The 72,089-nt window shown below is 31.4% G+C and overlaps 1 protein-coding gene and 1 pseudogene across 1 annotated transcript; one reads left to right on the forward strand and one right to left on the reverse strand.

Annotated features, from left to right (window-relative positions):
* Positions 1 to 21,556: 21,556 nt before the first annotated feature.
* On the forward strand, positions 21,557 to 30,456 carry LOC114744001 (G-type lectin S-receptor-like serine/threonine-protein kinase RKS1; annotated as a pseudogene).
* Positions 30,457 to 62,290: 31,834 nt separating this feature from the next.
* LOC114744000 (post-GPI attachment to proteins factor 3) lies at positions 62,291 to 66,604 on the reverse strand. Its single transcript, XM_028932183.1, has 5 exons — positions 66,159 to 66,604; positions 64,275 to 64,536; positions 63,995 to 64,191; positions 63,481 to 63,668; positions 62,291 to 63,051 (listed from the first exon to the last, which is right to left on the reverse strand). Exons 1-5 carry the CDS (start codon positions 66,260 to 66,262, stop codon positions 62,765 to 62,767), a joined length of 1,038 nt encoding a protein of 345 aa, XP_028788016.1. The 5' UTR covers positions 66,263 to 66,604; the 3' UTR covers positions 62,291 to 62,764.
* Between the last annotated feature and the right edge of the window lie 5,485 nt (positions 66,605 to 72,089).

A 72,089-nucleotide genomic window follows, 5' to 3' on the forward strand; every position in this document is an offset into this window, starting at 1 on the left:
AAATTTTAGACCAAAATATAAGAGAGATTACAGGGTAATTTAATAATAGTTTTTGCCTTTTACTCCTAGTTAAAAAAAAAAAAGGAGAGAATAAAAAATTTTCAATCACATTTTTAATAAGAAAAAATATGCAACTTACATCCATTTGAAACACATTTAATGGCTTAACATTTTCTGATTTGTGAAAATGTTTAACTAATATCTGGAGGGAGTAGCTGAACGATGCATACTCGCCACTGCAATTAATACAAAATACTCGTTCCGGTCCTATTCATAAAATATTCACCGTACACCATCCGAGTGGTACAACTATATAAAAAGGAAAAATCCCATATAAATACCACTTGAATTCAAAAATTCCAAAAGACAAATAAGACTCCAGGTATTAAATTGAAATTTACAAATTTTGACAAATTACTTCTATACTTTTTCTCTCATCCCTTTTTTGTCTTCTTTCTCTTTTCATGTTGCAGAAACAAAGAGAGAGAGCTCTTCTCTCTCCCTTCGAATCCTCTTCTTCTTCGAGGGGTAGCCATTGTGGATTTTTTTTTTTTTGCTTCTTGAGCTACATTAGAGAGAGCTCAGCTTTGTTGCTTCTATTTCTGATTTACTTGAAGGAAGTCATGGGAACTAGACCAGCAACTGTGGGTCATCTTCTTTAGAGAGAGGGGGAGGGAAGACATGACTAAATCTTCTTCTTCCTCAACTATGATAGCAGCAAAGTAGCTGCTGTTATGGGCATTCTATTTTTTAGACTTGCTACTTGCAAAGTCCTTAGACAACTTGAAATGATTTTTTCATTGGCATCACATAGACAAGCGTATCTTTCCAATCAAAGTTTTCTTTCTTTCCAGCCACAGAAAGTCTTCTATTTTTTCATATCAAAGTCTTCTATTTTCAGTTACAAATATATCGAAGGAAGTCATTCTCATTGTTTTCTTGTTCCTTTTGACTACTCATATCATCTAAAGTCATTAGGTGATGGCGTGTTTGTTGGTAAACAAGCTATTCCTTTTGTAGATGATGTATAGTGAACATGATATGTTGTGTGACTTTAATGACAAGAAAATATTAAGTGTTGGTTTAATTGTATTGTGAACTTGTCATTTGAATATATGTAATACAATTGCTGTCATAAGGTTACTGGTTTTTGGTCAATACCATTATTTTAGTGGTGAATTTCATTGCAAGTGTAACAAATCATAAGACTTATTGTTAACATGTTTATTATGATGTATTTTAGATCTATTTGTCTCCTATCTACTGATTTCTTAAAACATTTACCCTATTGTTTAATTCCCCTAAGAGGTTATACTTGGTGAAAATTGACCAAGTCAAGAGTATGAAAATGGTCAAACGCATTTTTCAGGTTATCCATCACATTACATGTCTAGTCAATTTTTCTAACTTAGCCTCCTAAAAAAATTGCACCAAATCTGAAAATGACTGATAACATGTTGCAAAACGTGTTATGAAAACAATCATATACATTTCGTAAGTTGTTAATCACATTACACATTTCGTAAAATTGTTTGAAAATAGCTAATAATAAGTTACAAAATGCAATATGGAGATAGTTAATTTCATTTTGCAAGTTGTCAATCACATTATAGGTTTAGTAAAATTGTTTAAAAATTGCTAATAATAGGTTGCAAAGCGCATTATGAAATAGTCATATTCATTTTGCAAGTTGTCAATCACGTTATTGTTTAGTAAAATTGTCTGAAAATGGCTAATAACAAGTTGCAAAATACATCATGAAAATGGGCAAATTCAATTTACAAGTTGTTAACCACACTACATATTTAGTAAAATTGTTTGAAAATGGCTAATAACAGGTTACAAAATATATTATGGAAATGGGTACTTTCATTTCACAAGTGGTCAGTCATGTTACATGTTTAATAATTTTGTTCAACTCAATTTTCTAAGTTTTGCTTAGTTTGTAAATGAATAATGACAAATTGCAAAACACATTATGAAAATGGTCAAATTCAATTTGAAAGTTGTCAATCACTTTGCAAAACATGTTGATGCTGTTCATTTTACTTTAGTGGCAGTTTAGTCTTTTCGCCAAACTTTGCAAATCCTAGATTCCTACCTCATGTCCATTTTGTCTTTTTACTTATTTACATGACCTATTTGTCTTTTTAAATTTCAAAAGGTATTTTTAGTCATTTTCCCATATAAAAATGGTGGAAGTAAATACTTATGTGGTGGTATTTATAAATCATTCTGGAAAAATTACAAAAAAAGACCGTTGAAATAAAAAAATTGTACACAAGGACCCGTTCACGAAAATTGTTGTCAAAACTCAAACTATTGTTGTCAAACCCTATACTAATATTCTCATAGGTCCTAATTTGTAATTTTTCTATTTCAGCGGTCTTTTTTTGCCATTTTCTCAATAATTTTTAATATGTTTATCAGAATCAAGAAAAACTCCTAACCTCATTAAATTTGTCTTAGAATTTAACTCCTTTTTGACTTTACTTTCATTTAATATATGCACTTTCTACTAAAATAATGATCTACACAATAATAAATAAAGAGAAAAATAATATATTCATATTAAAAATTGAATAATGTGCCTATACTTAAGACAAAAATCTTCTCTCTTTACTTCATAAATAAGATCGAAGGAGTATGCAAATTGGAATATCTTTACTTCAATTCTACATTCATTCAACTAAATTATGTTGATAAAAAAATTAGCTAAAATTAGGTAAAAACAATAAATATATAAAAATATATCACCATTTTTTTTTCCAAACATACTCTAACTTATAGGAGGAGAGTAAGAGAGAGGGAGACAGTAATACAGATTTATAAATAGTTGACGTCAAGTATTTGGTAGTTATTTAAAAGAACCGTCAAATAAGGAGAGGCATTAAAACCTGAAACAATACTTCATTATTATTCACAATAACCATCAAGTTTCTGTTTCAAATATTTGACAGTTTTAGCCAAAAACCGTCAAATATTTCTCTCATAGGAATATTTGATAGTTCTTAGATACAACCATCAAGTATCTATTAAAAATACTTAACGATTTGAGCTACAACCGTCAAGTATATATTTAAATTACTTGACGGTTTGATCTAATAACCGTCAAGTATTGTGTTTTAAAATTCCTATTCAAATTCACTTCCCTCAAACTAAGTTTCAAATTCTAGGTGCCCTATCTCTGAAGCATGCTCTCCCTAAACCTCCTACCGCTCTAATCTGCCTTCCCCACTTGATTTTCGAAACTTTTTTGTTGATTCGGTGATTTCTCCTCCATCTTCCTCGCATTTTATAGTCCGCAGCTTCTTATCCTTTGCTCTCCACAACATTGCATTGTAGTTGGCACTGATCTCTAGTGTTCATGTTTGTTTCTACTTTTATTGCTCAAGGTTGGTCATGGCTTCTCCTTCTCCTTCTCCTTCCCTATTGAGTGGCATTGTTTCATGCTATTTGAAGTATATGTGTGGTTATTCTGATTTAAGTGGGTTCTGTTTGCCTGAGGTTGAATGTGGGTTTTGATTTTGATTGTTTGAAGTTCAATATGGGCTTTGATTGTTTAAATATGGGTTCTAATTATTTTAATTTCAATGTGGGTTCTGATTATTTCAATGTGTTGAAGTATTAAATGGTAAGAATGTAAAAGACTAGGGAAAGGAGATAAGAAATGATGGGAAAATGGTATTGTTTTAGATAGTTTTAGGCTATTTAGATTTAATTAAATTTGCATGAATAATAGTTTTAGGTGTTAGGTTTTCTAAATTGAAACTGTCTTACTAGTTTAATGTTGAAAGATTTATTTTTTGAAGCTACAGTAGTGGAAAGAGAAGGCATAAAGTCTGGAAGTGCTCATTTTAAGCTATTATGCTACTAAATTTTTTCCAATTGGAATGGGACATTATTGAATTTAGATGGCATTGTTTCTAAATTCAATGGCTTTATTTTTAGTATGAAGAATTAAACTTCCATGCAAGTTAGTTGGAATTCAATGGCTTTTTTTTCCCCATAAATGTTGTTATTAGTTATGATATTGCCTTGCTGCTAATTTGCTATTTAGTATTTTTTTTTGAAGATGATATAGTTCAAATAGAGGGCATAAAGCTTGAGAAATGCTCATTTTTAAGATAGCTACCAAAATTTTTCAAAATGGAATAGCACATGATTGAATTTATTTCCATTTCTAGTTGTTAATGACTAAAATTACTAGTTGTTAATAGTTGGAATAGTAGAATTAAAATTAGAGATGGGTAACATGTGATCAGTTGTGACTCACTAATTTTCTATATTTGTTTAATTCGCTCAACATCTTTGAGTCCTTGATCACATTTCCCTCTAAAATGTTTAATGTTAGATATGGACCATAGACAAGAAATAAATGTCTGCCAACTGCCTATCAAAGAAATATTTGAAGGGCATACAATATTTTGTTAAGTTTACGATTAAGCACGACGATGATCACAATAGGATTATTTACCCTTGTGTTAAGTGTTGCCGTCTTAAGAGGGTTCCACCCTTTGTTTGTGAGAGCTACATAATTATTAATAGAATTGATCAAAGTTATAAATATTGGACAAAGTACAAGGAGACAAGAGATGTGGGCAATAGTAATCAAGGACATAGTGAAAGCTGTGGATCAATTAATTTTGATACAAGTACATATGAAGCTAACCATCTTGAAGATATGGCCAGCACGACTGAAAGGAAACTCGAGAATTGTCCAAGGTTGAAGAGTGACACAGAGACGCCTCTGTGTAGAGGTTGTACTGGGTCCACAAAATTGTTTGCATTTTTTAAATTATATAATTTGAAAGTAAAAATGGTTGGAGTGACACAAGCTTCACAAAATTGCTTTCACTTTTGAAACAAATGCTACCAAACAAAAATGAGCTTCCAAGCAAAACATATGATGTAAAACAGGTGTTGCGCTTTGTCGGCCTGAGCCAGGAGAAGATACATGCTTGTCCTAACAATTGTGTCTTGTTTTAGAAGGAACACAAATCATTAACTGAGTGTCCTAAGTATAATGTCTCATGCTACTAAGGCAATGGGAAGAGTCTGAAAAAAGCGTTATGGTATTTTCCTATTGTACCAAGATTTAGACACTTGTATAGCAGTAGAGAAGATGCGAGAAATCTAAGGTGGCATGGAGATGAAAGGATTAAAGATGACATGCTTCAGCATCTTGCTGATTCTCTAGAATAGAAGAAGTTTGTCATTAAGTATCTTGAATTCAGTGTAGAACACCTTGCATTGGCTACTGATCAAATGAACCCGTATGGCATGCAAAGCAGTACCTGTAGTATATAGCCAGTGATTTTATTTATATATAACCTTCCTCTATAGCTATGCATGAAGCGCAAGTATTCCATGATGACATAGATATATACCTAACTCCACTAATTAAAGACTTAAAACTATTGTGGGAGAGTGGGGTTGATGTATATGATGTGTATAAGGAAAAAAAATTCAAGTTGAGAGCCATATTGTTGGGCATAATCAACGAATTTTCTGCATATGGTAATTTGTCAAGGTATATCATTAAAGGCCAACTTGGATATCCCATTTGTGAAGAGGGCATAGATTCAATAAAATTGAAACATGGTATGAAAAATTCCTATATGGAACACCGTAGATGGTTGCATCGTGATCATCCTTACCAAGGTTGCAAAAAATATTTCAACGGGAATTTAGAAGAAGGTAAGGTACTTGCACCGTTGACTGGGGAGGATTTTTTTTTATAAGGTAACAAATATAAAGTGTGAATTTGGCAAACCTTTTGCCAGGCATGTTGGGACAAGTGGGTGGAAGAAAGAGTCCATTTTCTTTGTGTTGCTGTATTAGAAGACCCTAGATGTGAGACGTTTTTTTTGATGTTATGCATATCAAGAAAAATATGTGAAATTTTTTTTTTAGCACAGTACTCCATGTTCTAGGGAAGACCATGGATGGCATAAAAGTAATATTAGACATGATTAAGATGGGGATAAGGAAGGAATTGGCACTAGAAGATAAGAGAACTCGTAAATTTCTTCATTCGGATGCTCACACACTATCTAAAAAAGAAAACTAGTTTTTGTGAGTTTCTTGCCATAGTAAAAATATCAAAAGGTTACTCTTCTAATATTAGCAGCCTTCTTTCAATTAAGGATTTGAAGCTGAAGGGCTTAAAATCTCATGATTACAATGTGTTGATGGAAAACTTTACTCCAGTAGTAATACAGGTTATTTTACCTGATAAGGTGTGAGCTATGATCACAAAGCTATGTTTCTTTTTCAAGTCTCTTTATAGCAAAATGATTAATCCTAATAAATTATCAAGGCTGCAAACTCGAATCATAGTTACATTGTGCAAGCTTGAAATGTATTTTCCCCTTATATTTTTTGACATCATGATCCATCTAGTCATTCACTTAGTCAGATAGGTGCAAAAGTGTGGCTCAACTTATTTGAGATGGATGTACCCAGTTGAGAATTACATGAAGATATTAAAATGGTATATGAAAAATTAGAGTTGGCCAGAAGAATGTATCGTAAAATGCTATATTTGCAAAGAGGCTACTGAATTTTCTACCTAGTACTTAAAAAATGCAAGTGATATTGGGAGTATCTCAGCATAAGGGAAGAATAGGTGGAAAAGGGATTATGGGGAGGAAAGTTGTTACTATCTTTGACCAACAGTGGGAGCAAGCACATTTATATGTATTGCACTACTCTGAAGAGATTAAGGACTATGTGAACAAGCATTTTAATGAACTTAAGAGAATAATCCTAATAAATTAGAAAGTTGGTACGCCAAAGCACATAATAAATAATTTATATCATGCACTACAACAAAACAGACATATAATGACAGAAAACAACAACGGTTAAATTGAAAAATGCCGTGGAAAAAAAGGCAGCGATATTTTTGTAAATAAGTGTTGTGACCGTTAACTTTCCACCACGATTATTAAGAAAACCGTTGTGGAAAAATTTAAAATTAACCCTATCACGATTCTGTTTTTGGCATTTCACAGTGTCACATCAATAGTGCGCCATGGTCGCCCTCTGTCCTACCATCACCAAACTGCAATACTAGCCAATCCCTCCTATTTCCGGTCATTAAAAGTCCTCCATTTCACTTGTGGTTGTTTGCCACCGTCTTCCACCACCATCTTCCGTCACATTTTTGTATTTGAATCATTTCCACTGAGTGAGTTTCTTCTTCCTTCATTCTTTTCATTTTTTCTTGGTTTCTTAGATGTTTTAACAATAAAAATCTATTGTATTTCAAATGGGTTGATTGGTTTTATATTTTTGATGCCTTGCATTGTCTATTTAGAGTTTTTTATGTGCTTGAGGTGTTGGTTGGTGGCATTTGGAGTTAGAAAACCCAATTTCTTCTTATACACGACATTAAAAACATGTTTAAATGTTCAAAGTTGATTAGTTTTTAAGTTTTTAAGTTTTTTATAATTTTTTGATATTTTATTTTGAATTTTTGGTATATTTTTGTAATAAACTTGAGAATTTACTAATAAATAATCTATTCAGTGTTTTGTCAAATTTTTTTCATTATGAACTTTGATTGATGGTAAAGTGTTGTTTAAAATTTTATGGCAAATGGATATCATTTACATTTCTGTTTTGGATTCAGAAGTTTTAGCTTTAAGAATCTTTATTTATTAAATTGGTTTGAGATTGAATTGTTACTTTTGTTTTGTTTGTTATATTTCCTCAAATTTATCCTGTTTTTGTTTATTACATTGTTGGTTTGGTTGATTGATTGATTGATTTGTCTATTTTTTAAATAATTTGGGATTTGTTATATTTAAGGGAAAATTCTGTTGAATTTTTTATAAAATAAAAAAGACATTTTCTTTAATTTGTAATTAAGTGTTAGTCAATTTTAATTTATTGACTAACACTTAATTATTTTATTTATTTGAATATTTGAATTAAGGAGTTAGAATTGAACTTGACAGTACAACTATGCTCATTGACTCTGTAGAACAATAGGTCGTAGTTAGATAAAAGTTAAGAGAATTAGCAAAGAATACGAGGATCGGGTTAAAAATTTCTTAAGTTTGCTCAGAGAAATACCCCTAGTAAAAGAAATGGATTGTATTGTTGTCTTTGTGTCAAATGCTTAAACAATAGTTGGCGGAGTATTCCTGAGATAAGATAGCATCTTATCTATGATGGGATAAATTTGAGATATACAAATTGGATATGACATGCAGAAATTACAAAGACTACACTGTCTAGAAAGGATAAGGTTGTGAATGATGACTTTATGATAGAATTTTGAAGATGTAAATTGTAGAAAGGTTGTAAAGGAAATTCACATGGTATTAAAAAAAACTCTAGTTTTTAACGGCGGTTATTTGTATAGCCACTGTTAAAAACATTTTTAATGGCAGTTATTATAATAATCGCTGTTAAAAATAGTCTTTCCATGGCGGTTTGATCAATAAAACCACTGTGTTTTATTCTTCTTACAACGTCGACATAATTCACATCGCCTCCAAAACTGCTGTGTAAAGCTCATTTTAACAGCTGTTAAAAACTTTTTTTCCTATTAGTGATGGTTGAAAGAGCACGTGCATCACAATTATAATGTTGATCCTAGTTCAATTTCTGAGAAAATAAAGTTCTTGGCAAATGGACCAAGCAAATATGTACTTTCTTTCATAAGCTACCTCATTAATGGGCTCACTTTCTATACTAAAGAGCAGGATGATCGGAGTAAAATGTAAAATAGTGGTGTAACCCTTGTAGCTAATACCATGCATATATTAGGTGCCAAAGATAAAAATCCTATCCATGCAAGTATATCAGAATTTGGGGCGAGTGAGCGTATTTCGGGGTTAGATTACATTAGTTTTAGAGTTGCAGTATTTAGTCGCAAGTAGATGGACAATAATAAGGTATTGAGGGTTGATAACTTAGGAAGGGTATAAAGAAGAGCCTTTTATTTTGGCTTCTTAGGCTAGACAAGTTTTTTATATTCCAAATCCTGTTATTAAAGGATGGTCTATTGTCTTATTAACCAATAAAATGAATGAGAAGAAGGGATATAGAGATAATGCATTTAAAGGTGATCCATTTCAAGGGACATCACTTGAAGATCTTCTAAATAAAGATGAATCCATGTACATTATGCATGATCATAATGAAGGAATATGGATTTTGAAGAAAGGGAAAGTGCTTCACAAGAAGGAAAAAAAAAATTCAAATTAAGAAGAAAATACAAAAAGCTAAGACTAAAAAGAGAAAAAAGATCTAGTTGATTATTTAAATTCTCTTTATTATTGTTTGAGTTAACTTTTACTTGATTGGATTTTGTTTGATCCACTTATGTTACTAATGACTTTATTTTATTCACTCATTTAATGCTATGTGCTTTAATCTCATTACAGATGGTAAATGATAGTGGATTTAGCCCTGACAGTCCATCTCAACCCACCAATGCCACTGAAAAAGAGCAGGAGTTACAAGAAGAAGAACAGCGTATATGGAGAGGGCTTTATGTCATGAAAGAGGTAGTCAAAGCAAGGTCAGAGGGAAAAAGGTTTGCTGTGCAATGGAATAAGAAGGGACAAGCTATGAAATCTAATAAGTTCATTAGCTACATTGGCGCTATGGCAAGAAGCACCGTGCCGATCACCATGCAGCACTGGAGGAAGGTAGATCATGCAATACGAGATGCTATCTAGCAGGATGTATTGGTAAGACATTATTATGATAGTTCACTTTCTTAAAAAGATTCTTCAAACTAATGGTTTGATTTTTATGTTTTGCAGTTAGGATTTCATGTTGATGATAGCCAAAAAAAGTATGTTTTGGGGAAGGCTAGGGCAACATTACAATTGTTTTGATACTTTGTTATGGAGAAATACCTGAAGGATTCTTTCTTAGCCAACGAGTCTGAGGTTTCTCTTCTGACACAGGAAGTGGTCAAACAAGAGGATTAGGCTGCTTTTGTTCGGTCACGTCACGAGAAGCAATTTCAGGTAACATTTATTCTTCATTCTAAAGTGAATTGTATTTAATATTTAATCTGTTCACCTAAATATTTTTTCTTTTTATAGGAATTAAGCACTTCAAATAAGGAGAGGGTGAAGAAGAATGAATATTTGTAACATTCCAAATTTTATTTTAGGATTTAAGCCTTATTAAAAGGAGATTAATCAATAGTACTTAAATTTAATCTTACTAGCTAAATTATAAATAATAATTGTGATGAAAAATATAAATTTATTTCTTAAAAAAATATTAGAAAATAAAAATAAAAAAATAAAATATTAAAAAAATAATAATAATGAGGTAATGAGTGGCCGTGAAGTAAGAAGGAGGGGGGGTTAAAGCCCTCTTGGGCCATGGCCCTTCATGATATATAATAAAGAAAAAAAAACTATGGACAAATCATTAGTGGGGGTCACGTGTACCCCAACAGTTAAACCATTCTCCCCCTTTCCCTTTCATTCTCGCGTTCATTCTTTCCTCCCCCTTGTTCATGCGCTCTTCTGGCAAGAGAGTGAGTGTGAGAAGTAGAAAGAGGGTTTGCTTTGGGGCTCCTTTAAGATATTTAGGTAAGCCATTTCATCCTACTTTTTCTATTTAGCTTCTTATTTTTATTTTTCTAAGTTTATGGCAGAAAATAAGATTTGTTAGGGCTTGATATATTTTTAATTTGTTAGGCTTCTAACTTATTTTTATGATATTAATAGAGCTTATGATGTTAGAATAGGAGTCTTATGATCTAGATTTTTATTTAGATGGTTGATTTAAGGAAATGTAAGTTAGGATTTGGTTGGGAAATTGTGATTTGTGATAATAGTGATATTAATTTTGAAATTGATCTCTTAGTTTAGTTCATTGGAGGTTATATTGAAGATTCAATGCTTGAACTTTGAAGGTTTTTATGGGAATAAGAATAATGATTTTTGGAGAGACTTTAACTAGTGAAAGTTGGGCGTTTGGAATAAATTGGGAAAAATGTTAAAATTTAATGATCCTAGTGAGTGAGGGGTGAAGTGCTATACACTCTCAAAATATGTACAGAAAGCAAAACTGTGCAAAAAGAAGCAACTCTGGACACTTAGAAAAATTCTTAGTAAAAAACCAGCTCAGGTCGCGATGTGAGTGCATCGAGAGCAATCCTGAACACCAGGAGGCTGAGGTCGTGACAAGCCACAAGTCAGGTCGTGACTTAAAGAACTGAGGTCACGACTTGGAGAACTGAAGTCGTGACTTGAAGTCATAGAGAGCTGCTTTCTCAAAAACTTTGAAAAATTCACTAAATTTTTCAACTAAATGCTCTACAAACTATGCACAAAATTCAAAACCTTCAAGCAAGTGGCTAAACACCTAGGATCAAATTTAAACAAATACAAAATATGATGCAAGAGTAAAAATGCAAAAGTATAGAAAAACAAGATATTTGTTTTTATTTCTCAAAAAATTTTATGCTATGGAATGCAAAAAATAAAATTTAATAATTACAACTCAACAAGAATCAACCCAAATCATAATAGTATTGACAACCAATTACTAGGGAACCAATTCTTGGCTTCCCGACAACAACGGCATTGATCAGACCGGATTTTCCTTCCAGGTCATCAAGAATGTGATTGCACCAGATAATATAGTATAGGGCACACCCAATCATTCTTCTCGAGGAGTGCTTTATTGGAAGACCTAGACTAGATTGGTTATCAAAGACATATTGATTTGGGTAAAGAAAAGGGGGTTTTAATTGGTTAAAAAGTGATGCAATAAAAGTAAAATGCAAGCAAGTAAATCTTTTTGGTCTTTTTAAAATAATGAAGGAATGCTTTGGATTAAAGGGAAAGTATGATGAGTTAGGCTCTTGATGATGAAAACTTAGCTATCATTGCTCTTAAATTGACATGGGAGTTTCGACATCTCTAGGTCTGGATAAAAATCCCAAGCAATCACTTAGGTCTAATGCTTTAATTAATGAAAACTTATTTTAATCAAAGTCAATTATCACTTCTTCAAATATTGTTAAAAGCCACTTAGAGTGTAACTGAATGAATGATGTAAATGCCCTCAGTGATTGTCAATCAACAACCATAGAAACCAAGCAAGCAAATTAACTATCAGTAATCATCAACAATCAACTGACTATAAGGAATCAAAACTGATATATATAAATATAATCCAACATAAAACAACATCCAATCCAATTACAGTGGTCTAATCACTATATTGACCAATCAGCATCTAGAAACATTTGATACATGATTAAGCACAGAATTAGACTAAGAAAACTCCCCTAATGTTGATCATGAACTCAAGCTTTGTTCTCCATCACCAAGAGACTAAAGATTTAGGCTCTCATAGCTGTGAACTTACCACTATTGCTCCAAGTATGTTCTGCAATAAGGAAAGCCAGAAATGGGATTGAAAAGGTGGAGAAGAAGGTGCTAGAAGTGATTTAATCGGTGCAGAAATATAGAAAACGGTGGAGAAATGGATAAAAATAAAGGTTTGAGGTATGGGATCAATGGAGACTTGAGAGAGAATAGTTGAGGCTTCTATCCTTACAAATCTGCAGAATGGAGCTCTCTTGGTTTATAGTGGTTGCTTTCCTTAAGTCTGGAGGTAGATTGACCTATTCCAAAACACACAGCTCCACTAAACGCATTCAAGTCGCGACCTGGGAAAGTGAAGTCATGACCTGGGGACACAAAGGCAACTCCAATCTTGACCTAGCTCCAAAATATGCAGTTTCATGGAAAAGGCATATAGGTCACGACCTCAGAAGTCCATGTTGTGACTTGGGGGCACAGAGACACTTCTAGTCTTGCATTTTGGCACATTTGAACTTATGGCGCCTTCAATGCACTATCTTAGGTCTTAAATCTTCCTCTAAATGCCTAAAAACACAAGTAAAGAGCTTTGTAAATATTAAACAAATTAAAGATCAAGGCATTTATAGTTTAGACGAGATAATTGACCCTTTTTTACCCTTAAATTAGCAAAATGCAATGCACAACTTGATATAATCAAAAGAATATAAATACATGTAAAATAAGAGCAAAAGTGTTGCAAAACATCAGAAAACACTTAAGAAAACCATGTAAAGATTGGGTTCTATCAGCCCTATAACCATCTTCTCTATAAACCAGCGCTTGTCATTCATATGTTAAAGGTATGTGGAATAACAGGATAGTTTGATATACCTAGCCAAATACTCATCAAAAGATTCATTGGCCACCTAATTCATAGTGAGGAACTCAGCCTCTTTCTCGTCCCTCGCTGATCGAGAAAAGTATTTCAAGAAAAATTGCTCTTTTAACACTTCCCAATTAATGGGGGTTGCATTGCCTAGAGGACCAACTTTGTATTCCTCCACCATTCATCTACCTCTCCCTCAAGTTTGTATATGGCCACTTGGGCCTTTCTCTCTGACGAGCACTCAAGAATTTTGAAAATTTTCTCAAGTTGGGTTATCCAATCCCCGGCTACGTGTACATTAAGGGTTTCCTCAAAAGATAGAGGGTTGTGCTTACTGAAGTGTACTATCCATTGCTGCAAACTATCAGGGTCTGTAACAGCTTGTGTTTGCTCAACAATCCCTACCTGTGGTTGCTGGGGTTGTTGGATTGGTTGAGGTTGGACTGGTTGGGCTACTTCAACTGTTCCTTAATCAGGTTGTTGCAAATATGCTATTACTACTGCTACTGCTCTAACTATAGTAGTATCCCATTCCTGTTCTAAGCAGACCTGTGCAGCTTATATTTCATGCATAGTCTACTGCTGTTCCTAAAGTCTATCCATTATAGTTTGGATAGGGTCAACAGGGGTTCAAGTAGAGGTTTCTCTTGCACGGCCTCTTCCATGTGTTGTTCTTGTTATTTTACTTTATCTTCTTTAACTACAAAAGGGACAGGAACATTATTGATACGTAAAAGTACTTCATATGTTACTCAACTATATACAACAATTTAGCACAGTAAGTTTCACAATTAACCAGTCATAACTGAAAGCATATACAATCATCTAATCAAAGTGTAAAAGAAAAATGGAAAGTAGAAACAACAAAAACTTCTAGGTCATCCAATAGTTGGTTAAAGGTGCGGTGAGTTGGACTATCACAAATCTTCTCAATCTTGAGCTACCATACACGAGTCCTGAGTAGGGAATCTATCAATACTTGTCCCTATAAAGTGTCATCTGTGTCCTAAAAATCCTTTTCCACTATCTCATTGTGTAGCAGTCGAACATAATAAAAATAGTCTAGATAGATTGGGGCATACTGATTATGGGACCTATTAATATGTCTTCCCAGCTCTATGAACTCCCAGAAGATATCATCATAATTCTTGAATTCTTTCTTTACTAGTAGTGGTCTTCTCTTGACTGGTAAATCTTTAGTTTTGATATCTCTTGGACCCACGACGGTTATAAGTATGGCCTTGATTCCACTAGGACTTGACTTGTCTAGTCTGAGTTTGGGCCTCACTGCAATCTGTGTATCATCATGTAGCTCTTCTTCTCTAATCTGGTTAGAAGCTATACTAGACTTTGCCCTGTCCCCAGGCCAATCATGGAATCTTGGGGGAGTTACAGGATCTTCTTCAAGTACCAGCCATCTCAGAAACCACCAGTCTAAAAGATCTTCCCCCGGCATTCTCTGATTGATGGTGATCCCGGAGTCACTGTTCTCACAACAGGTCATTTTCTTTTCTTGCACTTAACTTATAATAAACAATCTAACTATTGCATATAACATACAATTACGTTCTAATTCACTTGACAATCAATAGTATACACAATAAATAGTCATTCATAAGATCAAACAACAGTCCAGAACCTTTGCTCTGATATCAAAATGTCACACCTCACTTTTAGACCTCATTTGGTCCCAATTGAAACCATTTGGAACCATTTCTTATGGCTTAAAGTTAGAAAATTTTAAACGTTAAACTTTCATAAATTTGAGTTACTATTCATTATAATCCTAATTAGGCCTAAACTTTGAAAAAAAAAATACTCATTAGCATCCAGAAGTTACCAGTTAATCTCAGATTTCATTCAAAGCGGTACTGTTCATTTGGTAAATTTTTAATTTTTCAGGATTTATGTCCAATTTTAGAAGGGTATAACTTTCTATACAAAACTCTAAATTTGATGAGTTATCCCTTGTTTTGAAGCTAAAAATAAGATCCATAAGCATGCCAAATTTCAGTTCCAAACTCATCCACTTGCTCAAAACCTCATTGGTCAAACTTTACCTCTAGAAAGTCAACTTTTACCCCCTAGTCACTATTCTTGATTTTTCCTTTTGTTTTCAATTCAATTCATCAATCTGCTCAACATTGCAATGATAAAACAGAACTTTTGATCAAATATGCACATACATATTATCTTTAGTTATTAATACAAATATTCAACATAATTTACAAAAATCGACATTAATTACAAATCTTGTTCAAAGAGGCCTATTAATCAATTGTCTCCCAAAATGACCTCCTTCCCTTTATCTTTTCTTGGTCTAACTTCTAGATGGTAAAATTTGAACATAAAAGAGTGAGATTTCATAGAAATCTCAGTAGCAAAGAACCATAATCATTATGTAATTCATACTATGTAAAAATGTGATATGTGTACATCAAATCACCATCATTATCCAACATTTCATGTGCATACCATTTGCCATTAAAAGAGAGCAATTTATCAAGCCATCAAGCCATTCCTCATACATATTGTCAAGGCACATTTAACATATAATTCCATACATAATCACATAATTTGCTCAATCACATCATGGCAACATAAATCACATCACACACTTTTTTTTTTGAGGAAAACATAACACACACACATTCAAACAAGCAAGAAAACAATCAATTTATGAGTTCAATGCTACCTCTTGGTTGACAATTCAATTCAGCCTCTTTAGGGAAATGGTTTTCCTCTTTGATTTCTTGCAATGCACCTATCATTCCAAGCACAAATACATTCCAAATTACCAATAATTCAAACATAAACACTAATGCTTGACATTAAGTTCAATTAAATCCCTTTTTTCCTTGATCTTTGACCTAATTATTCCCTCTTTGTCTCAATTAGTTTCTTGGATCATTCCTACATAATTTTTTATGTAAAATTCAAATATGAAATTAGATTTTATAAAATCACATTCTTTCCTTTTCATTTCAACTTGGCCAAATAGAGTAGTATTATTTTTCAAAATTTTTATTTTTGATTCCAATGATTTTAAACACTTTCCCCTGGTATTTTCATGCACAAAAACCTCTTTTAAACTCATTGAAATTATTAAATCACATTGAAACAACCTCCTACCCCATGAAACCACAGTGGCCGAATAGGGGTGACATAAACCCTAACTTTGATTTCTTCTAAAATTCAATCCAAACATCAATTAAACATGCAATTCCAAGTTTATATTCATGGTTTCTATCTTTCCCTAATGCTTCTTCATTCAAGCTGAATTGCAGCAGCATCACATCATAGAATTTGTCATGAAATATCAATCAAATAACCCTTAAATCCAACCAAAATCAAGTTTAGACATACCTTAATGAATCCTAACTTGAAGCGTGATAATTTTTCTTGGATTTGGAGGGCATTAAGACATGTTTAGAGGTGAGTTGTGATTTTGGCAGAATTTCCTCCCTATTTTGCTTGATTTACCCGGATTATGTAGGAAATGAGGGGTTATTTATAGACCAGGAATTTTGACCCTTCTCCCCTCCTTATGGTGCCAGATTTGGCCACTTAAGAGGTCATGTGGCTGCCATAAAATGTCTCAAATCCATCTTGTCAAGGGTCTTGTTTCATGATTTTTTTTAAATTGATATTTTGAATTAATTTGGACTTAAGACTCCTTAATTATTGTTCCACCATTTGCACAAATTTTCTGGGCCTTGTTGGCCCAATATGAGGCCCAAATCTGATTTAAGAAGGAAGAAAAAGTGGGGCCCACATATAATTATCAATTTTTGACTAAAACTTACTATTTTGACTTTTTAAAAAAAAATATTTTTGGGCATCCAAAAATTTATTTCTCTTCATCAAAAACTCCCATTTAGTATAGGAGATCCCCCTAAAAAGTTTTGGAATTTATCTCAATCCTTAGTTATTTATTTTGAATTTTCTCTGAAATAGTGCTTTATTGATAAAATTTCAGTAATAAATATTTTAAAATTAATTCCTTCACTTCCAGGGCCTTAAATCAATGTTATAAATTCAAGTAAACCCTTAAATAATTTTTTTATATTTTTTCAAGAATTATTGAGGCCTCTATGCATTTAAACTAATTATTTTCACTAAATTTTCATTATTTTTTTCCTGAAAAACTTTTGTTTTCAAGAAATTCTGTAATAAGCTATTTTCACTTTTAGGGCCTCCATTGAGGATCCAAAATTTTTAATTCACCATTTTTCTATTTTTAGGACATTTTAAAAAAAATTTCTCAAATTTTTCCATTTTATCCTTCCTAAACCGATAAATTTGAAAATATCGATCCGGACCTTTTTGGATCTTATATCATACCTGACTTTCTCAGCTAGTCTTTTTTCCCTATTAGCCCTTGATGTAATTTTTCATCCCCTTATCAAGGTTAAATTTCATGGGATATGACAATAAGTACTATCTAGTCTTTAATATAATATCTAATTGTTAAGTTGATGTTGGTCTTAAATATAAGATATACTTATCATATTTATTAATGCTTTCTAAATTACTCCTATTGGTACTCCCTTAATCATAATTAAGTAGGAAAGGAAGGGAGAATATTAAGAAAGATAATTATGGTGTTCTAGAAAAAATATGTCATATTTCTTATTATTAATTAACTTACCTAGCTTCCTTAATTTAATTTAATTAATTAAATAGGTTTTACACTAAGAACTAGAGTATAAGTTTAAAAATTTCATATCTTGAGGAGTAACTTTTCCACTAATTTATATCAATCCTCAAATAATTATTCTTCATCATCATTTAATTATTTAGGGCTTTTATAAAATTTTAAATTATAAATAGCTAAATGCTTAAATAATTAGCGAAAAAAGGATTTTAACTCAACCTGCATTCCAACCCTTAGGCCTTAAATATCACTTTGGAATTTTTCTTGTTTGTCTTGAATTTTTTTTTTTGGGGGAATTTATGAACAACTTTCCATAATTAAACTTAAGACCTGATATTTTTAGAAATTATACTATTTACCTTGACATAATTTGTCAATTACATAATCTTCTTTAACATTTCTTTGGGGCTATCAAAATATTTTGTAAGCAATTTTCATTTTAAAAAATCCATCATGCTATTATGAAATAATATTCATTTACATGTTGGTACCTAGAACTTTTAATAGTTACAATTAGTTCCTATATATTCTTCATCTTCTTTTTCTAATTTGGAGCTTTATTTCTTTATATTTAAGTCCCACTTCTCTTTCATTTAGCCTTTGGGACATTTCTAGCGTCTCTAAAAATATTTATGTTTTAACCCTAGAGAATTTTAAATTTGTGACTTACCTCCTAAAAGCCAATATCCCTTATCATTTCAGGGTATTTCTATTACTTCTATGCAACTAGGCTAAAGAACTTAACTAATTCAAGCTTATTTTGGAGTTTCTACACCGAAAATCTGGGATATGACATATGGTAGTAATGACATTGGGTACTCATCAACATTTATAAGCATGAAGAGTTAATTGTATCTTCAGTATACATGTCAGATTTGGACGGTCAAATTTTATTTTATTTTTAGATCTGATAAGACTTGCTGTTCATCTCATCAGTCATCAAATGATGAGCATCCAAATCGAATCCGCACACTATGAAAGTGGGAGACGTTCAGATGCACATAGAAAGTTGGAAAAAAAAGACAATTAATTGAAGGAAAAAAGTAGAGGTAAATCCCTCATTAAAAATTTAATAAGCAAACGGGACTTAAGGACTTTATATAACTTAATTTCTATTGTGCGTAACTTAACTTTTTTTTGTATGTAATTTATTTTTCTTTATGTACAATAATATTCATTTGTGCTATGTGCAATTCAATTTTCTTTCGTGCAAATGAAATTTTCTTATGTGCAGATTATCTTCTCTATCTACAAACTAATCCCTTATATCTAAATAATATTTTGTGTAAACTATCTTCCTTCCATGCAATTTATCTTTTTTTATGTATAACTAATCTTCTCTTGCACAATTAATCATCATATCAGGTCCCCAATTTTTCTTAATTAAATTTTCTTCACTTTTGTTGGATTATACGAACAAGCTGGATAACTCATGGGCTTCCATTGGCTGTCTTCCGTTGACTTGGACAACAACGCCTAGATATAATGTGTGGGGTATGAATGAGTGATGATCTTCATAGCCTTTAATGTTAAGTATAGAAGAATATACATATATATATATATATATACACACACATAATCTCCGGTTTTTAATATAAAAGTTTATTTAATTTTTATTTTGATTATAAATATAAAGCCTCAATCCACTTTATTTCCCATATGTATCTATTTTTTCCACCAAGATAGTCTTTGTAATAATAGTATTCTAGCCAGTACACTTGATTAGTAAAGATATTTTAGGAAAGACAACATCTATTTATTACAAATAACTAATTTAACTAATTTTCTTAATCTAATCAAATTAGTTAATTAGTTTTTATATTAAGAAAAGGAGGTAGTAGATTTATACATTCTTTCACAAAGCTCATTGCCATATAAGAAGGAGCTCTAATTTTTATGTCATTTTTGGATTTTCTGATCATGAAGATAACAAATGGGATAGCCTTTTCTTGTCTTTGAATGTTCACCTAAACTTAGATATTGCTCTCATTCAGGGCAAAAAATTTTTTTGGACAAAAAAATATTAAAATACCCTAAAAAATGTTAAAAGACAAATTACGGTAGGTGAGTTTCAAAATCCCAAATCAGAACCTTTGTACTATTTTAAAATTTTAAATTATTATGAAATGACAATATTACCCTTACTTATATGGACTACTTTCATATAACTATTGACTACATTTATTTTCAAAATTATGATGACTATTTTTTTATAGCTATTGACTAACATGAGTAGTAAATAACTAAATAAAAAATAGTAACTAGATCTCCAGTAACACTTAATGTATTTTTTGAATTTTTGAAACACAAGTAGTCAATAGTGAAACTAGAGTAGTCAATGGCTAAATAAGAGTAGTTGCCAAATTTCTAAAAATAAAAATAGTCAATTACAACACTAGAGTAGTCAGTAGATAAATAAGAATAGTCGTCAGAGTTTTAAAAACAAATATAATCAATAGCTCAAAAAGAAAAATCAATACATAAGAAAAAGCAGTTGTTGGAACTCAAGCAGCGGGTCACCGGAGTTCCGATGGCCAAGCTGGCCGATGAAAATCAGTTAAGGGTCCTAAAGTGGCAATGTTTAAAAGGGAAAAAAAAATAGTGAAAGGTATTCATGTCATTTTATAAGATTTGAAAATTTCTAAATAGCACAAGGGGTCTGAATTAGAATTTTAAAAATCACTCATATGAATTTGTCATTTAGCAATTATTATTTTTTTTTCCAAACCCTCAACAAACTATATAGTCTTGTGAAGAGATTAAAGTTCAACTTTACTTTTGGCAAAATAAAGACCATAAAATTTTAATTAAACAGTCCATACTTTTTTTTAATTAAAAGTTTAGGTGAATTAACTCCTAAGACTCGTTAGGATCAAAACATGTCTTTAGACTCAGAGAGTACTTACTAAAATATATACAAATCGCTCACCAATAAGATTCTTATATTAATAGTTAGATTCAAACTCAGGACTTTTGTAAGTTATGAGCCTATTTCTTATCAACTTGACTAACTCTTGCTTGCAACATTACCTTTAAAAGCATATTTGCTTTTAAAAAATTAATGCTTTAAAAGTAAAATTACACCACAAAACATTTTATGATGCTAGATATATCTGGAAAAATATTTCAAGGTGCTAGACGCATTATAAATTGCTTTAGAGCGCTAAACACACTTGACAAAATATTTCAGGGTATTAGATGTACCTTAATTCTAAATTAAATTATTTAATTTTTACAATATTTAATGTGAGAAAATTTTATTGAATATTCTAGCCTATCATGAACCCATTCAAAATCTTTTTTTCCCCCAATAATCCTTTGGGTCACTTGGTGTGCAACGCTTTTTTGAATCCTATTATTAGGTATATGAGTAACCAACTAATTTGGCTTGAGGCTTTACCATTAGGATGCATCTCCCCAGCAAGTTTTTTTAACAAGGTGGAAATTGAACTTAGTTCCTCTACTTTATGATCAAGTTTTTTTTTGGTAAAAAGATATATTATATAAAATAAAAAAAGTTATTACACAACTAAGATCGGTATTACTGAGTTGAAGGGATGGGGTTAATGAAACATTAGTTTTGTGAAATGAGCAACTGGAAAAAGATTGAAGGAACGTGTTAATATCCTTTGCCAGGGTGCATGCCCACTGGAACCAAAAGAATCAAAAAGACCATTAAGCAGCTTTTTCTCATATGAGACGATATTGATGCGATTCACAAGTGCGGGAATCTTCCAGCCAGGTGAGCAGCCTTAGGTAGTTGGGTGGGAACTGTGCAAGTGCATACATCCCATTCAATTGGGGGGGGGGGGGGGGATGCTAATTAATGACTTCAGAGGAAATACACTAAGGCTCTGACAATGAGATGACTTCTAGCTGGGCACGCTACGAAAGGAGACCTTCAATTCAACGAACGTGCATAGAAAGTTGGAAAAAATTAAAAAGACAACTAAATTTTCATCACACATTAGATTATATGATGATATGATTCTATTTATAAATTTATAAATTACTTTTAATATATTTCATATAAAAAACATTTTAAACTGTATTAATTCTCGATTAAAATATAATAATTTTTTAATTTTATTTTTATTTAATATATATATCTATAAAAAAACTATTTACATTATAATAAATAAAAGATAAAATAATACATTTACGTTAAAATTTTAATAAAATGATTTATAGATAGGATCAACAAAAACTTTTTCTTTCTCCCTTATAAAGATAACTCATGGAACGGGCTTCCATTGACTCTAGTCTTTTGTTGACTTGGACAACAAACCTAAAAATTATGTGTGGAGTATGAATAACAATGAGTGGTGATCTTCACAGCTTTTAAATATAAGTATAGAAGAACATATATGTATACATATTCGTTTACAAAGTTCATTATCAAGAAAGAGTTATAATTTTTTAAAGTCATTTTAGGAATTTCTGATAATGAAGATAGCAAATGAAATAGTTCTTATCTGTCTTGTATTATTCTCTTACTACTATTTGTTTTGTGCAGCTTTTGAAGCCATAACTATTGGCAAACCCATTGGCGATGATGGAGAACTTCTTATTTCCAAAGGAAGAAAGTTTGCTCTTGGGTTCTTTAATCCTGGCAAATCTAGCTCTCGCTATGTTGGAATCTGGTACTATAATTTGCCAAAGCAAACTGTTGTCTGGGTGGCAAATAGAGACAAGCCCATCAATGCACCTCTGGAGTTCTCTCCCTCAGCACAGATGGGAATCTCATTCTCCACCATAATAACACCAACCTCCCCATCTGGTCCACGAATGTTTCTGTTAGTGTTTCAAGTACCAGAGTTATGGCTCAACTATCTGATGTAGGTAATCTTGTTCTAATTCAAAACGACTCCAAAACTGTGTTCTGGGAAAGCTTTGATCATCCCACCGACACCTTTCTTCCATATGCCAAACTGGATTTCAACAAAAGAACTGGTCAAGGTTGGTTCTTGTAGTCGTGGAAGACAGACGACGATCCCGCAACAGGAAGCATCTCAGCTAGGTTCAATACTTCTGGCAAATCTCAGTTGTTTCTGTACAAACAAAACATTCCAGTGTGGCGAGTTGGACCCTTCAATGGAGAAATATTTGTGGGTCTCAAAGCTTTGAAACGTTTAATGATGTATACCTTCAATATTTCTATTAAGGAAGATGATAATGAGGTTAATGTCACGTATAATGCCTTGGATAACGCCTCTATATTCAAGATTGTAGCTATTCCATCAGGATTCATGCAAATGCAGATATGGGATTATGATAAGAAAGATTGGAAGCGATATGCATTTTATCCACAAGTGGACTGTGAGAATTATGGAACTTGTGGACCTAATAGTAATTGTGACTCTTACAATTTTGGATACCATATGTGTACTTGCCTACCTGGGTTTGAACCCAGAAACAAAGAAGATTGGTATCAAAATGATCAATCAGCGAATTGCGTGAGGAAGAAAGGGCCACCCTTGTGCAGAAATGGAGAAGGCTTTGTTAAAGTAGAAAGTGTCAAGATTCCTGATACATCTATAGCAAATGTTAGAAAGGGTTTGAGCATGGAGGAATGTGAACAAGAGTGTTTGAGAAACTGTTCTTGTACTGCCTATGCTGCTGCAGATGTCAGAAATGGAGGGAGCGGGTGCTTGGCATGGCATGGAGCTCTAATGGACACAATGGTGTTAAATGAGGAAGGCCATGATATCTATGTTCGTGTTGATGCCATTGAATTGGGTGGGTGTATTGCATATCTTAATTTCTTGTTTTTCCTCTACTGTTTTTAACTTTACTTTGTCTTGAAGACTTTCTTTTTTTTTTTTCCACTTTTCTCAGCAAATTATAACAGGAAGTCGAGAGGAATACTTTCTGTGTCTAGAATAGTGGGAATTCTGATGGCTACCATCGTTGTGGTTGTTATTCTCATTGCCGTGTGTGTTTACTGCTTTCAGATGAAGAAAAAGAGAGGTGCCTACTTCTTTTCCCTTCTTTACTTCTCTAGGACAATTTATGTATTTTTAATCATCCTAGACAAATTATAAACTAAAAAAGAAAATCAAGAAATAGATACTCTCCACTAGTTTTAGGTAAAGCATGGAAGAAAAAACCAGACCGGACCAACCGGTTCAACAGGAAAACCGGTACACCGGTCTAGTGTCCGGTCTAGTTTTATTAGGTGAACCGGGTAATGTTCAAATCGGTATTGAACCGATTAAATCAGTCAAAACTCGTGTTAAACTGGATAAACTGCCGGTTGGAGTGGGTTAGCTGGTTTAGTTATTTTGCTCCTCCCACCAGTGTAAAACAATGTTGTTTTGTCATTGAGGGAAAAAAAAAGCCCCAATTTGGCCGATCTCATATGATCTAGAGAAAGAAATGAAAAGAAGAATATAAACTCCAAATATGCCTGTCTGCCGATTGCAAGCTCAGTCTTCCAATCAAACTTTGCTGGTGCTTGTGATCATCGTTTTCACTCTTCGTTTCTTGCTCCATCACTGTCATTCTTAATATATGGCTATCGTGGCCATATCTTCATCTCAGTATTTCCCTCCCAAGACGCAGCTCGTGTTGTTGGAAGGAAAGGAGAAAGAAAGGGAAGAAGAAAGAAAGTTTGTGCTAATTGAAAGTAAGGAGGAAGAGAGGGGAGAAGGGAGCCTCGTGCTAGTGGAACATAAGAGAGTTTGTAAAAGTACAGAGAGATATGAGAAAAATGAAAGCCAATTAGTCAAATGATTTGATGGATGAGTATGGAAGGAGAAAAGAATGGAAAAAAAAAAGGCAAAGGCTTTCACGTGCCTATGGAGGAGATAAGGAGAGAGAATAAGAAATAAAAGTAAAAATGTAAGCCTGATAAGGAAAAAAATAAAGCTAAAAGATAAAATTTAATGGGCTATAAATTTATACAAAAGGAGAGAATAAAGAGAAGAAAAAAGAAAAATAAAAAGATTAAGTAATATTTTTTTTATAATCTGAATAGGAATTTTTTTATATTTTAATTAAACTACATTATTTTAATTATTTCCGATTTAATCCGGTCTAATCCTAATCTAACCCATTAACCCTTAAATCAGTATATCAACCAGTTTATTGACCAGTCTGGTTTTTTATTCCTTAAGCTAAAATAAAAATATAAAAGGGATAGACATGTATATATAGATATATATTTGGGGTTCATAGCTGGAAGCTTAGTTGTCACATCAATAATTTCAATAGTACTTTTTTATCATGCATATTCGCAAGAATTAATTAATGTTCAAGCAATTCATTAATTGAAGCTAATTATGTTCAACCAAGTCATTGATTGAAGCTAATATATTTGATGCCATAAGTTACTATTTATTTGGTACTTTTATATTTTTGGTTGAATTTTAAAAATTCATAACTATTCATAAAAAAATCACATGAGAATGCTCTGAATTTTTTTAAAAGTTCTCAAAATCTTTTACATGTATTGGGGGGAAAAAGATTATCCTCGCCTGATCCTATTTAAATTGATACAATTTATTCGTTTCCTAAACTTGTTCTGTACATCCAAATGTCCTGAATTAGGATTTCTTGGAAAGCACTTTATCTAGTGGTTGAAATAAATTTGTCATGGATATATCTAATATCGTTTACTATGGCTAGACTAGCATATAATTTGCATAACCCAAAAAATCATCAAACTTAAGTCATCATACTTGATGCATCATAAATCATGGATTTACAGGTAAATAACGTGCCAAAACAAGTATAACCTTATGAAGCTTTATCATCATTCAATCAGTATCCATGAATTTTTGGCACAATTCACTACTTAGCCTTTAAAATTGTCTTCATAACAAAAATATGATTTCTTAACTTTAATAAATTTAAAGCAAGCTTCTTCATATTCTTTGAAATCTCCTCGCCTCTTCCTTTAAAAGTGTTTGCTCCTAAAAGGTTTGAGAATTTGGGTGACATTCGGAGAAATTCCAATACCAAACAATATCGTTCATGCATCCAAAGCAAAAGCTCATTACCACATCACATTCAGTAACTAATATAATGACAAATTTACATGCTTAATCTTTCATACTTTACGTATGACCATGGAAATATTGGAAATAGAGCTTCAAACATTCACTCATTCTTTTTATGGTAAATCTAAGCATTCATACTAATCATCACACAAGTATAATTAAATTATATCAAGCACACAGTCAATATAAGTTTACTCTATCTTTTAGCTTTATTAATTCTTATATGTTTTCCTTGCTTCCACTACATGATTCGCCATGATCAAATCTCCTTTTTCCATGATATTCTTTGTTTCTGAATATATGCCATGGAATATTTGTAAGAATAGTTAGAGTAATGAGATTGTTTGGGTGCTCTTGATAGCTTAAACTCTATTTAATTTTTACTTTATTTATCTTATTTTTCACTATTTTTTCTCGGAATAAGAATTCCCACGCCATCATTTTCCCACAAAAAAGATATTATGGGGAGTTCATTTGTGACCTTAGAATCAACAAAATCAACCTCCTACGAGTTTTAAGTTTGGTCAAAACATAAGGTTATATAGCCCTAAAATGCTATTTTCATATATCTGTTGCTAAATTCATAGTTATAATTAAGGTTAGTCTCATTTTACCATGATAGATTTTCTAATTGCCATAATCAATTCCTTAACCACGAGTACTTTAAAATTTAATTATCATCATTTCTCTTCTTTGTTTCTTATGGCTGTCATCATTTTGGGCTTATTGGGCGTGTTATTGTGCTCTCACTTTAATCGACCTTTACCCAATAACTTACTCAACTGAAACTATATTAATTTTCTTGTTTGATTCAACTTTTGATCCGCCGATGAAAGTTGGCTATAACAGAAGGAGTTAGTCTCTCATAAAGTAATGAACCAAAGTTCAAATTCCAGATAAGAGATGTGCCCACATTTAGTATCTGATATTGTCATCTTTAATAGAAAGATACCTATGCACATACAAAAAAACAAAAACTTTTGATCCAAAATGTTTTTAATATTTTTCCTAAGATGTTATTCACTTCAATACCGCTTATAGGCTTTAAATATCACATAGGAATCTTTTTTCCTATTGCCAACCCACACCCCCCCCCCCAAAAAGTTTCGTATTTTTATTGAATTTTTTGAGTAAATTTCCATAGTTATACTTAATGGCCCGCAACTTCAACTTGACCCTCATGTAATTCCCTTCAATATCTCTTGAGAGTTTTAATGAAAATAACTTATAAGTCCTTTCCAACTTAGAATATTCGCAGGACCACTTGCTCACTTTCCAGCTCAAGGTATTCTTCCATAATTTCATAATATTTATTTACACTTAATACTAAGAACTTTCAATAATTATAATTTTGTTCTTATACACTTCTTGTCTCCTTTTTCTAACTTGGACCTTTCTTCCTTTAAATTTAAGTACCTATTCTCTTTCATTTGAATCTTTAAAGCTTTCCCAAAACCTCTAAAAATATTTATACCCTAGTGCTAGAAAAATGTTTATTTTGTAATTTAATCCTTGAGATTCATTTTATTTTTAAGGGAACATCTAGAAATTTTTCTCGGTTAGACTTAGTAGCCTACTTAATTCAAGTTTATTATTGAGCTTCTATAGCCCCAGAATATGAGATATGCATTAGTGGGGTCGACATTATTCCTTCTCTTTCTGTTTATTTGTCCAACAAATTTATTTAGGATTATTTTTCGTGGGGAGACGAATGAGGACGCTGTTTAATTCCTTACATCAAGTTTGGAATAAGTAGAAAAGCATAAATAAGGTGCTAAAGTTGAATTGCTTGGCCAAATAGTGTAAACCTACAAAATTATTCATGGTAAGATTATTAAACGAAATTACTAAAATATAGAGTTGTATGAAAATTTCTTATATAAATAATTATATGACTATAATATATCAACATTTTAATAACTTTAAAAGGCGTTTTATCAAAAATAAAAATTACGATCTTTTGTTGTGTTTTCTTGTAGGCAAAATGTATATCAGAGAATTGATAATGATAATCATGGTCAAAGCTTTTTTTCTACGGAAGATGAATGGGCTGTACAATAAAACCCTTACCCTTGTCACCCCTAAAAAAAAAGCCTCACTCTCCCCCTATCGTCATTCTAATTTCACCATCAAAGTTGTCTTTTAAATGCTATATTTTAAGTCACTCAAATGTAATTGATTACAATATTGTGTGTGTTTTTGTTTCTTCCCTCCCACTTTAATTAGTCTTTTGAGATGGAAGAAAGGTTTTTGGTCACAGATTTTACCTTGGTTATTTAACATATCTATTATCATATTCAAAATACTGTTGCTGACCTTATTCATATTTATGCTAGACTTTTAAATTTATTTATTAAATTACTTGTACAGAATTAGTTGTACTAGAACTTTTGAAAAATCATTGTGCAATCCAACATAAGAATCTAAGCACTAAAAAGTCTCACAGCAAATAAGTAGCATGCACATGTTATCATCTCCTGTAGTGTGACTTTTCATTGCATGCTATTCATTTGTGAAACTTTTTAGTGATTAAATTACTTATGTGAGATGCGCAACAATTTTCTCCAAAATATTTAACACATATATTATAAAAAAATTCAGCTTCAATCACACTAAGATTAAATCATTGAAATATGAACAAGTTCTAGTTAAATGATGGAACTTATTCTGAACATATTGTTTTGAATGAATATGTTCTTTTCTTGGCACAACATATTCCAAATTTCTTATTGTATACTCTTGTATTCCAGACAAGATGGCTCAGCAACAAATAAACATAGAATCTACCTCAGAAGAAGAGCATGGTGAAAATAGCACCCAGGTAAGCTTACAATTTTTCAACATTAAAACAATACAGGCGGCTACAAATGGTTTTTCAAGTGAGAATGAGTTAGGGCATGGCGGATTTGGCTCCGTCTACAAGGTAAGAGAAATATTAAAAATCTCATTCTTATGCATCTTCCTTTAATCTTATTATTATATTTTAATTCTTATGCGAGTAATATATCATTTAACATTAGTGTTTGATAGTCTTTTAGCAAATATATGTATGTTGGCAAAAATATATATATGTATGAAATTTTAGCGCTTTGATATTTCAGGGCTTATTAGTTAATGGACAAGAGATAGCAGTGAAAAGATTGTCTCAACATTCAGGACAAGGGATTGAAGAGTTCAAGAATGAAATTAAACTGATTGCCAAATTGCAGCACAGGAATCTCGTAAGGTTGTTTGGACATTGCATTCATAAAGAAGAAAGGATGTTGATCTATGAGTACCTTCCCAATAAAAGCTTGGACTTCTATCTTTTTGGTGTGTCCTTCTCTTTCTTTTCTCTAACTAGGCACGTTTATATAAACGAAGTTTAAAAAATGAGTTGCAATATATAAATTATGAATAGTATATAACTTGAAATAGAGCTTATTAATTATATCTACTGATATATTGATTGTGTATATTCATATATTAATAAATGATTGTAACAAATATAACGTGGTCAATTTACATACCTAAACAAATCAGAGAAACATTTTATCAAATAATGTTCTAGTATTCAATTCCCATCATGTCTTTTCTTATTCAATTTGTACATATGATTATTAGGACTAGATTAGTTTCCCACAATTTTTCGATATTAATTAAGAAAATTTTATGGTTCATTTTAGATATGCATCAAAGATCATTTTTAGATTGGGATAAGGGTGTTCATATTATTTTTGGAATTACTCGAGGTCTTCTTTATCTTCATCATGATTTGAGGTTGAAAATAATTCACCGAGACCTTAAAGCTAGCAATGTTCTCTTAGATGCTACAATGAACCCCAAAATTTCAGATTTTGGCATGGCTAGAATATTTGGTGAGGACCAAATCCAAGCAATAACAAGGAGAATAGTTGGGACATAGTAAGGACCAAACTCTTTTAGATCTCTTGAAATAAGATGAAAGATTGATTTTCACAAGAATACATTATAATAATTTTGAGTTATTGTTGTAGTGGTTATATGTCTCCAGAATATGCAATGGAAGGACAATATTCAATAAAGTTTGATATCTTCAGCTTTAGTATTCTTTTATTGGAGATCATTAGTGGGAGGAGAAACATAGATCGTGAAAAGGAAGGATCATACTTGAATTTGATTGGAAGAGTAAGGCTAAAAATCTATAAGGATAAAGTATAAACTAAACTAATTTTTTCCCATGTTCTCTCATATTTTACCTCAAAAGCCTAATGAGAGAAATTGCATTAACAAATCTCAACGACATTTTTCCTACTAATAATTGTATAATGTTTCATTAATTTGTAGATATGGAACTTGTGGGGAGAAGGAAAGGCCTTGGAAATAGTAGACTCAACACTTGGTGAATCATATCCTATCGATGTTGTCCTAAGATATATCAAAATAGGGCTCTTGTGTGTGCAAGAAATTGCCATCCATAGGCCATCCATGACAGAAGTTATATTCATGCTTGGCCATGAAGTAAGTCTTCCCTCACCTCAAAAACCTGCGTTTTTGTTAAATCCTCATGATTTGCACTCAGAGATTTCAACATCTAAGGAAGCTTCAGCTAATATCCTCACACATTCTACAATTGATGGTCGTTGATCATAAATTGAACATGGATAGCCTAAAGGGATTTTAAGTGAACTGAGGAAATTGAAAGATACAAAAATAGTGTATGAGCCTCCTTTTTTTGACTCTCATAAAAGTTGGATCCATTATTTTGTATTTATATATATTTTTCCGTATACTTTATATGCCTTTTTAGAATCTGATTGAAGAATTTAAAGTATTCTACCATGAATGCTTGAGAAGCATGTGTGTCTCTATAAAAGGTTATCTTTGCTCATTGTTTTAGTTCTTATTTATTTTCTTGGACAAATAATTAGATAAATTGTCTATTGTATCATGATGATATTTAAATTCTTTGAAAGAATTTCGATGGTAAAACTAAGTACAATATCCAAACACCCTCCAACTTATGTTCATGGTTAGTATGCAACCTATTCAACAATCTATAATTATTTTGATGAAACCATAGTTAACCTACTAAGTACCAGATTTTTTGGCCAACTCAAAAGTTGGTAGAACGATTATATATCAAAGATGAAAAGGATCAAATATTAAGAGCCATAAGATAGAGTCAGATGAGACTCCTATTACTCATAATAGAGAACTCAGTCTTGATGCTTAAAATATCATAATATTTACCATAGTTCAACATTTCATAGGTGATCCCTTTTTGTGGAAAGATAGGTTAGCTGAACTTTCAAACCTTAAATGCAGAGCACTCGTTGATTTTAGGTGGTATAGAGGTACCTTCTTAACCAAAGTAATATTAAGGTATTTGCTGCAACAGGAATGGATCCTCCATTATGAGTAATAGGAGTCCTACCAAGCTCTACTTTTATAGCTCTTAATATTTAGTTCTTCTCTTCTTGTGATATATAATCATCCCGCTAATCTTTGAGTTGGCCAGAAAATCTAACAAGGAAGTTAACTATGCTGTAAATAATGTGTGTGGGTATGTCAAAGAAAGAGTCTCATATTGCTTGAGATTGTAGGGGTTCAAACAAGTGATCTTGTGTTATTAAATGGGGCAAGAGAAGGAGTGAGCTGGCAATCATAATAGGCCACTGGAGGCAAATTCAACAATTTTCCCTTACCCTATGTGAGAGTCAAATGCGATACTAGGCACACATTATAAGAAATATCCATCTAATTAATATGTCATTTTACCTATTATTGGCGGGAACATCTAAATCATCTAAATTCTCCAAAAATATAGTGGATCTTCCAACTCCTCCATAATGTTGTGCAAATCCTGCTGATGGTAACACATGTAAAGAAATGATAAATCCAAGTTGTGTCCTATGAATATTATCATTAAAAGCTACTTTGCAACTACTGTCAAAGCAAGAAGCAGCAGTCCCAAAGATTAAATAGATTCTTTTTGTAAGAACAGGGTGAACATAATAGCAAAACATAGAAGAACTCATCAAGGCAAAGCACTAGAGGAGGGAAGAGAGTTGTTTAAAAGCTTATAGCTCGGGGCTATTGAACTTCATTCTCATGCCCTTTTTACAAGCATTTCAATATTTCTTATCATTAGGGAACTAATTCTTCCTCATAATTAGTCAATCTCTAACATTCAATAGCTAAGGTATTTTAATGCAAAGAGCAGCCATATAACAATCATCATAGTTCAACCATATAATAGCAATCGTCCATGCATCAATAATCAATGCAATGTTGACACTAAAACTAATTAAATCTTGCTACCTTGATCCAATTACTTCCTTGCTGTTTGTTCTTGTTCTTTCCCTCCACAAATATCAAAGCCTAAACATCACATTACAAAAAGGACAACCACATTATAATTTAAACTAGACAAGACTTAATGACAACACTTAAATAACCTTTAACCCTTAATTCTTTGAATTTTGGAGCTTTGTTTTCTTTAACCTAAAAATTATCCTCTTAGATTAACCCTACATAATTTTTCATGTAGAATTCAAATATGAACTTGGATTGATAAAAAAAAACTCCTTCCTTCCTAAACTGTGTTAGACGAATAGGTGCCCTAAAACCCCAAAAATTTTAACTTTAATTCCAATGCTTTTGATACTTGTTTTTTAGGTTTATCCTACATCGTTTTTCATTTTAAACACAATAGAAGCATCAAAACTATCAAAATCACATTCTAGGGTATAGATTTAGGGTTGACCAAGCAGCACACAATAATTCCATATCATGCAATCTTTCAAAATTCAACACAAAACCACTTAAAACAAGCTTAATCCAATGTGTTTCAACTAGGTTTAACATCAAAAGCTTCCTCCCCTAAACCTATATCATTTTGGCCAGAACTTCCTATAGGGGAAACAATAGTTTTCAACCATCTAATCCAAGAAATCAAAGCAAGGAACAAGATAGAACATCCTACCAACCTTGTATCCAAGCTTAGTTGACCAAAGTAGGTGTTTTCCTCTTGATTGCACTTTAAGAAATAAATTGGCAAGAGTTTCCCTAGGATGGCCAAAATATTGCTCTTGCAATAGGGAAGAGAGTCTATTTATAAGCCAAGCCTCTCGCATTAGCCCTCTAAGATCACACTAATTATAATGGTGAGGTGTCAACACCCTAAGCTTTTTGGAACCAATTTCCCTTCTTGAAATAATTCCAAATGAAATTAATTTTCTAAAGCCAAAATCCTCTTCACCCTTGGCTTGACAAGTAGCACCTTAATCCTCCCTATTGGTGGCTTGACAAGTGGCATATTGTGGGCCAAGTAAAAGATAAGAGAGTTGCTTTTTACTTTATCAGTGTACTTTGCTATGAGATTAATTTCTATTCTATAATTACCGTATCCTGGTCACTGTAATAATTTTCTATCAGATCTATAACCCATTCCAAAATGACATCTTTTGCTACCACCTCAATTTTCTATTTAATTATAAAGAAGGAAACTATTTTCCTTTTTATAGGGACTTCTTTACGCGAGATGATAATTAAGAAATTATGAACATTTAAGATGCTTCAATTAATTCCATAATCTCTTATAATTCCTTGGGATGCCTTGTGAATTTTCTCAAGATTTTATTTTTTAAAAAAATATTTATTTGGAATTTTTCAAATAAAAGACCTCAATTTGGTTTAATTAGTCATTAAATTCCTTTATAATTTTTCTAAGGATAATTTGGGAATAAAATCACTTATACAGTGTCACATAATTCTTGAAGTATATTATGCTTATTTTTCCTCAATTTCTTAAGCCTTAAAAATATTTTTTCGTAATTAATTTTTGACCAATTTTTCTTTATTAGTCAAACTTCCGAAAACAACTGGAAATTCATAATAAATATTATCCATCATAATTATGACTTTTTGAGACCTCCATACTCTCCTGGGGTCTTTTCCCTAGTTTCCATGATTATTTCATAATTTTTGAGAATCTCTAATATATTTTTCAAAATTATATAATCCTACTCATAACTTTTAGGGAATTGTATTTTTGCCCTGACACTATATTACTTTAGGAATTGTATCTTTTTATTTCTTCCTATTATTCTGGCCCTTAAATGTCGAGAAATATCCGTACTCCTATTTATCAAATTATTGGATGTGACAAACCCAACTAATGATGTCACCACTTCTTTGAACTTACTCCTAGTTAGAACCCCCTCACTCACTAGGTTAAATATAATGTCTCACATGGATGCCCTAATCTTGAGTGTTTGGGTTTAGGTCATTTTAACTTCGATTACTTTGTCAAATCCTAGCAACTGAAGCTCCAATTATGACTCTTAATTATATGAAATTACTCAAGTTATGTAGGAGTAATAAGCATCATGCATATTAATGCAAGTACTTACCTTATGGATACAATTTTTTTTGGAAAAAAAGCTATTAAGAACTCATTTTGAAGCAATTTATAACATAATCGCAATGAAGGCCTCTTTTAAAAAAACTTTCAAGTTTGCCCCAATATGTGAAGTGACTTGCAAGTTGTATTAAGAAGGGTAACAATATTATTGATGCAAAACCCAGTATCACTTGCTTGAGTGAATATTCTTTGTAACAAGTGTAAAGTTTTCTTAGTTATGTGCAATTAGACATGATGTCATTATCTTCAATGCTTGTATAGCCAATGAATAAAAGCTTATCTTGACTTCATTTAACGATGCCAATATCGTGACAAAGAAGAGGCGAAAAGAGGAAGAGAGCTCAATCTCCATATTGGTTTTCTTTATTGAAAGATCGTTGGAGAGAAAGAAATGCCCCTTGAGTAAAGTAATAGGATTGAGAAAAGCTTATAGCCTATTTTAGAGGTCGCAAATACTTGGAATGGAAAAGTTCTTTAGATTCAACCACTCAAAAAATTAACTCTGACAAAAATCTCCAAGTTACAAGTGTAGAGGATGAATGAATATATCAACACCTCTTATCTAAATCATATCACCCACCTTAAATTGACTAGTGTCAAAGTAAAAGGGTTCACAAGAATGCAATGTCTAACGATTTTTCTCTCACCACGCAAGTGTTACACATATCACTTAGTGTTTAGGGGTTAGTGTTTTCTCTCTGTATCTAAATTATCCAATTCCCTTTCCATAGGCTTGGTAATAATCTAAGTTCTCCATCATTCAAAAACCCATATACTAACATAGATGACAAGGGCTTTTTATTTGGGCGTGATGTGTAACGAAAAGATAAAGGATGTTTAAGAACCAAAGTAGATACTCAGGATAACTAAGAGTAATAAGAAATAAATATGAAATAACCAAGTGTACGCCCCAAAAGGCCTTATACAAAAGGAGAACATAAGGAAGTTTTTCCTATATTTTCTTCGTATTTGCCCATCTTTATTTTTCATCTTTCCCGACAATTCTTTTTTTTTTACTTTTTCTTTTTTTCTCATTTTCTCTCTTTCTTCAAATTTTTGTTATATTTTTCTTTTCTTTCTTCAACTTTTTTTTTCAACTTCGAAATGTTCACAAGAGAGAAATTTAACAAGACTAAACTGATAGCATCAACAATTATTAGAGTGTACAATCACTTCCCCTGACTAACATTAAGTGCCCTTAGGAACTGAAAGTAGCTAATTGGGTTGGAATGTCACCTTCCGAGTCATCAAAATTGTGATTGCACCAGATAATGTAGTATAGGGCACAACCAGTTGTTCTTCTCAAGGAGTACTTTATTAGAAAACAACCTAGTCTAAATTGATAATCAAAAGCACGATGATTTGGGTAAAGAAAAATAGGGGATTCAATTGTTCTAAAGGTGGTGCAATAAATGTAAAATACAGAGGAATAAATGTTTTTGGTATTTTAAATGAATGAAAGAATGTTTTGGATTAAAGGAAAATTATGGTGAAATAGTCTCTTGAGATAAAAACTCAGCTATCACTGCGCTTAAAATGATTGAGAGTTTTAGAAATCTCCAAGTCTAAAGAAAAACCCCAAGAAATCACTTGGGTCCAATATCTTAATTAATAAAAACTCACTTTAAGCAAAGTTAATTAGCACCTCTTAAAATATTATTGGAAGCCACTTAGAGTGTAAATGAACGGATGATACAATGTCCTTAGATCATCAATCAATAATCACAGAATACCAAGTACACAGATTGATCATTAATAATCATTGATCATCAATTGAATGCAAGGATTCCAAATTGATATATTTATATAACTGATCCAATATTAACAGCATCCGATCCAAATACATTTCAGTAGTTTAAACACATGTTTAGACTGATAACTCCCCTATTAAGTCCTTGAGCTCAAACTTTGTCTTCCATCACCAAGGGCTAAAGATTTAGCCTCTCACATCTTTAAATTGATCACAATCGCTCTAAGTATGAACAGCCATGAGTGATGCTAAAAATGGGGTTAGAAAAATGCAGAAGAAGGTGGTTAGAGTGGTTTGATTAGTTCAAAATTGCAGAAAATGATGAAGAAGTGAGGAAAAATGAAGGTTTTGGGTGTGGAATCAATAGAGGTTTGAGAGAAAAATGGTGGTGGCTTCTATCCTTGCAAATCTGCAGAATGGAAAAGTCCCTTTTTGTGGTGCCTGCCCCCTTAGGTGTAAAAGCTCATAAACTTATTCCAAAATACACAGCTTTGTTTAACGCATTCAGGTTGCGACCTCATAAGTCTCAAGTTGCAACTTTGGGGAACAGGTCACGACTTTAGAATCCCATGTCACGACCTAGGGAGATAGAGAGCATTCAGTCTTGGCCTAAGTCCAAAATACATAGCTCCACTTAAAGGGCATCCAAGTCGTGACTTCAGAAATCTAGGTCACAACCTAAGGAGGCAGAACACTCCAACTCTTGCGTTTTGGTCCTTATAACTTTGTGGCTCCATCAATGCTCCATCTTGGGTCTTAGGTCCTTCTCCAATTTCCTAAAAATCACAACAAAGAGCTTTGTAAAGACTAACTAATTACGGATCAAGCAATTACAAATAAGAAGAAAAAATTAACCCCCTTTTTATCCCTTAAACAACAAAATGCAATATATGAATCAATATAATCAAAAAGTTATAAATGCATTCATAATGAGGGTAAAAGTGTTGCAAAACATTAGAAAACACTTGACAAAATCATATAAAGATAGGGTTCTATTAGTAGCCCAAAATAAAAGATGACAAAGATATTTTCTATTGGGTAAGGGATAAGAAAGGAAAATCATGTAGGCATAAAGAGTTAGAACACTAGGGAAGGATGGTTTTTTGGCCTTGCTTTTATTAGGGATGGGAAAAAAAATGAATGCCTTGATCATCTCTATATCAAGTAAATGAACGCATAACATTACATCAAACAAGATATATACCAAGTTCTAGATTAGGTAAGGGATAAGTGGTATGCACATAAAAATGTCAATAGGCTCAAATCCTGACATGGTTTGTGTAATCATTATCCCATCGCATCCAAGTTAAACTATTTAAATAATTTATCCTTCAACTAGTCTCATCAATGCGGGATCAAGTTATTGTCAAAACTAAGCATCATCATATTATTTCCTCTAAACAAGCAACTTGCAGAAAAGAAGTTTTAAACCCCTTAGTTATTTCCTTTGATCATGAATACTCCAAGATAGTAAAGGGAAAAAAGAAAATTTTTACATTGCGTTAGGAATAAGGAAAGAACGATTAAAAGGGATATGTGAAGAACCTGGATGGATGATAGTGCATGATATGGACACCACTAAATAAAGTCAATTTTAATGAAAAATGGTCTATGCAAGTATTATCTACTGAAGATAAGACTCTATGTCTTCTTTCATTTTTTTTTAAATTTTTTCTCTTATTATTTTTTCACTTTTGTTTTTGTATTCTTATTTTGTGTTTTGGATTTTAGCAACCAAATAGTTTTTCCTTTTAACACTTCTTAAATGGTGTCAATAATGAGACCTGAGAACATGCTTTTCTTTAACCCTTAAGCTATTACATTTCTTAGTGAAAGATCAAAGACTTCATCTCCTACATATGCCTATTATATCATAGGAAAATAGAAGTCGTATTTAATTGGTAAGGGATCAAAATCCCCACATGGCCAAAGCCAAGAGCATGTAATCTTAACAGGCTGATGATGACAGGTTAGTTCTTTTTCCCTTTTTTTTTTAAATTGGTTTTTTTTTACATACAATAGTGGGGATAAATACTTTACCTATGTGATATATTTGTAAAAGGTTTAGAATCCAAACACAGCTAATACAAGACGGACGTAATTTCAAAAAAAGAATGCTAGAGAGTTGGCGATGATAGATAGTTGGATGGAATAATATTGAATCTCTTATTAAAAAAAAAGTCAATATTGAATCAATTAAGTTTATGCTTTGACTAGTCAGTGAGTCATCCAATGTCATATTGGCATAGGGATTTGTAGGTACCCTTTAGCCTCCTCTGAGAATACGTTATTCCACAGGAAGGTCTAGAGTTGATCGTTAGATGAGAAAGACCTTGAGTCCTATCACACCTAAGACCTTAGGGTTAATCATTGTTGTTTAGTAGCCTGTAGAAGACCTCTAACCTCCTTCAAAAGTGCGTTACTCTACAAGGAGGCTTAGAGTTGATCATCAAGTAGGAAGGGCCTTGAGTCCTATCCAACTTAAGATTTCATGGTTGATTATCATAGAAACCCTCTAATCTCCTCTGAGAATGCGTTACTCACAGGGAGATTTAGAGTTGATCATTAGATAGAAAGGATCTTAAATCCTATTTAACCTAAGTCTCATTGATAATTGTAAAAACACGCATAGAAGTGAAAACCAAAGTATATGCTGAAATATCAAAACTCTATTACATTCTTTAATTCCTTCATGATTTGGTTAAATAAATTAAGAAGCTCAAAGATCTCAGCTAGTGAATTTAGTAGGCTAATCATGGCTTTTGTGTGATTGAAAGTTCTAACAAGTTCTAGGATATTGGCATTGACAAAATTAATCAATTCTCCATATCTCTTCATCATATTCACCTATTCATGATAAAGGATCTCCTACTTTGATGAAACCTCTCTTTATTGATTCAACTTCTTCAAGAGGTTCTGAATTATCACAGTGGTGCTTTCCCCTATAGCAACCAATTCATTCATCTTGCTCTCTAAGAGTTGAGTGAGGTTATTGACTTCTTCCTGTGACTCCTTAAAGGGGCCATCATCTCTCAAGTGACTCTTTTTTCTTGGCTATCTTAATTAACCAAGCTTTATTATTCTTCATTTGATTTTTATGGCCTTTCTTAGGATTTTATCTTCCTTTTCTAGATTCATGAGTCTTAAGCATTCCTTTAGATCTCTTCTTTTTGTCTTTTCTACCATTTTTCCAAGTCTATTTCAGCAAGCTCTTCTAACTCTCTCTCTCTCTCTCTCGCTTCTAAGTTGCTAACCCTTTGCTTACCACTTAGGCACCATTTCCCAACAAAAGATCTTGAGGGGCATAAATAGGATTAGCCTCTTTGATTCTTTTATAGTCTTAGGTTGTGCCTATTTTTTCTTTTTCAAGCTCGGCTTTTTCCCTATATATTATCTTACCCCAAGCTTTTTTTTATCATCCTTTTCATGGAGGAGGCGTATGGCTTGCACTTCTTTCTTAGAGAAAACACTTTACTAGAATGCCAATTATCTTAACACTATTGAGAGGTTGCAAATAATATACCCTCCAAGTCCTATGATTAGCAAAGTCCCCACAGCAATAAATGACGTCTTCATCTTCCCACTAATCCCAACTTCCACAAGAGGAAATGTTCTTCCAACTGTAAAAAGGTCATCTATCACTTATTTTGATTTATTTCATTGAATTTTTGGTTGATGTTTAAATGAAATAAATGGATTGCTGTTTTTCATCTTTTTTTCTAAAATGCAAATCCTTTCTGTACAAGTGGCTCAACATCCATACATTAAGTATTGCGAAGCAACATCTTAGCCAACCACCTTTCTTCACATGATATTAAGATAACAACATGTAGGTCTCATAAATAGCCAATGCAAAGATTCTGCAGAAACTTTCTTGATCTTGTAATGCCACAAAGTACATCAGGCGAGCTTCCATATCGATTCTAGAGGTCCTGATGACTTGCCCTAATAGTTTTGCTATTACTCCTTGAGAAGGTGAATGTCCTTGGTATTGGTAGACTTGACTATCCTTTTAAATAGATATCCTGAGAATGTCTACATACTCCTTAATAGTTGGGGTTATTTAAAAATTAGAGAAGGTGAAGTCTCTTAACGAAGTATCCTAATACTAGTCTAATTCTACTAAAGTGTCCTCATATACTGGTACTTGTAATAGGTCAAGGACATTGTTGTATTTGTTCTTAAATTTTAGCCTGGTTGGACCTTTGATGAAGTAGCTTTGTTGTACTAAACTCTCAAGTGGCTTACCTTCTATAACCAATTTAGTTTCCCTTTCTTTGTGTACCTTTCCTATAGAGGCTTGATCTTAACTGCATTCTTGTGCTATCAGACCCTATGCCAACTTTTTATAACTGTTAAATGACTTGCCAGCCTTTTTTGGAAAAGAAAAAGAAAAGGGAGAGAGAATGAAATGTCAAAATATGTTTTGAACATGTTTAACAATACGCATGTATTGTGAATGATGACATGTACTTCAAGTTTTAATATGATTTATGGATATTAGGAAGAAAAAAACTTCATCTCCTCCTAAGGCCCAATACCTCACAAGGAGAATAAATTGCATATTGGCCTGTGAATAGTCTAGACCAATACATGGCTAAAGGTTTTATAAATAGTTATTATGTCCAAGGCCCATGTCAAATGATATTAAATGACTATTCATAATGTAATGATGCGTCATGGGCCTTAAAAGGTGATCCCTTCTGGGAATATTTCTAAAATGATGAATGTGATGATATCATGATCTGTTAGGGTCAGAGACCCTTAGACTAGGGTTAGTTATCTAATGCATGTATTGCTATCGTGATGTATCTATATGCTGAGTGATGTGAGATACATACTCAAATAGAGTGACAGTTAGCCGCTTAATCCTGGGGCAATATTAATTATGTATGGATAATACTAATACATTAAAAGGAAAGAGAATATACCCTCCATTGTCCTATTTTAGTAAGAATCCTAGGTTAGGGATTGATTCTAAGAAAGAAATGTACTAACCAATTAGGTGGGTCATTAAGTTTCCTCTAATACATGCATTGATTTTAGGGTTGTTCTACTCCTCACAGGCAAAGGTCTCCTAGCTACCCTCATCATAAAGATAAAGACTCTCTTTAATGAGGCTGACCCTCTGAGAACTCAAAAGTTCCATAGGGATCAACTCCGTTAAATAAGTAACAGCTAAGATGAAGTCTTCACAGTAACCTCTGAGGGTTTTGAAAACCCAACAGGGAAACCTTAGAAACTTTGGCTTAATAAGTTGCTCACAGACCTAGGTATAAAGCCCAATATATGTGTGAGGTAGATAGTGTAGGTGCTTAGTGTGTGTGGAGAGCATACAAACATGTTGACCTAGATTCTACCCAACCCTCATCTCCTAATCAAATCATAGGAAAATAAACAAAAAGTGCGAAAACAAATAAAAAACATATCAATAGAAAAATAATAATATATAAATAAAGAATAAATAAACAAATAAAAGAAGGGTAATAAAAACATAATTCAGCGCATATCATTTTAAATAATCAACTTAAATGGGCTTGACTCTAAAATATCCCTGGTGGAGTCACCAAACTATCATGCTCGAATTCTAGTCATCCTGTAAAAAGGAAAGAAAGAGGAGTCGCAACCAAAATTTTAAAAGGTTAATTTTGAAAACCTAAAAAATATGGTCTACAAAGATCAGATAGGGTTCTGGAGTCGATTGTGTGTGGAGAATTTGTTAGGCACCCCACGACACTCTTTTAAAAAAAACAGTTACTCTGAGTTAATTATTTAAAATTAATATGACCTTCTTCTTATGTTTTAATTACCCTAAAAGAAATAAAGCTAGAAACAGAAAATTTTTTTATTTACAAAAAAGAAAAAAATAAATTATTTTTAAAGTTGGACTTGACTTAGGATAAAAACGTAGGGCCTACATACCCTTTAGAGGTATCAAAACCCATGTAGTTCAACAGATAAAAATGTGTGTCACTTGGTTAGTACTTTTTAGGAAATATTTATTCAATTAAAAAAAATATTTTTTGTATGCTAGTATTTGTTTAACATATGAAAACAATTTTTGTATTTTTATTTAGAAAATATTTTTTTGAAAAGCAATTTTGGACTACTCTCCATGTAGATGTTCCTATAACTCCATACAGGAGAATAATTGTTCGAGCCTACAGAGGTTCTAAAAGCCTCACACGACTCTAAAAAACATTTTGAGATTATATATATACATATTTTTAAAAAAAATTTCTCTTACTTATAATCATGGGGCCAAATTTATTTTCTTTCTTTTTTATTTCAAAAGGAAAATTTGCACAACCACATTGGTATTCCTGTAGAAACTCTCATAGTTTCACACGATTTACCAATGAATCTAGATATCTGTGGAGGTTCTGAAAATCTCATACAATACAAATTTTAAAAAGAGAAGCACTTTCGAAAACAAAAGAAAGAACACTCATAAGTAATTCAACATAAAACTCAAGTTAAACATAATAGATAGGAAAGAAAATTCTACTTGATACTCCACTTATCAATTGGCTAAAAAAAAAAAAGAATACATTATATGATGAGCCAATAATAAAACAGACTATGTACACATAATAGCAAAATGACATGGACAAAAATAAGATAAATAAAATAAAATAAAAATAAAAAAGAAAGAAAGTAGATATCAAAGTCAATACATATGGGAGATAATAGATGAGGTCATATTTTGAACAAATCAAAGAGAAGGGGAGTAGCGAGAATTAACTGAAATCATGTTTGATTCAACATTCTAACCATCACTGTTCAAGCTCACAAATGTGATAACAATTACAAGAACATAGGCTTTTCTTGGGTAGAAGAAAGAAGAAGATGAACAAAGGATTTTTCTCTAGTTAGGACTCCTCTCTCTTTTCCCAATCCAACTTATTGCCATGAAATAAGATAATAGAAAAACTCTTGACCTTGACTCCTTTTTCACCAAAAAATTCTGAGTGAGACCCCCTCCTCTAACCCTTGCTCTCTTATTTATAGGCTCCACCTAGGGTTTTCTACTTTTTCTCTAAGTTTCTTTTTTTTTTTTTAATTTTTCTCAATTATGACTCATAATGTAACTTCCTATTTAAGCACCAAATCGTCATCAAATTGTGATTCTTATTTTTTTTTTTACTATTATGACTCCAAAATATGTTTCTAAATTGAGGAGCAAATCAACTTAAGCGGGGGATTTTTATTTTTATTTTCTGATTTTTCTTATTTCACTCTTTAATGTGTTCGTCTCACATTTTCTAAATTAGATACCAATCAGCATTTAATTTCATCTTTTGTTTTATTACCATTTATTGTGAAAAGGATGTTCTTGCTTGATTTTTCTTTCTTTTTTTCCGGGCAGATTTTCAAACTTAGTCTCCAAGAAAGAATCAATGAGTATATTTCTTTTATTATTATTAAGATTGATTATTTATTAGATTTATTATCATTTCTGTGGGCCCGAACAAAATAGAGTGTTGACAATAATGATAACAAAATTCTTTTATAAAAGAAATTAGTCAAAAATCTTGATCATCACCCCGGCCAGTAGGGATGTGTATGAGGCCCAAATTCCCAGTGAACCCGCCTAAGCCGGAGGAAAAATTGTCCAGCCCAGCCTGAATAAAATAGCCCTAAAAAGAATAGGCATCTTTAGGCTGGGCATTTCACGGGCAGGGCTAGGCATCAACCTGGACATGCTGCTCTGCCCATTTGGCCCTCCCCAGATTTTATATATATATGTATGTTATAATTTATGAAATAATATTATATTTCTCGATTCAATAGAAGCCCAAAGAGGTGAATAGAGTCCCAAATAATGAGAGACATGTAAAAAGTAGGTCTGATTACGCCTATTCCTAATCCTAAATGGAATGACACTTGAATGACCCCTTCTCATAATGAGAATGTATATAACCTTATTCCAGTCTAATCTTTTATATTTGCCTTACAACACAATTTTGTTCCTTTCCTTGTTGCTAATTTTTTTCCTAAAAACTCTGCTTGATTATGTAGGATTGGCTACAGGAGTTCTCAATCTTGCTATTGTTTTTTCACAAGTAATTGAATTTATTATTGTCAAATGTCTGTTAGTTTTCCATTTCAGGGGACCTAATTCTTCTAAAGTAGCAATAGTATCTTGTTTTTAACTTGTTCTTACTTTAAAAAAAAAAAAAACTTGTTCTTCGTGAGCTTTATTGGACATATCCTATTGTGTGTTGTTGTTACAATGTTGGCAATTTATAAGTTAGTATTTCCCCCTGTTCTATGCTATTAACAACTTTTCTTTGTTAGAGAATGGAGCTCATACGTAACATATTTGCATAAATTAATAGTTTTGAATATTTATACGAGGTAGAAAACAAGATTGGGGTAGAAGCTAGGAAAGAAAATTGGGGTTTAATTATCTGAATTATATGTTTTATTTTTTATTTAATTTATGTTTATTTATTTTGTATTAATTTTTTATGAACAAGTCATATGATAGAAAGAGGTCTTTTAGTTGTATGGATTGCTAACTGTATCGTATCATATGATAAGTGTTTGCATATTAAAAGTGGTCAAAAATCTTTCTTGTTTAGTTTCTGATATAGTAATATTAAATTGTACGATTATAACATTTTTTATTTTTCTTTTTATAATTATTTTCACCCTATTTTTATATAGTCTATATTATTCATGTTAGCCCATTGCTTCAGTTTTAATATCCTTTTGCAATCCTTCATATAACATTTAATTTTTGCAACTTAAATGGATGATTAAGCTTCTATTACATCGCCATCCCCAACCCTCAATAGAATATCTCAAGGTGCTTCAACTCTTCTTTAATTTTTTCAGATGTTTCATCCTTTTCTCAACTTTATGGAGATTGATGCAAACCGTTTGAATTTCAAGGCTCTAATTACAATTTTGAGAGTTGTTTTGTTCTCGATGGATTATGAATGTTATTTAGTTGGATATTTGTCAAGACTTGTTTTGAATTATTTCTAGATGATTTCAAATGTGTGAAAATATAAAATTATGGAATATAATTTTTAGGTATGGATGAAAGTTTTTTCACATATGATATAGGCATACCATCACCATTTGGGCAACATAGCCTGCCCTGCCCATCCCGCCCATGCCTAACCCAAAATGATTAGGGTTTCTACAGGCAGGGTCTGGCAGGGGTCCTGCCCTGCCTTGCCTAGCCCAGCCTTGCCTATATGCACTCCTACCAGCCAGTCACCTACTGTTTCGGTTTTTCCCTTTTTTACAAGACTGTTTGTTGGGTTCTTTGTGTTGAAATTTTCCTTTTTGCCCCTAACATATAGAATACTAAAATGCAAAAAGACATCTAAAATTTTTAGAGACTATTTTGAAATTAAGTTTTTGTTTTTGTGATGCAATGACCTAATTGCACTCATGTATATAAAAATTCCTCTACCACCATTACTTGTTGCCAAAGCTCCAATCATCACTACTTACAGATAAAATGAGAGACATTTAGTACTATGCCCTCATGAAATCGTGCATTTTTTAAATTTATATAGAAAATAAAATTTCAATAAAAGACAAAATAATCTAAAAATTATGATATTATTATCTCAAAATTTTTCACTAGAAATACAAAAAATTGGCATTAATATTCTAATTGTTAACATAGCATGTTGAGAATAACTTGCTGTACTTATACATCCAATTTGAAACTTTAATTTTAAAAGCCAAAAGTTTTTATTCAAGAGCGCTAGATATTCAGAAGTTTTATTGGGAGCAAATTTACCCTGAAAATTTAAATTCATAGCAATATTCCTTCTGTTATTAAAAATATTAACAGTCAATATCACTATTTTAACAGTCAGCGTTAGTTGTTTAATAGTAGGGAGAGACACACTGTCACTCACTCTCTTTTTTTTTTAAAAAAAAAAACCTTTTCTTTTACACTTGAGAATGCTTTGGAGCTACACTCCGTCATTTTGCGTTAAATTAGAGAAGCAGGATAAAACTTTGGGAAAATAATTAATAAAAAACTTAGAAAATGTGAAATCCTCAAAAGGTATCTAAATTGACATAATGCTAAACAAGCGCAAAATTCTAAAATAGAATTTTGAAATTCACGTAAAAAGACAAAAACACCGGCATTTATAATTTCTATTTCAGAATTTGTAAAATAAAGTGAAAATTTTTTATTACTAACTAAAGTTTAGGAATTGGGCATTTCCTAAAGACATTATTTTTTTCCCTCATTTCCTCAAGATTTTAAGTTAAAATCGCAATTTGTTCATTTCTATTCTGAAATTGGTAAAATGTATGCAAAATTTGTTATTACCTTCTGAATTTTAAAATTTGAGCGAATGTCACTTTTTCAAGTCATTGATAACTTTTGTAGAAGTATTGCTTATATTTCATGAGCTATTAATAACTTTTGTTTAACAAATAATAAGGCCACTCTTTAAGGGTATTTATAATTTTTATATAGCTATTGATTATACTTCATCAACTATTAATTGCTTTCATTTATCAAGTAATAAGGACACTTTTTGAAGTCATTATTTACAATTTTTATATAAATATTGACTATATTTTATGGGCTATTAATAACTCTTGTAATCAAAAGCCCTTATTTATTCATTGTCAAAAGTTTGAAATTTAAAAGCTGTGATTGTTACAATGTTAAATAAAAGTAATTAATAGCTAGTTAAAAGTAACCAATGTCTACATAAAAATTGTGGATGAACTGAAAAAATGGCCTTATTACTTATTAAACAGAAGTTGTTAATAGTTGATGAAGTATAACCAAATATCTATATAAAAGTTATAAATGACGTGTAGTCAAAGGAGAGAGGTCAACTTATATATAAAAATATATATTTGCATAATAATATCAATCAAATTTGGTGGTAAAATAGTTATCATTAATTTTAGGAAATTCAGACCACAGATGGAAATTAATTTCAAACTGTCCCCCAAAAAATCTGAAATTTCAATTAAGAATTCTGAAGTATCACTACAAGACTAAAGGACCTAAGTAAAATTAATTTTAGAGAGTAAAAGACATTTTACCTCTCACTTGTGACCCTGAAGCTCTTTACCCTCTCTCCCTCTCTTAAATCTGTCAAAACTCAAGCTCTTCTTTCATTAATAGAAGAAGGAAATATGATTGTAATATTGAAATGAGGAAAGGTTAATGTATGGCTATTTTCTTAGAATTAAAGTAAGTACTTTTGGGAAATTTTTGGATTATTTGGAAGGAATTACCTTGTTAATAATTTTGATAAGTGGAATAGAGTTAAGAAGTTTTAGGAGTTGTTATTTGGAAGGATGTTTGGAGGAATAGATGAAGTATTATTTTTCCTAAAGATATTTTCTTTAAGTGAGCCAATTATAGGTATTTAATTAATAAACTATTTTAATGCTATATTAATTATTTTTTTATCAATATATGTTTATAAATTTATTATTGTAAAATGAGCTTGGTTTGGGTTCTTGGGTCTTGAATCCTCCCATTTTAGTTCTTGTGTCAAGAACTTGAGGTAACCATTTTCTAATTTACCTTGTATGCTTGTTGATGTGTTGATATTATGAATTTTATCATTATATGTTACAGTGATTTATGTATAAAAAGTGAAATATATATATGAAAATTTATGTTTTGATTAATTTATTAGTTGAGTGGGTATGAATTATTTTATCCTGTGACTATCTTGTTGATGTTGAACAAAATTTGATTATTGAATTTGAGAATACTTTGTGAATATTGAATTGTGTGGAATTGAATGGTTGGAATGCTTATGGAGCTGTATTGGGTTGTGGTAAAATATAATTGTGGGAGGTTTGATTATTTTATACCACGTGGTATAGCCGCCACTTGGTGCCCAGTGACTGGCTTTAACATTCTTAGGACCATCAGTGTCACCCTTCCTTTGCCCAAGTCAAGGGCTAGCCTAAGGGACATAACACCTTTCCGTATTCCAAGAAAAGGGAAACCATGGTCCAATATGAGCTCTGTAACTTTTGGCCGAGTTATACATCATTATTGGAAAGCTTGGTGCAGTCTTATTAAAGAGATGAATCCTGTTATGTGTGAATAGCCCATGGGTTCTGTTAGAGGTTACAAGGAGGTTATAAGGATGGTTGATGAAGTTCTGTGCATGCAAGTTACTTTTTGAATTATTATATATTGTTTTCTGTAAAGATGTTTATCCTATATGTTATTTGAAATTGTACTTTGCCCGCTTAACTATCTTGTAATCACCCCCTATATACTTGTTGAATTGGAATTATGGTTACTGGGTCAATTTGACTCACCTCATGGTTACTTAATATTTTTCAAGCAAGGGTTTAGGTATTGGTCTTAAGGGGAAGTTATCCGAGGCTTGAGTTTCTCTGTCTACTCCATATAGCCTTTGTTTCTGTTATACATGCTTTGATTGATGTATATTGCCAAAATTTAGGGCCTTTTCGTTATACTTAACATATGTTTAATTTTTCACTCCATTCTAGACTTGTGCTGTTGGGCGGAGCCCTTTTGGATATATGTGAATTTTATTTTGGTTGCGATTGATATGGGCAGTAATAGTAGTTATTTTAGTGGACTTCAAATGCCCTAGCCCATTTATGATTGGTTTTAGTTGTATTTTTGGGATCCTAGAGATTCATGATGGATTTGATACAGATGTGAAAAATCACGTGTTGATTATTTCTTGTTATATAAATTATCTTTACTATTTTGGAATAGTGGCTACTGCTCTATTATAGATATAAATTGTTAATGAATATGGTAGATTTCTATTTGATTAGTTTTGTCTTTCTTACCATGGTTAACTTTTCAAAGTGATTAGCGAGGTCTTTTATATAACCATGACAGTTCTTAATTATATTATTTATTCTTCCTACCATAGTTACTACCTAAATGTTTTTTACTAACTCTTTTCTATTTATTGATCTTTAACGAATTAATTATTGTTTTGAAATTAAGTAATTGTGTACTTGTTACAGGGGCTTTTACAATATCCCTATCAAAAAGAGCGCTCGAGGCATGAAGGCCTCAAGGGAGAAGTGATAGAAAAGGAGAGATCCGACATTACTGTATCCCGTCAAATGCTATGGGCATTGGCTAGGCAAAATAAAGACAGATAAATCGATAATCCTTGCATGCAGGAGATCGTCAATAGGATGGTAAGTTTTAATGTGCATTCTTTGTTAATTAATATCTTAAAGTAGTCATACTAATAATGTTTGCTGCACAGAAAACTATGTCCCATGAGGTTTTCCAAGAAAGAAGCAATCCATCAGATGATCAAGATATATTGAGGATGGCACTGAGACTCCTAAGCACCGTGGTTGTCTCAGGGTTGTTGGCTTCGGAGTCACAAAGCAAGCTTATTTTGGAACTAGGCAAAAGCCCTCAATATCAAGCGCGCCCTTGAAGGCGGAAATGTGTTGGTTAAAGGAGTAGGTCACAGCACAAGCACTCTTAATTGATCAATTGATCAAGGGCCAATTACCATAGCCAGATCTGAGCTCGAGCGAGAAAGACAGTTGCACATTTCCTTCTTTACCTGAGGTATAATACTGCTTGTGTTTATATTATCACATTTAATTCTTTTTAAACCAAAGTAAATAACATATATATGTTTACTTAGAGTGAAGCGGACGTTTAGTGTGTGGCAGATAGCCCTAAATATCACACAGTCGTAACGGGCCGCTTGTTCAACTTACCAGCGAAGACTGTGATTCATAATGTGGCTCTTGATGATGCCTCTTTTTGTCGTTAAAGCACTCAATTAAACTAGGTCCTAATTGATTTGTAGTTTAGGATCGACCTAGGTCATTACTTCCAAGGAGCAATTTATGGGTTTCTTTAGGTAAAAATTCAGGTGATAAAAAAAATGCAATAAATTGGACATAAACTAAAATGCAAAATTCTAATCCTAAATGGAAAATGCAAATGTCCTAAAATCTATATGAAAATTAAATCAAACTAAATAAATGCAATGCAATTTTTGGGGGTTTTTTTGAAAGAAAATAAAAATAAAAATAATGAATAAAGAAAATTAATCAGAAAGCAAAGAGAGTTAACAAGTAAAAATGGAGAAGTTCTCTTCAAGTAAGGTAGAGGGGACAACTCAGGACTCGCATGAATTTAACCTTCATAACCTTAATCAATTAATTAGACCAAAGGGAGGTGATAAGAGAGTGGAATTAATAAACTTAATTACCTACTTGAAACAAAGGGAACCTTCAATTTCAAAAGCCCCTAAACTATTAGAGAACTCATGACAGTATAAGGTTGGTTAATTAAGCTTATTAAAACCAATGAAGATAATTCAATTTAATTCTGGAAATTATGTTTGAAATCATCCAGTTAAACAACTAGACAATCAACCAACTTAATTAAACAATTAAGAGGTGAAAGAACCCTAATTTTGCAATCCAAACCACATTGATAATTAAACTCATAATGAGAACTCAATTATAAATTCAATTAACAATGCAAAGGTTCCAAACATATATTCCAACAAGTATCTTGGCACAAATAAGATCCAAATATCAATTTAATCCAAGAATAAAATTGACAATCTAGAACTAAATTGTCTCAACAAAAATACAACTTAAAATCATTTAAAACTAAACAATTTCAAGTCCTTGAATTAAAAAGATAAATGGAACATCACTCCCTTGTAGTCTTCAAGTGCTAGCCCAAGGCTCTAGTCTTCTTCATGCTCCTCCCAAGTTGCCTCCCTATAAGCTTAAGCTTCCATGGTATTATCTCCTCCCTCCATGCTATTAGGAATCATGGCCACCATAGTTAACGGAGAATGGAGAATGGAGAATGAAGATGGGTGTATGTGGCACGTGGAATGGAGAAGTTGATGATGATGTTGACTAGATGGCTCTTGTGCGTGGGACAAGGAGGTGGTATATGGTGGATATATGGGATAATATTCAAAGGAGAGGACGTGTTGCTCTCTTGTGACCGTGGAATGAAGGAGGAGATTTGACGTTCAATTTCCTTTCATGCGTTGAATGGAGAAGGATCAAAAAAAAGTATGATTCGGCGGTGGATGATTCCCTCAAATAAGGAAAATATTTTGATGGGGAAAAGGAAATTTTTATGAATCTAAAGCTCAAGCCCATTAGTAATTAATTGGCCCACTTGATATTAGCCATTGGATTATTCTTAAATCCCAAGAAACAATCTTGCACCATTGGATTTCCTATGTGCTCTTTCTTGACCTACAAGAATTTAAGTGCATTCATTAATGTAGATTATATCCAAATATAATAAAAAATTAAATATTAAATCTGCACAAAAATTAGGCAAGAAAGTACAAAACTTTCTAAAAATAATCTTTCTAAAAATATGAGACTTGCTTTCAAAGAAATAGGAAAAATTAATTCCAAGTCAAAATTAGGAAAGCACAAAATATTCATATTTTCAATCCAAAATCTCAATTTTTATGCAAAATCCAAAAATCAACCAATTTATTCAATAATGCATAAAAAGTCTAATTAAGCTCAAAATTATCATTTAAATCCTGAATTATTGTGGGATAAAATATATAAAAATTGGGCTTTATCAGCTCTCCCTGTTGATCATGTAAGGGTACAGTTGAACACTGCCATAGATGGCAACTACACCCTTCCTGTGCCCACCCAAAATGCAGAGACAATCGCCCAAGCAGTGGGTAGCTTTGTTGCTTGGCCTAGACATCTTATAGTGTTAGCACCGCCTAAAAAGGTATATATATGTTGAAACCTTCAGCCAATTTAAAATAATGTATAAATTTTGTTTTAATTGCTAACTATATGTTTGTTAGTCTAACGGAAAAAAGGGCCTATTGGGAGATCAATTATTGTGGTGTTCACAAAAGAAGCCCTTTGAGCCTATTCCTGCAATGTCATCAAGATATCGAATATGTCTTGAGGAACATGTAACTGAGGCAAGATTAGAATATAGCCACTTCTTAATGATTCCTCTCGACTTTGAGCCAGAGGTTTATGGTAGACCCGTATCTGAGTACGTCACAAATGATTTACTGAAAGAAATTCTAACGATGATATGGCTAGCACAAATGCCTATAACTTTTACATAAGGTATCTCTCAAACCATTATTAAATACTTAATTACTTAGAATATTTATTATATCGATATGTTTGTTTAGGCAATTAGGCATCTTTACAAGAATTTCATAGTCCCTGGTAGCCTTGATGAAAAGTTCCGGTTCATCAGTCCCCATACCTTTGCCGGGCATGGCCTTGATATGAAGCAAAACTTATTGAGAGATTTGGCAAATATCTCCATTTCAAGAGTAGTAAAGAATAGGGACATTTTTTTTAGCACTTTACTGCCAAGAGTAAGTATACTAAATTTTCTTAAATTTTTATATTTTATAATACTTTTTAATTGTTCTCATTGTCCTTATTGTACTTAGGGGACACTGGATGCTGATTGTGGTCAATTCCTTTAAGTCAAGAATTTGGTATTTTGATTCTCTTAATAGGGAATCAACCATTTATGCAACCACTGTTTAATAGGTATGGTGAATAGTTTTATCACATTGAATTTAGTTTCTTCTTTCTATCTAATTTTTGACAATTACTAACATTTAATTTATTGTATTCTCAGAGCTCTGTGGTTGTTTCACATGAATCAAGGCTTAACAAGCCCCTCAATCAAACGCGGCCTATTTGATTCCGTGTTCACATGTAAAAAAGTAAAGGTATTCATCACCATTAACTAGTCAACTAAATATAGTTTATCATTATATCATCATTAATATATTTTCCTTCCCCTTTCTTTATAGTACGCACTACAACCAAACCAAAGCTTAGATTGTCGATATTGTGTCAATTTTAGTTTTTGTAAATGGCCAATTTTGGTTTTGGTTTAATACTTGGCCAATTTTGTTTTACTTTTTTTTTTTGTCCAATTTTCCTTTTGGTATAGTATATTGTATGTGACTTTTGCTTTCTTAAAATATAATGTTAATTTTTGTTCCTAATTTGCTTATTGGATTGATATATATATATATATATATATATGATCTTGGTTCTATTGCTGCCTTTTATTTTCAAAATATAGAAGGGCTGCTAGAAAAGTAGCCACCTAATTTTTTTAAAAAAAATGTATACAATACTTAACGGTTATTTGATATAATTGTGAAGTATTTGGAAAATATTTGATGATTATAATTAAGAAATGTCAAATATTAGTAATACTTAATGGTTATAACTTATAACCGTTGAGTCTATGTAAACAAAACTTGACAGTTATTGATCAAAACCGTCAAGTATGTGTAACATATATTTAGAGTTATTATTAACAACCATCAAGTAAACATTTCCATAGACTAGTAATTTACCCACAATACTTGACGCTTTTTGTGTTAAAACTGTCAAGTATTATCTCAAATATTTAATGTTTATTAACTGTTAAATATTACCTATACAAATATTTGACAGTTTATAACTGTTAAGTATGGCAAAAAATAATTGTCAAGTATTTAAATTTTTGTAGTGGTATAGACTATTTAAAAGCTTAAGCAGTCTAGTTAGTAAACAAAATGAAACTTAAAAACTAAAAATTATCAAATATTCTACAACTTAGAAACTCAAAAAATGAGAAAGAAAAATAGTTATTAGTCTAAAAGATCAATATTGGGCATGGAAAAAAAATTAGATTAAGATGCAAATTTATTTCTGAAGTTTTTATTTAGGAGCGTTGGGTACACAGAAATTTTTTTGGCTGCAAACTTTCCCCTAAAATTTAAAATCGTAGTAGTGTCGTCCTTAGCCATTAAAAATGTTAATAGTCAATATTATTGTTTTAACAATTAACATCAATTTTTTAATAGTAGAGGGCGATATTGCTATGATTTTAAATTTTATGAGCAAACTTGTATCCAAAAAAACTTTAATATACCTAGCGCTTCTGAGTAAAAACTTTCGTGACAAATTCACACCCTAACCCAAAAAATTTGTATATATACTTACGATGGACATATGTACATACAAGTACAAACATGTATACATATCCCTTGTGACTTGTGGCGCACAATTGCTTGAGAACCCTTTTTTTTGTAACAATTTTCTTGAGAAAGCTAAAAATAGAAAGCATGTATCATCAAGCAGATTAAGTTTTAACAGATTTGGGCGATAAACGCTCTCTTTGCTTATCAAAATTAAAAACAACAAGGTGTATATGTTGTCCCAACGTATTGACTCCAGCTAGGATGGAAATTTCACTCGCATTAGTTTTTTGAAATTTAAAAAAAAAAAAAAGTGAACACAATGACAATGTTACTTCTTTAAATATAGAGTAAAATACTATAACGTCCCTTATATTTTGCCTTAATTACACATACCTCCTTTTGATTTTAAAAATATACACTTAAATCCAAAATGTTAATTCCATTAAAAATATTTTAAAAAGATTTTTTTAATTCAAATTTATATTGAAATACTTTCTATTTGCTAAATTACCCTTCATAATACTAAATCCCAAAATCTTGATTAAAACTATATTGAAGAATTCAAGACTTTCTCCTTTACCTTAATTTTATTTTTTTTATTTTTGAAAATTGTTATTTGTTTAATGTTTTTATCGTATTGGGCTAAAAAATGAAGTAATTTAGTTAATGCAAACATAAATTTAAATGATTTATATAAGTTTCCAAACTTGCATAATTTATATTATGTGATAAGAAAATAAACATTCAAAATATTTTCTAGCCATGTAAAAAAATATTAAGTTTCAATGTTTCTCGAGGAACTAAAATTATATAATTCTATAATATAATTGAAATTAAAAATTTTGAAAATACATGTATTATAATTATTTTTTGTTGTATCAAAATTATTTTATAGATATAAATGTTTAAATAACATTTATGTTAAAGAGGGATATTTTGGTCAAAATAAAAATTTAAAAGTCAAACTTAACGGTCAACTAACAGTTAGATGGATAGAAATTAAATCTTAAAAATATAAGGGAGATTTGTGTAACATACATTTTAATTTGAAGGGAAGTTCATATACATTTTCAAAATAAAAGGGAGGTTTCTGTAATTTAAATAAAATAAAAGGGTAGTCAATATATTTTACTCTTAAATATAATATCAACGAAAAGATGCTTGAAAACTGGCAAATTTGAAAACTCTAAAGAAGAAATTACTGAATTTATGTTAAGTTATTGCTTTCTTACCCAATCTTAGTTCATCTCAGAGGTTATAAAGATGAAATTACTGAATGCATTTAAGATATTGTTTTGGTTCCAAAAAGAATACTATCCGGTACCTAATATAAGATCCAGTTAATCAATTTAATTAAAGATATTAAGAAAATTATTTTAAAGTATTTTTATTTATCATTTTTTCCAAATTAATTTGCTTGACTTATAAACCAATATATACATATAAGTATTTCAAATAGATAATGTAATATATACTATAATAATTGAGTAATTTATTTAGCTTTCTTAATATTTTTAACTTAGTTAATTAAATTTTATATTAAGAAATGAAGACCAGTACTAAGGAAGAATATGTTGAAATTTTGAAAGGCGAAACATAGTAACCAAAAGGGAAATGTCCCCAGTTCTGATAAAAAACTCGTCAAAAAGTACAGGCGTTGATGAATCATGCGAAGTTCAGGCCCTTGTTTGGCAATAAAATAGAATAGGATAGACCTCACTGACGCCACTACGGGTCCTTTTGACTGGTAGTACTCTTTCGATTTGTTCCTCTTTCAAGCTTAGCTTGCTTTGTTATTATTTGAAAAAAAAAAATACACAAAACATGCATAACCAAAAAAAAAAGAGTAAATTTTTATACTTCCTTCTACTGGTCTCAAACATACAAACTAATTAAGAAATTGGCTTTGGTTAAAATTTTAATTCACTTTATCTTTTAAATTTATATTTTTTTCTCTAAAAGATTCCTATAACATCAAACTTACAAGATTAAACGATGTTTTGACAATGACATAAAATCTGATCGTAAACTTGTTACCGTTTATCAGCTTAAATTTATTAATAAATAGTTATTAAAAGTATATGATTGAATGACTAAAATATCAAAAATCATGATAATTTGGTTTAAATATATTTCAAATTCAAGTCATTGAAGTTTTTTTTTATAATAAAAATCGATTATATTGTACAGTGAAAATGAAATATTTAAAATGCAAGCTTAATAGGAGGTCAATGGAAAGATTCATTTTAAAAGTAAAGAAATATGATGAGAAACTGTGAAATCATCAAAATTAAATCCATCAATATTCGTAATTTATTATACTCAACATAGAAATTTTTATGGAATTTAAAGATTGTATTAATATTAGCTTTTGTGTTCTTAATTTTCAGTTTTTATTTTTTGGGGCGAGCCTTTCTACACATTTTATAAATCAAGTTCTACCTTTCATATGTTTAACTCATAAAAAAGTAAACTCAGAAAGTTAATTTAAGAGCTTTTGCGAGTTTATATACTATAGCTACATGAGTTTAAGAGTAAGCTAACATAATTTTATAAAGTAAAAATATAAGAGTAAGTTGACATAATTTTATAAAGTAAAAGCATAAAAATATTACACTCAAAGAGTCAAATCACAAGTTTAACAATAATGATTGTACATATAAGAGGAGTTTTTGTTAATGACGTAGTCTCGAATGGAAATGATTAGATGAAGTATTTTTGAAAAAAATCAAATACACAATTTTTTTAATAATAACTAATTTAAATAATTTTATTAATATTTATAAATTAGTTATCTAGTTTCAACATTTAACACTAGTGGTAAGCATTGAGAAATGTTTCTCTTCCATCTTCTAAATAATAAGGATGCAATAAATATTATATCTCTCAATCTTTTAATCAAGAAAGAATTTTCCCACTGAAATCTACCAAACAATTATTTATTGAGTGCCTAGAAATTTAAAAATTCAAATCAGCTTTAGGAAATTGAATTAGAAAAGATAAAGAAGTACTTCTTATTTGAAGTGCAATGGCGCAGATGAATGATCAAGTACTGCTGCGTATACTTCCTGTCTACCGAGCGCCCGCATTCCGCGCTTATGGCGAGACATTGTTTTTTTTTTTTTTGGAAAAAAATAATAAAATACTCTCAAAATTACTAAATAACAAATTAGGATATGTGAATTTCAAAATCTCAATTCAAGTCTCAGGTATCATTTTGAAATTTTTAAATCTTGTAAAATGACAATATTATCCTTACTATCGGTGACTACTGTCATATGGTTATTGACTACTCTATTTTAAAAGTAAATGTAGTCAATAGTTAAAAAAGAGCAGTCAGTATATAAGAAAGGTCACATGTCATCATAGTTTAACAATAAATATAATCAATAGTTAAAAAAGAGTAGTCAATCCATAAGAATGAATAGTCACTGGAGTTCCGGTGGCGATCGATCACTGGAGCTCCAATGGTTGGTCTCCGGTAGGGTCGCCAGTGTTGGAGCTCCGGTGGCCAGAATTGCTAAGGTGGTAGTATTTAAATAAAAAGGTAAAAAAAATAGTAAAGAGCATTTGTGTAATTTTATAAGATTTAAAAAATTTTAAAAAGTACATGGGGTCTGAATTGGAATTTTGAAATTTAGATACCCTCATTTGTCATTTAGTATTTTTAAGGATATTTTGGTTTCTTTTCTTTCTTTTTTTCGTTACAAAAAAAATTATATACATTAGAATTATTTTTAGTTAAGATTGATCTAACACTCTAAAATATTGTTTTAGATGTATTTAGGATTTTAAATTTTATTATCAAAAAAAGTATTTTAAAGTATTTTATGATTCATCTAGTATCTAAAAAATATTTTTTTGTGCGTATTTAGTGTCTTAAAATACTGTCTTTTTTTTTGGCTAAAAAAATTTATATGTATCGAAATTATTTTTGGTTAAGAATCATCTAGCGCTCTAAAATATTTTTCAGATAGTTTCAATATTTTAAAGTATTTTATAATTCATCGAATACTCTAAAATATTTTTGTATGTGTATCTAGTATCTTAAGATATTTTCTATTTCGTGATATTACATCACAAAATATTTTGAAATACCAAAATTTTTCACGGTACTAAATAAATCATTAAAAAACCTTAGAATACTAGAGCTGAAAAAAAAAATTTTAGGTAAGTCCAGTTACAAAATATTTCAGAATAATGAACATACATGAAAAAATATTTTAAGATAGTGGTTGAACCACAAAATACTTTATGATACTAGATCTTTAAATATTTTTCTAAATACGTGGTCACAAAATATTTTAGAACACTAGACATACATCAGAAAATATTTTAAAATACTTGAAGGTATCTGAAAAATATTTTAGAGTATTAGATCAACCTTAACTAAGAATAATTGTAATACATATACTTTTCTTTATAGTGAAAAATTAAATAAATAAAGGTACTACTTAGCACTGAAAATGTCCACGTTTTGAGTGACGACTAACTGAGTCTCCGACTCTAAAAAAGTGTTTAGATAAAAATAAAACCATAGTTTTAAAAGTACTTATACAAAGTAAATATGTGTAGAAGATTATCTTGATTGATGGAAAAGTGATTTTCAAAAGTGTTTTTTGGGGTTACCTCCTCTAGAATAAGCTTGCCAAAAACAAAAACAATTATAACTCAATAAAAAAGTTCCATTTTATGACTAACGCGATGCGAGCTAAATAATTATTTATAAAAAATATTTCTTTAAAAAAATATGTTGATTTATAACTCAATACGTGTAATAATAAGAATAGTAGTTTAAAAAAAGTATAATTTAAAAAACAAAGAAAATTGAGATTTTATATATTTAAGGCCAACGTAATATTCTTATCTAATATTCCTTTAAATTTTTATTATAAGCTTCAAATAACTAATTCACTGATAACGAATTATAAGTTCAAATTAGTTAAAAATAATAAATATATTAAAAATATATTTTTATTTTCAAATATGTCATTGTAATAAATAAGAAAAAGGATGAAAGATTGTGTGTTGGAAAACTTGATAGGAGAGAATATGGTAAAAAAGAGAAAATAAATAATTAAAGATAAAATAAAAAAGTATTAAATATTAAAACAAAATCAAATTAATGTTATCAAAAAAACAAAATCAAATTAAAGCTTATAAAATGGACTATACTCCCTTCTAAATTTGAAATTTATAAATTGGACTGAAAGGAGGATTATATTTAGAATTGAAAAGAGTATTTACAAGTTGGTATGAAGCATGAGGCATTATGCATTATAACTAGCTCACTTACCATACATTGTCGAATAGTTAGTTCATTCTTGGCTTTCTTAATTCCAAGGGAAGTTCACAGTTTAAATGCCGATTTTACCCTTACTTCAGGGAACGCATAGTTATCCAATCCCTAAAATTAAGGGAAGTTTACAGTTTTTGTTTGTGTAATCAAGAAAATTGTTCGGCCAATTAATATCAATAATTGAGAGAGCAACTTCAAGCCAATAGAGTGAAAAGCAATAATGTTGGCGGGAAAAAAATAAAAATAAAAATAAAAATATAATATTCAAAGGAGACTTCTATAACTATATGCCAATTGCCAAGTGGCGCAGAAAAAAACCATATTTGCTTCTTTCGTAAGCATTTGTCCGGAGGACTGAGAATCCGCCATTGATTGCGGCACTGTTGAAATTGATCAAATTTTGTATTTTTACTTTATTAATCGCTCCCTCCCTCCGATACTAAATATAATTTTTTAACTAATTTGTAAAATTAAAAAAATTGTTAAAATGGTTATCTGTAATTAATAAGTAAAGATTTCGTAATCTTTTTCTAAAAGTATCCTATTATTTAATGAGTATAAAAATGTTGTAATTTTTTTTTGAGCTGACAAAAATGTTATAATAAATATGGTGTTACAGGAAATAAATAGTTAAAAATAGAAAATAGGAGGAAGTTGGATCTTATATTTAGAAATAAATTAAAATTTTCAAGACAACCTTATATTTATGATCATAGGGAGCAGGCTGAGTGGGCTTGAATAAATTTTCTGGCTTTAAGGGATGCTTGCTGAGTTTGAATGGCTAGGAAACTTTTGAGTATGACCATGATTTATGAGCTATGTTGCATCATCATTTTGAAATATTTTTTTCAATGATAGTCAATATTCTGAATTAGTTTTTGAGGTGTTCATCACTTTAAAGTATTTTTTAGTAACAATTAGCATCATAAACTTATAATATTGAATGCCATTACAAAAATGTTTTGCATGTGTTAAATGCTTAAAAAGTTATTTTTTTTATTCTTAATGTAAGACCCATTTAACTAATTTCATTAAATTAAAAAAAGTTAAGTAAATTAGTTAATTATAAGAAATATGATATGTTTTTTTTTTCTAAAACACTATAATTATCTTTCTTAATATCCTTCCTCCATCTCCTATTTGATTATAATTGAGAGAATATCAAAAAGAATAATTTAGAAAAAATAAAAATATGAAAAATAGGTCTTCCATTTAGAATCAATATCAACTCAACAATTAAACTTTAAAATACCTAGTGTTATTGAAAAAATAACTTTAAAATACTAGATGCACCAAAAATTAGCCTAAGATATGAAATATTACTGAAAAAAATATTTCAAGATATTGAATTCTAGTTAACCCATTATTTATTTATTAATAAAATGTTCTGACTTTTGAGCGGCTTATTGGTCAAAGTAGATTTTTTTTGGGGGCTTCAACAGGTCAAAGCAAATATCGAACTGTACTTTTAAGAAGGTTTAGATAAAAATCAAATCATAATTTTAAAAGTGGTTTTACAACATACAAAATAAATGTTAGAAAAATTTTATTTCAATTTGCGTAAAAACACTTTCTAAAAGTGCTTTTATCACAAACCAAATACTCTTAGGGAGCGTTTGAATAGAAACCAAACTATGATATTAGAAATACTTTTATAATATATGAGGAGCCTGTTTCGTTTTGCAGAAAAATCCTTTTTAAAAGCAATTTTCTAGGTTCCCGAATACCCCCTTAGTTTTAGTGCTCAATTCACTTATCAAATTTGCACCGTACAAACGTGACTAATCCTAATTCATTGTTTCTACAAGTTATGCTTGATCCTTTTGACATCTTTGGAACGGTGAAATAATGATTAGACACTTGTTTTAGGCTTTGTAATAAATGCGATTGGGGTTATTAAACACACAATGGTCAAATGTTGATTAGATGGTTGCTCTGCGTGGGAGGATCTTTGTTTTGGCTGCTTCGTGCTTGAGAGGCATTTGAATCTTGTTAAAACAGTCCACATGGGCTTCTTTTTCCGCCGATATATGGGCTTTGATTTGTACTTATGGCTTTTGGTTCTCATAATTTTCCCTTGCCTTTTTATTTCAGTGTGTCCTTAGAGGCCCTAACTAGTGTTATTGGTAGATTGGTCTGATGGAGACTTTTGCGTGATGTGGAGACTTGAATCATCTAATGGAGTGGTTTTGGGCCCAAATATGGATTCAGAAAGTTGTAAAATTTGACAGCAAAAGTATGGCTCGATAATAACTAGGCAATTTGACCACAATGAACCATATTTTCATTCAAGTTGGAGCTTAGCGGCACCAAGTATGGTCGTTCATACAAAAAGCCTTCGCTGATGCGTTAAAGTTTGAAAAGACAAAAATACTTCCAGAGATAAGCTTCAAGAGCAGTCAAGATAATATGATCATTGGACAAGCAATTATATGCATTTAACAGATAGACAAATACAGGCGCAAGAAAGCCTTTGTGGCTTTGAATAGGTTCAATTTTCTCAAAACATGCTCTGTCAATATAGCGATTCATGCAAGTTCATAATGTTTTATAAAATTGAAGCTAGATAGAGTTTAAACGATCAAAGGAATTAGGCAAGGAAATCTTATTTCTTCATGCCTTTATGTTCTATGCATGGATAGGTTATTCCGTTGACTTGTAATAAAGCAAAGAGAGGAAGTTAGCTAGATACCTTTCAAGGCCGGTCCTTTCAGTTGTTTGACAGGCATAAAATAATAACATGACAAATTTGATATACGAACCTTTGGGGCGTATACTTATACCCCACCAAGCCCTGCCTTTGCCAGATGAATCAAAAAAGGGATGGGGGAGGGGGGCATAGAGTATTTTCATTTCAAGAGATTGTCTCATCGATGGAAATGAGTATATCATGTCCAACTAATGTAACAAATGCAAATAAATTCTAATTAAGTCTATCTCTCAAGTTAGACTGCAAATGTATTTGATTCCTTAACATTCAAATCATGTAAGTGAATATTTTGACTAGCTTGCTCAGAAAATGCGGCAACAAAGCATCAATATGAAATATTAAATTTATAACAAACCACGCTACTCTTAAGGCATGAACATTACAACATATCTCAAACTGTGTAATGCATATGAAAAGGCATCTAATTTTCATTTTCATGGAAAGTCAGACACGTTTGAAAGTCACACTATTCCTTCATTTCATCCAGCCATTAATTCAATCCCATTTCTGTTGTTACATCATTTCCTAGAGAATATATGGGGCTGATAGTGGTTGTCAAGAAGGAAGGGACTTCTTAAAACAGAGAACTAGGCAAAGCAAATGTAGATTCCAGTTTAAAAAACAAAAGGATCCCTCACATGAGGGAGGTGAAATAATATGGCATTTACCAAACAAACCCAGGAAGGGAACCATCGTGGAAAGCATCGGAATCAAATGCATACACGAGGAAAAAGATAGTTCTAATTCACAAACAAAAGCAAGCTTGTCGTGTCTGATCCAACCCCTATGTTTGCTGAGTCAAATACTATTTCACCTTCTTGACAAGCGATGTGGTGGTGAACTCAGCATCATCCCTGATAAAGCTCCACCACAGGTATGAAAGAGGGATTGTGGTTGCATGCCAAAGAGCATGAGCATCCACATAACCCATGTAAGGTGGGAAGTCATATATCTCCAAGAGCATAGCCAGCCCTCCTCCCACCACCACCACCCATAACTTTAACCGTGCTGGGTGATGGCAAGCACCTGCCCAAATTGCCCAAATTAAAAGCTGGGAAACAGCCATCACAAGGCACACTTTCATGTTCCAACCTGCAAAACAATATGCTATCAGCACATTCCCCCAAGAGCACTCCATGACCAACAGATTGATAACTATATAGGAACAGGTCATATTCGAATGATTTATATTGACCACAAGTCAAAGAAGTTAATCTTATTGAAAAAAGTCATCACTTACCATATTGTAGGAAGCTCACAAATATGTTCATAAACGAGAGCAGAAGTGGGAAAATACAAACCAAACCAGGACCACTAGAACTTAAGGATAAAAGAAGTGTTAAATAATAAGGAGTTATTAGCAATGAAGACAACGATTGCAAAACCAAGGATAAAGTGATTAAAGAAAACAACAAAGATTTCCATATATTGGAGTAATCTTCAGTCATTTTCAGCATCATTAAGAGAATAATTATCAGATGCATCATTTAACAGTTATCTCATTTGAAAATAGAATATTACCATAATCAAGTTGGTAGAAATTTAGAAACAGGATATGAGTTGTCAGAAAAGCAATCAGGGGAGCAGCAACCATGACTCTTGAAGCCTCATCTCTCAAATTAAATGCCCGGAGTATCGCCAGAATGAGGGTAAATCCCAGCAAGGCCACAGCAGAAGAATAATCCAGCCTTTCTGTTAATTCCACATCTCTACAAAGAGTAGATTAAAATTACCCAATAAACAACAAAATTTACAAATATAATAACACTAAAACCGCTCTATTCAAATTCAATTGATTCCTATGAAGAAAAATATTTTATGCCCTTGATATGGAAGCCAAAAAAAAATGATGGCACAATGTAGAAAATCCTTCCCTTATTGATGAGCCTTAAGATTACTACTGAGTAAAATTTCAATGTTTAGTAACCAGGAAGAAAATAACAACTGCACTTCAAGGGGTCATTCTTCAATCTTCAACACTAAATTATAGAGTACAGTCAAGATGTCTAAGCTAAACAAGGAGAGGACCACTTACCTACTATGAAATACAGCACTCCAAAACCATGAATTCATTGATAGTATCCCATAGATGTGCCACAAGCCAGTGAACTCATAGTATGTCTTCTTATTTGATCTCAAAGGCAACTTATAGTATACAAGAATGAAAAAGGATACCCAACCATGGAATTGCACAGCGAGATTAAGGGCAGAGAGTGCCACAGCGACAGGCTCCTAAAACCATAGATAAAATAACCAAATGTGAGAATGACCAAAGAAAAAACTGGATTATTTCTTATAGAGATCTATGTAAGAACCTGAATCCCATAAACACGCTGAAATGGCCATTTTCCGTGATATTTAACAGGCTTGCCACCAAGTTTCATTCTTTCTTCCTCTCTAGATAGCATGCAATAGTAGCGACAGTCGGTGCGGCAATCCCACTGTTTCCACCTCAGGTAAAGGGGTTCATGCATATACCATGGACCATCAATTGGTTTTCCGTCTGATGAAAATTTACAATGTTGAAAGCATGTAGTCCCTACACATCCAGTTTTCTCACACTGCTCCACACAACTCCTAATGATTGACAGAAATAATGATAATTAAAAAAAATGATGATATGATGGACTATAGGGTGACACAATAATGTTATTTGTGATGTCAACAATAGATCTCAAGATACATATTTTCAGCTTAGTGGTCATTTCAGGATCAGTCAGACAAAAACATTTATGGCATACTACCCCCAAGAATTAGTAAGCCAATAGTTCCCCTAAGATGACTTTAAAATCAATTTCATAAACGCATGATGTTCTATCTAATCTAATCTTTTTATTTATGCCCGGATTTAAAAAAAAAAAAAAGAAGTCTGCAAGCTGCTAGAGTACCTAAAACTACAGTCGAGTGAACTAGTGTCTCAACATATGCATGTTGCATAATATCTCACCATTTGTCAGTGCTATTTTTAATCATTTAACTCCAGAAAAGAATGACCCAAATAGGGCATTTCTCCTCGAGCTTACTCAAGTCCTAGCTATAAAATCCTACTCACAATGAACAAATCAATTGATAAATGACTTAAAATTCTCTAAATTTACCCGGATCTACTTGACATATTGTTGCTTCAAATTTCAGGAGCTAGTAGAAGAGTTCAGGAAATACAAGAGCGATGTGAATATTCACAGGTACCCTTGAAGGCTTTGATTCACTTTGCCAAAGAAAACTTTTAAGACGTTAGAACATATGCCTAGAGCTTTTCTTTCATGAAGGAAATATGGTCAAGCCAAGACAAATATGCTAGATCACAGGCAGAGCAGCTGTAAGCCTATGGATATATCAAGTGTGGGCAAAGAACAGAGCCCCTCCTCTTGTCCTTACAACTGATTCAAGTAGTTTATTTATAAATGGCTTGGTGGAAAGAAGCTATTCACTGCACCTATGACACTCATGATTTTTAAACCTAATATCTCCAGAAAATAAAGAACAGGTGTGCTTATTGGGAGTGGATGCTGGAGCAGCTTATATTGTCAATATATCTTGACATGGGTGATACACAAAGACCAGTAGTCACCAAGAATCCAAAATATATTTACATACAAGTTCCATCAAACCATGACTGATATGCCAGTATTTAACTTAAAGTTGCAACTGCTAAGGTCAATCTAAAACCATAATATAGGAGCACCAATTGATGCTGGGTAAAGATTCTGCCAGTATGATCTCGTTTTAAGTTATAACTGTATACTATTCTAACAGAAGTAAGTTATCTCCTTGAGGAAACAATTCTCAAATCTTAAATCATTATCGGTCTCCCCTTTCTCAATCACTACAACCATCTTCAAAATTTTCAAAGCATCACTACACTCACACTCCATTCTTGACATATGATGAAGAGTACAGCACCTGTATTTATGGAGGCAGTACAACTTCCAGAAATTTCATATGTAATTATATAATAAATTGCAAAATAGAAATTGGAGAAATAACTAAAACTAACCGCATAATACAGATTTTGCGGATAGGGTTATCTGAAGCATTCTGTGCACACTTTGAAAATACCGATTCCAATTCTCTTTAATGAATCCAACCAGTAACATAACAGACCATATCAAGTACACACTAGCTACATTCAAAATTAAAATTCGAGTTCTAACAAAACTTAGCCAATAAACAACAGAAGCCAGAAAGCTATCGCTCACTTGTAAAGCGGATCCGCATCGCCATCGCTAGCGTCCAGGCCACGAAGAAGGCACCAGAGAGTGACAAGGAAGAAGACCCAGTGAAACGGAGCCATCCGATTCATGAAAATGCGAAGTCAAAAGGGAAAACAGCCTTCAGAATTCAAACAAAATCGACGGCGACCTGGAGGGTTTTGCATGGACGAAAGAAATGAATGGGATTACGTTGATTCACCAAGAAGAAAGGGGACGACAGAGAAAAAGGGAAATTGCGAGTGAAGAAGGTTGATCTCGGAACGAGTGGAGCAGAGGGATTGACTCAGAAGACGAGGAAACGAGTCAGCTAGAGAGCAAGTTGGATATGGAATATGAGGGCAGTGTTGGCCGTTGAGTGCGGATGAAGGGGGCCAAAGCTTGGACCAGCATCTCGGGAGGAGCTTTGATCTCCGAGGAGGCACGCGCAGATGCTAATGCTGTCAATTCATTGCTATGTGTGCAATAATCTCATTGTTTACGTTTTATTTGCCCTCTAATCTGTCATTTTGCTTCTTTAGACTTTAATTTAATCAACATGAAGAAAATCACTAAAAAAAAAATCCCCCCATTGTAAAGTTTATGGCCTCAAGGCACCTGAAATTTGGTTAAGGATGCGGGTGGATCGTATTTCCGGCGGGTGCCAATTTTTTTTTTTTAGAATTTCAAAGAAGTCCTAAGAAAGGGAAAAAAAAATTACAAAATAAATTATATATGTGTGTCATTCTTAACTTTAGAATCTGTTATTACAGACTACTCATGTTGTTATTAGAACTTTTTAGTAATTATTTCTTTTTTTTAGAACTTAATTGCAACTCTCCCATTCCTTTTCAACTATGTACAACCTATTTTTAATTAGGAACAAAATGAAAAATATTTGCATATGAGTGATGATATGTTATATTATCTCATATACCTAATATAAGATATTATTTGACTTTTAATTTGATTCTAAATATAAGATCTCAATTTATGTTGTCTTTCATATTTATTTTTTTTAAGTAATCCTTGTAGTGATAATAGCTCTAATTAATACACTAGATTAATAAGGGTATTTTAAGAAAGATCATACCAATTTATTATATATAATTAATTTAATTAATTTTTTCAATCTACTCAAATTAATCAACTAGCTCTTATATTAATAATCGAAAGTAGCATTCGTTTAAGAGTTTTTTTGGTGCGAGGGGAATGGAGGAAAGGAGAGGGAAAGGAAAATCTTAACGAGCTCGATTTAAAAAATTAAATAAGTAGGATTAAAAACTTTAAGTTAATTTAGCATGCTTTTTTATCTTATATTTGGTTTTATCAAAATTTTATAACTCTATTTTTTTAAATTTTTAAATCAACCTCATTAAAATTTATTTTCCTATATCTTTCCCTCCAATTCCTCGGTACTAAGCACAGGGTAGGGGCCCTAGTCAATAGACATGATTGGGTAATAAATTAATTAAATTTTACAATGAGGGATTTCCTAGCAATTTTCTCATCAACCTGCATATGCGTAATATATTAAAAAAAATGTGAATTTACTTATTTATTCCTCAAATTTAAAATAGTATAGTTTCTTTTATTTGAAAATGTTAAAATATTTTCACTTAATATTAACTCATAATTATTCATCTATTTTTTTTTTAATTTGAGACACAAGAACACATGTTTGATAACCATGAGTTCTGCCCACCCAATGCCGCCCCAATAATTGTGCATTGAAGAATTGGACATTAATTTATTATTAGTGTAATTTAATTGAAGATTCCTTTCTTTAAGAAAATTTTAAAATGAAAGAAAAACCAATTTAATATGGATCTTTAGGATCATACTCTTTCATAACTTAATCAAATTATTTTTCTTTTTTTGCCAACTAATCAAATTAATACATATACCAATGCAGATTTTGAAATCTGGACCTCCACCGAGTGGGGAGGTGACGTTGCCATTATTTCATAATGTAATTTATTTTTCTTTGAATTGCCTTCAAGAAAGGAATCTTCTGTTAAGTGACATTTAAAATAAATTAATGTCCCTTGTCCAATTATTAATGCGAGAAGTACTCATGATTATTGAGCATGTGTTCTTTTACCAATAATATAATAACACATGAATACTAATTAGAAGTCATATGATGTTGAAAGATTTAAATATTTTTTTTATGTGAAACACTGTATCATTTAATTTAAAATATATTAAAATAAGTTTATTTTAATAAAAAATAAAATTATTATCATTATAACTTAGAGTTATGGTTAATCCAACAATTTAAAGTATTTTTTCAAATACAATAACATCTTAGACTATTTTGGAATTCATCCAACACATTGGAAGATTTTGTTATTCATCCAATATCCTAAAATATTTTTTAAGTGTGTCTTGTACTTTAAATAACCTAAATTTTAAATCCTAAATTAGAGTACTTGAGATATCTGAATAAATATTTCGATATATTAAGTAAATCACAAAATATTTTGGAATATTAGAAACACTTAAAAAAAATATTTGATATGTTAGATGAATTGCAAAATATTTTAAAATAATGGATGTATTTGAAAAAAATACTTTAGGGTGCTAAATGAATATCAACCCTTTAATCCATCATCAAAGTATATTATATTTATATATAACCTAATAATCAGATATATATTTAACAAAAATAAAGTAACTATAACAAAAATAAAATAACTATATTTTCCAATTAACAGTAAAATAAATTATAATTATGATTTTTAATAGAGAAATAAACTATATAATAAAACAAAAATCAGTATGAAAATACATTTTGAATATGTGAAAAGACGTGAAACTCATTCTAGCTTGTTATCAATATATAATCGAAAAATCTTCCACCCAAGCTAGCCCTTACAAATGGCTTTGTTTAAGCCATAACTCATATATTAATGAAGCCTCAGGCTTCATGTAAGCCAGTACATTGAGAGGCAAATTCAAAATTTAAAACCCACTCCAAATATAGCTTCATTATCACTCTTTTATTTTTGTCAGAATGAGTTTAAGTGCTCACCTTAAAAATAACACTCAGAACTCATCTTATCTAGACTATTTATATGAGATTTAGATGGTGTAGATTTAATTTCTTTTTTTGTTTTATTTTTTAAAATAATTATTTTAATAAGTATAGACAATGCAGATCAGATCTAAATCGTCTAAAAGAGATTAGCTCTTAAGATGAGCACCCAAACAGGTTCTCTTTTTTTTTTTTGTTGCCTTTGTTTGTCCTTTCAAAATTCCAAATCAACAGCTATCTGTTCCCTCCCTTTCTCTTTACTTTTCTTCTTTCTACCCGATCTAATTTTTTTATTTGTCAAGCATAATACTCTCTCTGCATGCTTTCACGCGTTTTTTTTGTTCTCATTCTCTTCCTCTCCTCAAACTTGGCTTTTTTTTTTACCCATATGTGATAAATAGTAAAAAAAAAATTTGTTCAGATGTGATATGATCAAAAATACTTACTAAAATGTCATAGTTAAAAATTATTCAAAGTGTGATTGATTTCACATTTGTACAGAACTCATTCAGACTGAGAATGAGTTTAGTGAAATCCACGTTACAAAACTAAAACTCTTTCTTAGCAAGAATGATTTCAGTGAGGCCCACCTTCCAAAAGTAAATCCATTTTGTATTTTATCTACACCTTTCCCCATAAGCAATTTTCCTTCATATGCTTCTTTCATTTCCACGTGCAAAAGGCTGCTCATGGACATGCTATATTTTCCTTCCCCATGTATTCCCATTAAAATCTCCTCGGCTCACACCTGGTCGAGTCTCTTTTTTTGTTTTTTGTGCATATGAGTGTACAGTATACATTTCATTATTGGGTATATAATGCATGCAACGTTTATTTTTTCCCCACTCAAATCTGCATTTCTCTTTACTACCTCAGTTCTCTAGCTTCTTTCATTCTTCTTCCTCCTTCCACAATTTTGTTCACTGAAGTTTGTGGTGTGTGCTATCTTGCAAACATTGTATATATTTTATCTCAACTTGAAGCTTGATTATTTATCTTACTAAAGTGCATTCTCTTGATTAATTTCTTTTATAATTTTTGCACGTATTTTGCTAAATGATGGGCAAGAATTTTATATTTAGTCATTTTTACTTATTGAGTTTCTTTTAATTAAAAAATTTAGACATATAATTAATTTTCATATAAAATAAATTGCAGTTAAATTTTTATAATCAAATTAAATATATATTGAGTAGATAGTGTTTGAGTAAATATATATCTAGTTAGATAGTGTTTGGTTGTGAGGTTATTCTGGTTAATAAAAACTAGCACTAAATGATGCCAAAATTTTCCTAATAAAAAAGTATTGATGGTGGGATTAATAATGATGAAAGAAAGGAGTGTTTTTTTATTAATTTTCCTCCCTAAAAGAAGCTCTCTTTAGCACTAAAATAATTATCAATTATTATATTAATATCAAAATATAAAATCATAAGGACCTGCTGCCGCACAACAGTATGGTATCTCTTGTCTTGTCTCCAACATTTGTTAACTAAGAATTTTTTTTAATTCATATTTTTTATAATATTTAATTATAATATTGTTTGAATAAAATGGAATATATCAAATAATGAATAGAAAATTATTTTTTAATATATTTAAAATATGTAATTTACATTATTATTTTTATATTTATATATTAGAATTTATAATATAATTTTAATATATAACGTTTATTTTAAATTTAAGTTAATATTTTTAATTTAATAAATTTAACATATTAATATTTTTATGATAGATGTTCCATGGTCATTATTTCTTTAAAGATATTGCAGGTTATTGTCTTACTTAAAAATGTAAATGAGTTTCTAAATAAAAGAGTAGTCTAATTTTTATAACGCTAGTAAATGATTAGTTGTATAACTCTCTTTTGAAAAATATATATAAATAATTGAATTAAAAAATAATGATATTATGGAGTTAATTTAGTTTTACTATTTACGTCTACTTAATTAATAATTATAATGTAATATTTAGGAAGCAGAATGGATCATAGAAAGGAGTTTGTGTGTATATTTGTAAATGGACAAATTTTTAACAGCTGAACCAGTGCAACATTTGAGTCTAATAGAGTAAAAGTAGTGAAAGTTTATCCAAATATTACATTGGGTAGATTGAAGGAGTTATTGGACAAAAGCTATGACTTTCTATGACAAATCTAGTATACAAATATCTTACGTGCATAAATCCACCACAATACCAAGCATGCAATCTAGAAGATGATTCAGATGTACAACGAATATGGCAAGTAAGTCATCGATTCTCAGCTTAGTTAACATGTGTAAAGTTAGATGCCAATATATGTGACTTAGAAGATGATAGCCATATTGAATCACAACTAATGAACAACAATATTGGAAACAATCTTCCATCAAGCAGTAATCGGTGAACATTGTAGAAGAAGAATCCATGTTTAGCAATCACATGGAAAATCTTCACCCAATTAAACTTCCCCTAGATAATGGCAACAACGGACTGTTTTGTTCTCTTCCCATAGATGAATTTGAGGATGAGGATGGATATGATTCTTATTTAAATGTTATTGACAGGAATGTTAATGATGACAATGATGAACATGACGAGATAAATTAGGACAATGAGCTAGCATCTGCTTTCTTCTCGCATATTAATGTTGAGTCAACTGTGGCTTTTAAGTTTAGCAAACTAGAAGAAAGTTCACCTTTCAGTCATAATGAAGAGTTACATATCAAAAAGATGTTTAGCAATATTCGTGTTTTAAGATGCGCAGTCAAGTTATACTTTGTTCCAGTTTATTACACATTCAAGGTCTATTATTCATGTAAAAAGTATAAAGAACATCAATGTATTAACTATGGTGTTAAGAGCTTGTAAGAAGAAAAATAGAAACTTTTGGTAGATTACAAAATATGGGGGCTCAC

The sequence above is a fragment of the Neltuma alba genome, unplaced genomic scaffold (assembly GCF_004799145.2).
Source record: "Neltuma alba isolate B1F8T4 unplaced genomic scaffold, ASM479914v2 tig00004226_pilon, whole genome shotgun sequence".
In the NCBI taxonomy this organism is placed as follows: Eukaryota; Viridiplantae; Streptophyta; class Magnoliopsida; order Fabales; family Fabaceae; genus Neltuma; species Neltuma alba.

Excerpts from the sequence above, each read along its gene's own strand:
- LOC114744000 (XM_028932183.1), bottom strand. The coding sequence starts at position 66,262 with ATGAATCGGATGGCTCCGTTTCACTGGGTCTTCTTCCTTGTCACTCTC. Across the intron at positions 64,537-66,158 it reads GATGCGGATCCGCTTTACAA|GAGTTGTGTGGAGCAGTGTG; the intron begins GTGAGCGATAGC and ends GTCAATCATTAG. Across the intron at positions 64,192-64,274 it reads AGCGTGTTTATGGGATTCAG|GAGCCTGTCGCTGTGGCACT; the intron begins GTTCTTACATAG and ends CTATGGTTTTAG.